General features: G+C 39.8%; 1 pseudogene; it reads right to left on the bottom strand.

The window, feature by feature from the left end:
- Positions 1–33,158: 33,158 nt before the first annotated feature.
- Positions 33,159–63,339, bottom strand: LOC130830902 (mitochondrial carrier homolog 1-like; annotated as a pseudogene).
- Positions 63,340–72,089: the final 8,750 nt, after the last annotated feature.

Here is a 72,089-nt window from a genome sequence, read left to right as displayed (position 1 = left end):
ACAGCACTGTCTCCAGATATTACCAAATGTCTGGGGGGCTGAAAATTGGCCCTACTGGGACACCACTGGTCTGTAAGAAAGGAGACTCAGCATGGGTGGGAATCAGACTCCACGGCCCCGTGACAGGTGGCCGCCCAGGACCCAGCAGACATGCCCCAGAGAGAACGGACACCTGGTCATACGTGCCTGCTCTTCTCTCACAGATCTCAGGCCTCCATTCTGGTTTATCTAAAAGCAGAGCCCAAGATGTAGGTTCAGACAACAAGGAAACACAAGAGGCAAAGTTAGAAAAGTGAGGCTGGAAAGAGAAAATTTAATAAAGTATATAGTGAGTAGATTTCTGCTGTGGCTGAATGAGACTCAGTGCCTCTGGGACCTTCTGAGGAGTGATGTAGAATGCGCTACCTCCCAAGAACACAGTTGGGTGTTTTCCACTTGCTCCTCCCCCAATCTGTAGGGGCTGCCCCTGGGGACATGAACTCTTCTGCACTTTCTGGTTGCATCTCCTTGCTACGTGGCACTCTCAGGGGCATTGGGGACAAACTTCAGCAGAGTTGAGAGATGGCAGGTGCTTAAGGTGGGAAGCCCTCGACAGCTGGAGAACATATGCAGAGGGGCTCACGCAGGTGCTGAGAGAGTCGCTAGAGTGGGTCACCAACAGCATCTCCTACAGCCTGTCTGTGAGTTTCCTCTTTTCTCAACTCATAGCATGTGATATTGGGGTTTCTGTTCCCAATCCTAGTGCATGACAGGTAGGACACAAAAAGGGACTCAATGTGCAGGACAGTCTCTGACCACCATCCTTCTACAAGCAGAAGGAGGGGAGAGTGCTTTCTGAAAATGCCAGAGGGGCTGAAGGCTTTTCTCTGGCAGCCCTGAAAGTGTGACGATGAAGTGTGTATCCCTTTCTATGTTCTCTGTTTTCACAAGGGGTGTGTGATTTATCAGGGATGTGTGTGTGAAAAGAGCAGGCAGAGTGTCCCTGGGACTTAGTATGCAGACAGCATGCTTACTAGATGCTCTGTATTCCAACAGGTCTGATGAAAGATGGGAGTGAGAATTATTGCTGTCTTCTGTGAATAAGGAAATTGAGACGCAGCATGGAGGGTCTATAGGGATTCCAGAGACCTTGGCTGGTATTATGAGAGGCCACAAAACCCAGGATTATCGCTCTTACTTACGGGTGGACAGGTTTGAAAGCTGAGCTGAGGGCTCTGATTAGATATGAAAAGCCACAGGTAGCTTCGGAGGCTTGCCTAGTGTGGAAGTGACAGATGAAAATGGTGATGGGGGACTTCATTCTCATAGCTGTTGGAAGACAGTTATTCTAGTGGCTGCCCAACTTCAGAAAGGGTTGAAGGAAGGAGAGACCAGAGTGGCAAAGACTAGCCAAGAAGCTGTTACAACAATTCAAGGATAATGTGGTGGAGACTATTAGAGTCAAATCTGAATCCAGATTAGAACTTCAATCTTCCAGCAGCCCTGTCTAGATCTGAAAATAGTGAGGTGATATCAGCCTATGCTGGTGTTAGTATAGCAAGTGTCCTCTGAGAAGTCCCCCTATAAGCCATGGAATCAGCTAGGGCTGTAGCTGGAAAGATCCAGGGTCAACTCCTCCATGGTGGCTCATGCGATGTCTGCAGAGCCCAGATGGATCAAGTAGTGTGTGAAGCAGGTCTGATTTTAACTCATGCACTCACTACACATGGGCTGGAATGTCAGGCACTGTCTAGGGTATTCTGGGAACCTGGTCTCATGTGCTTGTACCAGCTCATGAGAGCCAATTATTTAATCACAGGAAATGTGTAAGTTGGCTGATGTGCCAGTGGTCTCTTGAAATCAACATCGCAGGAGTATTTATACCACTCAAATTAGCAAATAACACAAATCAGGGCCCGCTCTCTCCCAGCAGCCCCCCACTGGCCCTGTGATGGACCAAAGCACACATGCTAGGGTAAAGTGCAGCTGCTGATGGATGCCAACCTCGGTGGGCTCAGGGGCCTGGGGGCTATTTCCAAATATTCTGATTTTTTGAGAGTCAAAACCTTCATTTTATACATGATATAATGCAGACCTGGGTGGCTGTGGCGCATTTGAGGAAAAGCAAGGAGGCCAGAGTAGAGGGGCTGAGGGGACAGACACCTCAGTCAAACAGTGTATTATTAGAGCCTATTAATGCTTTAAGAGACATGAACAAACAGCCACCCACAAGCAGGGAGAGACCCGACCATGGCCTTCTTCTTCAGCCTGGGCACGTGACATTTCTTTCATGTTGTTGTTGGGTTAGGTGTGCACAGCCAAAGAAATGATGAGAAGTGGTCAGCAGTTCAAGTAACTCAGGGGGTTATTTCCTACTTCAGATACTCACTCACTTTCACTGAAGAGCAACTACAAGTGCAAATATAAGGAAAATCAGACATTCTGAGATTTGACTTTTGGGTGAATCATTGCAACTCTTGAATTCCTCCACAATCCATGGAAACAAATGGGCAATTTCTGTGATCCCTCTTAATTAACTAATTAATTTTTGAAATTTTGTTGAATAGTTGATTTACAATGTGTTAATTTCTGCTGTGCAGCAGAGTGACTCAGTTATACATACATATGTGTGTGTGTGTTCTTTTTCATATTTTTTTCCATTATGGCTTGTCACAAAATATTGACTATAGTTCCCTGTGCTATACAGTAGGACCTTGTTGTTTATCCATCCTATATAGTTTGCCTCTGCTAATCCCAAACTCCCATTTCTTCCTTCCCCTATCCCCCCTTCCCCTTGGTAACCACAAGTCTATTCTCTATATCTATGAGTTTGTTTTTGTCTCATTGATATGTTGATTTGTATCATAATTTAGATTCCACATATAAGTGATATCATATTGTATTTGCCTGTCTCTTTCTGACTTACTTCACTTAGCATGATAATCTCTAGGTCCATCCATGTTGCTGCAAGTGGCATTATTTCATTCTTTTTGATGGCTGAGTAATATTCCATTGTACTTATACACCACATCTTCTTTATCCATTCATCCGCCAATGCACATTTAGGTTGTTTCCGTGTCTTGGCTATTGTGAATAGCACTGCTATGAACATAGGGGTGGATGTATCTTTTCAAATTATAGTTTTGTATGGGTATATGCCTAGGAGTGGGATTGCTGGATCATATGGTAGTTCTATTTTTAGTTTTTTGAGGAACCTCCATACTGTTTTCCATAGTTGCTGCACCAATTTACATTCCCACCAACAGTGTAGGGGAGCTCCCTTTTCTCCACATCCTCTGCAGCATTTGTTATTTGTAGACTTTTTGATGATGGCCATTCTGGCCAGTGTGAGATGGTACATCATTATAGTTTTGATTTTCATTTCTCTAATAATTAGTGATGTTGAATACCTTTTCAAATGCCTATTAGCCATCTGTATGTCTTTGGAGAAATGTCTATTTATGTCTTCTGCCCATTTTTCAATTGGGGTGATCCCTCTTGATTTAAACCTTGGGAATGATTTTGCATGGCTGACACACTGCCTCAATTCTGTGTCCATAGATCGTGATCTCTTACATCCCTCTTTTCCCCCCATTATTTAGAAATTCTTGTCTTTCTAGGCAACTATCAGGCAAGTAGGGAAGGATCCTAAATATAGCTAATTTCAAGAGAAAGCCTCTAAAATACACTGCAGTAGCTACACACATGCTGAATAGCAAAATAAGTCTCTCCTAATTGCCTGTTGTGTGTGGAAGGTCCTGGGGAAAAATAACAATTAAGTTAAAAGCTACCTTTGCATCATAAATCTAAGTACCTTGAAAAAGATGACATTTTAAGTTAATTGTAAAGACTTTTTTGTGATACAGAAGTTTGAAACACTTTCTTTACACAGAGAATCATATAAGCAAGTAGTTAAATTCTTCCTCTTTACTTGGGAACTTTAATTAAGGCTTTGTGTTCCATAACCCTGTCAGATCACTGTCCTGGCTTGGTCTTAAAATAAGTTTTATGGCTTCTTGACCTTCATTGACCTTAGAAATAGGAGGGAGCCAACTTTCTCCTCCTCAAAGTGAAAGTAGAAAAGCTCTGTACCTTTGAAATGCTGCAGAAATTTCTTGGCTGGTGCCTTGGATTGAGTCAGTGTTCTCTTGGAAGGGCTTGCTAGCTCATTAACCAGTGCTCATGGCCCCTTTCATTGCTCTTTATTTTTATACCATTGGAAGCTCTGTTCTTTCCAAACCCAATTTAACATGGGAGGCCATCAGAAAGGGATTTGCTTTATTGACTGGTACTAGTGACCAGAGCCATACTATTCATCATCAGATGAAGTCAAACCTTAAAGGAAGGCCACACATTCCTCCACTGGTCTCTCCTCTGAGCTCATGGGAGACAGCACTTCTCAGGCCCTGTGAGCAGTTCTAACAACGAGTCCTGATCGGAAGTGGTGTGTACTGCTTCTGGGCTGACCATTTATTTGCTGATGCTAGAGGCTCTGGAACACTCTTTGCCTTTGGTGTGGCAGTTAGTGACTAGCAACATTTAGACAGATGGCTGATCCACCGGAGGCCTCTGAGTGACTTTGACAGCACAATGCCTCCATCCCTCTGCCTTTGCTGGTCCACAGTGGATGTGTAGAATAAGCAAGAAATAACTCGTCTTTATTTTAAGCCACTGAGATTTGGGGGCTATTTGCTACTGCAGGATAACCTGTCCTGTCCTCAGTGAGACATATACTCTGGTGGCCTGTGAAAAGTGATGTAAAGTGGAAGGAAGTGCCTCCTATCTGACGTGCTCTGTTGTTTTCCTAGTCATGTGATAATGGTTGTGTAAGAGCTCAGAGCAACCGTTGATTGTGCAGAGGATGTATAGCCAGTTTTGATGACCACCACTGCCCTGTTCTCTTTCAGTTTTTTCATATTGACATTTGAACTAATATCCGAGGGTGGGAAGAAGGCAATATGTTTGTGTTTGGTTTGGGGTAAGATTCTCAAGTTAGAAGAGCAAGTGCAAGGCCCCAGAGGTGAGAAAGATCTTGGTGTGTCAGCCTCTGGGAGAAGGTGAGAAGTTTCCTGTAATAGGACGGAGGGTGCTCTCCCAGGTCCCACCCCCAGCACAGGGCATTCAGTGAGCCATCTGCTGATGCCTCCCAGCAGCCCCTGCTCTGGACAGTTGCTTTCCACCAAGGGAGGCACCAAGGGCAGAAGGTCACAGCCCCCTGTCTCTCCCCCCACCAAGGAGCAGAGACAGCCCACAGCCAGTGACCTGCTGACTTGAGGAAGCCTGGGCAAGATCACTCTGTTCTGTAGTTTATGTTCTAGACCTTGTTTTTAGCTCCAATTGGGCCAAGGATGGACTCTACCTGAAATCCCATCCTGAGTCCCTTTCTCCTTTCTAGCCTGCTTCCCTCATTCCATTACACATTTGTTTCTTTAACAACTCATGTCTACCCATCCCTGTCTCAGGTTCTGCTTCTAGGGAGCTCAACAGAACACATGTACTTTGATGAGAAGGTCCAATGGGCACAATGTGTGGGAAAACACTGCATGCTGTTAACTTCTCTTGGAAGTTCCTTATAACTACCAGAGTCTTACATCCTTTTAAGTCCTACAGCAGGGACAATTGTATTTTACCTCAAATAATCTATTCAACATAGCAAAATTAAGAAACCTGGATATCCAAGAGTCAGGCATTCAGCTACAGACTCCTCTTTGTGGTTACTGGTTGTGCAGTCTCAGGAAATACCTATGCTGGGCTTCCCCTTCCTCCCAGAAAAATGGGAGTTTATTCATTGCTGGTGGAAAGGTAAATATGTAAAATGAGACAGCCGCTTTGGAAAATAGATTGGCAGTTTCTTACAAGGTTAAACGGAGACTTATCTTTCGAATCACCAATTCTTCTAGGCTTTTACCTAGGAAATAATTAATGTCATACATCCACACAAAGACATATACACAAGTGGTCATAGCAGCATTATTCATTATAGTACAAAATTGGTGACAAGCCAAATGTCTATCAATTGTAGTATAACCATACAATGGAACGTTATTCAGCAATATAAAGGAAAAAAAAAACCTTCTGATATATGCTACAACATGGACCTCAAAAAACACTATGCTATGTGCAAGAAGACAGGCACAGAAGACCACATAGTGTATGATCCCCTTTCTATGAAATTCCCAGATCAGAGGTGGCTTGGGCCTTGGGGTAGCAGTGGGAATTGACTGCAGACCAGACAGGCACAAGGGAACTTCTGGGGGCAATGGAAATGTCCTAATATTGGATTGTGGAGATGGTGGTATAACCATAAGTTTACAACATGCCATTTGAATTGTGTACTGACAATGGCTGAATTTTATGGTATGTGTTATACTTCATTAGAGTTGCAAATTTGAGAATGTGTGTGTGTGTGTGTGTGTGTTGTGTGTTTTCTTACTCTGATGACCCCTCAAAATGTTTTTTTGTAGATATGGGAATCTATTTCTAATAAGTGAGAAAAAAGTTCCATATGCTGTAAAAGGGGGAAGGGCTGTAATAGTTACCTCTGGGGGTTGCTGTGAGGATAACAGGAGATAAAAATATAGTGTTCAAAGACTTGTGGTCGCCAAGGGGGAGGGGGGTGGGGGACTGGGAGTTTGGGATTAGCAGAGGTAAACTATTATATATATAGGACGGATAAACAACAAGGTCCTACTGTATGGCACAGGGAACTATATTTAATATCTTGTGATAAACCATAATGGAAAAGAATATCAAAAGGGACTTCCCTGGTGGTGCAGTGGTTAAGACTCCACCTGCCAATGCAGGGGACAGGGGGTCGATCCCTGTTCTGGGAAGATTCCACATGCCATGGAGCAACTAAGCCCATGTGCCACAACTACTGAGCTTGCATGCTACAACTACTGAAGCCGGGGCACCTATAGCCCATGCTCCGCAACAAGAAAAGCCATCACAGTGAGAAGCCCGAGCACCACAATGAAGAATAGCCCGGGAGGAAAAAGATGGTGACAAAGTAGAGGGACATGGAATGCATCCCTCTCCACAGATGCATTGGGAATGCACCAAAGGACATAATAATTCCCACAGAGAACCAGCTGAACACCAGCAGACGACCTCGGACACCAGAAAGGACCACAAGGATCCCGACATAACCAGTAGAGAGGCATCTACGATGGCTCAAAGAGGGTGAAGCGGCGGAGCTGTGGCAGACGGGAGGGAGTGAGAAACATATGGAGGGTCCGCACTGCAGCTCAGCATTCCAGGACCAAGACGTTGATTCACAGCTGAACTGAGGGTCTGGGAGCAGGAGCGTGGGAACCGGAGAACCGGTTCAGGGTGAGAAATATTGTTGCCAGTAAGGTGACGGACCGAGGGGACAGGAGGGAAGAGGTCCGCCGCGAGGAGTGCCTGCCCCTGAGCACTGCCCGGCCATGATGGAGGCTGGAGGCTGCAGGCTCGCAGGCGGCAGGGGTGGGGGGTGGAGGAGCCACGCGCATATCCTCTCTCTCTCTTTAGGCGCCTGCAACAGGCTGTGGAGAGAAGCCTGTGGGCCACCTAAGGCGCTCAGGGATAACAAGCACCCTCAGGCACACGGGCGGGGCTGGATTAAAACCCCTTGGAACACTGGCAGCAGGGAGGCTGCTGAGAAAACAAACAAACAAACAAACAAAAAACCCGAGAGAGGCCCAACTCTGAGACTTTCTGTTTACACCTGAGCCACCAGCGTCCCTCTGCAACAGGCACCTCCAAGCCTGACTGAAACAACAGTGCACCACTGCTCACTCACTCCCAGGGGAAGGAGCCACTATTGTACCCTCTCCCTCCCCACACACAGACGCTTACAGACAAACAATAAAGGAAGCTCTGCTGGCCACAGAATAATGCAAAAAAACCCAAGGCGAGCAGAAGGACACTTACAGCTGAGACTCTAAGGAAACAGAAATATTAGTATCAATCCTATTCAACTGGTCCATTCTGGGATCAGTTCTGGGTTTTTTTTTCCTTTATAAATTACGATCTTAGTCCTAAGGGATCTACAAGTTTTATAACATAATTTTTTAATGCTATTTTTTATTCTATTTTTATTTTTTGGCCTTTTTATATACTTCTATTTCCAGCTGTTTTTGGTACTACGGATAATATATCTCTCATACTTTCCTTTCATCCCTCCTTTATACATTTCTATTCCTTTCTTTTTATTTGCATATTTCCAATCACACTACACTCTTCTGTTCCCCTTTCTTCCATCCATTGTTAGTTTATTTTATCTTAACATACTTATAAGCAATACTATCGATCGGCTCAGACTCCTTGCTCTATTCTCCAGAAGACACACTGCCTTGGTATTTAATATTAGGTTTTTGTCTTTATCTAAGTTCTTAGTATAATTGTCTAATTTCATTCTGAGAATCTCCATTCTGTCTGGTGGTACTCTAGCTCTTTTCTATATTTGATCTTAGCTTACAAAATCTCCCTGGATTAGTGTTTGTATGTGTAAGGTGTTATTTGTTTGTTTGTTTGCTTTTGCTTTTGTCTCTGATTTGTTCTGTTTCAGTTGTCAGTTTCTGTTGGGTTTCTCTTTGAATATCTGATAGCATACTGGGGTTCTGTCAGGTCTTTCCAGAGCCTTTTGTCCTAAAGGATTCAGTAATTGTGTGTCTTATACATGTACGTGTTTCCTAGACTTCATATTGTTTAGCCCAACACTTGGACATTAGTCTGAGGCTTGGACAGTCTTCTATAAACACCTCTATCACCAGGACAAGCAACCCCAAAAGTGTGCACAACCATGAGGAAACAAAGAAACACCATGCAGGCAACGGAGCAGGAAAAAAACCCACAAGACCAAATAAATGAGGAGGAAATAGGAAAAATGCCAGAAAAGGAATTCAGAGTAATGATAGTAAAAATGATACAAAATCTCGATAACAAAATAGAGAAAATAAAAGAAACAGTTCATAAGAACTCAGAAAAACAGCAATGGATAACAAAATAACTGAAATTAAAAATACTCTAGATGCTATAACCAGCAGAATGACTGAGGCAGAAGAACGAATGAGTTGGAAGAGAGAATGGGGGAAATAACTGCCACAGAGCAGGAAAAAGAAAAAAGAATGAAAAGAATAGAAGACAGTCTCAGAGACCTCAGTGATAACATTAAATGTACCATTCGAATTATAGGCATCCCAGATGAAGAAGAAAAAAAGAAAGGGTCTGAGAAAATATTTGAAGAGGTTATAGTGGAAAACTTCCCCAGCATGGGAAAGGAAATAATGAACCAAGTCCAAGAAGCACAGAGAGTCCCATACAAAATAACCCAAGGAGAAATACACCAAGACACATATTAATCAAACTAACGACAATTAAACACAAAGAAAAAATATTAAAAGCAGCAAGAGAAAAACCACAAATAACAAATAAGGGAAAACCCATAAGGATAATCACTGACCTTTCTACAGAAACTCTGCAGGCCAGAAGGGAATGGCAGGATATACTGAAAGTCCTGTAAGAGAGAAACCTACAGCCAAGAATACTCTACCCAGCAAGAATCTCATTCAGATTTGAAGGAGAAATCAAAAGCTTTCCAGACAAGCAAAAGTTAAGAGAATTCAGCACCACCAAACCAGCCTTACAACGAGTGCTAAAGGAACTTCTCTAAGTAGGACACAAAAGAAAAGGAAAACACCTACAAATACAAACCCAAAACAGTTAAGAAAATGGTAATTGGAAGACACATGTCAATAATCACCTTAAATGTAAATGGATTAAATGCTCCAACCAAAAGACACAGACTGGCTGAATGGCTACAAAAAGAAGACCCTTCTATATGCTGCCTACAAGAAACCCACTTCAGACCAAGGGATACATATAGACTGAAAGTAAAGGGATGGGAAAAGATATTCCATGCAAATGGAAGTCAAAAGAAAGGTGGAGTAGCAATACTCATATCAGACAAATTAGACTTGAAAGTAAAGACTATTACAAGAGACAAGGAAGAACACTACATAATGATCAAGGGATCCATTCAACAAGAACACATCACAATGGTAAATATCTATGCCCCCAACATAGGAGCACCTCAATACATAAGGCAAATGCTAACAGCTATAAAAGGGGACATCGACAGCAACACAATAATAGTGGGAGACTTGAACACCCCACTTACATCAAGGGACAGATCATCCAAACAGAAAATAAATAAGGACACACAAGCTTTAAATGACACATTAGACCATCTCGACTTAATTGATACTTATAGGACATTCCATCCAAAAACGACAGACTACACTTTCTTCTCAAGTGCACACGGAACATTTTCCAGGATAGATCACATCTTGGGTCACAAATCAAACCTCAGCAAATTCAAGAAAATTGAAATCATATCAAGCATCTTCTCAGACCACAACGCCATGAGACTAGATATAAATTACAGGAAAAAAATTCCAAAAATACAAACACATGGAGGCTAAACAATTCACTCTTAAACAACCAAGAAATCACTAAAGAAATCAAAGAGGAAATAAAAAAAATCTAGAAACAAATGACAATGAAAACACAACAACCCAAAACCTATGGGATGCATCAAAAGCAGTTCTAAGAGGGAAGTTTACAACAATACAGTCATACCTTAAGAAACAAGAAAATTATTGAATAAACAACCTAATCTTACACCTAAAACAATTAGAAAAAGAAGAACAAAGAAACCCCAAAGTGAGCAGAAGGAAAGAAATCATAAATATCAGAGCAGAAATAAATGAAAAAGAAAGGAAGGAAGCAATAGCAAAAATTAATAAAACTAAAAGCTAGTTCTTTGAGAAGTTTAACAAAATTGTTAAACCATTAGCCAGACTCATCAAGAAAAAAAGGGAGAAGATGCAAATCAACAGAATTAGAAATGAAAAAAGAGAAGTAACAACAGACACCTCAGAGATACAAACGATCATGAGAGACTACTACAAGCAACTATATGCCAATAGATTGGATAACCTGGAAGAAATGGATACATTCTTAGAAAAATACAATCTTCCAAGACTGAACCAGGAAGAAATAGAAACCATGAACAGACCAATCACAAGTACGGAAATTGAGGCAGTGATTAAAAATCTCCCAACATACAAAAGCCCAGGACCAGATGGATTCATGGGCGAATTCTATCAAACATTTCGAGAAGAGCTAACACCTATCCTTCTCAAACTCTTCCAAAATATTGCAGAAGGCGGAACACTCCCAAACTCATTCTACGAGGCCACCATCATCCTGATACCAAAACCAGGGAAAGATATCACAAAAAAAGAAAACTACAGACCAATATCACTGATGAATATAGATGCAAAAATCCTCCACAAAATACTAGCTAACAGAATCCAACAGCACATTAAAAAAATCATACACCATGATCAAGTGGGGTTTATCCCTGGGATGCAAGATTTCTTCAGTATACGCAAATCAATCAACATGATACATCATATCAACAACTTGAAGGATAAAAACCATATGATCATCTCAATAGATGCAGAAAAAGTTTTTGACAAAGTTCAACATCCATTTATGATAAAAGCTCTCCAGAAAATGGGCATAGAAGGAAATTACCTCAACATAATAAAAGCCATATATGAGAAACCAAAAGCCAACATCGTTCTCAATGGGGAAAAATAGAAAGCATTCCCTCTTAGAACAGGAACAAGACAAGGGTGTCCACTCTCACCATTATTATTCCACATAGTTTTGGAAGTGTTAGCCACTGCAATCAGAGAAGAAAAAGAAATAAAAGGAATCCAAACTGGAAAAGAAGAAGTAAAATTGTCACTCTTTGCAGATGACATGATATTATACATAGAAAACCCCAAAGACGCTGCTAGAAAAGTGCTAACACTGATGAATTTAGTAAAGTAGCAGGATACAAAATTAATGCACAGAAATCTCTTGCATTCCTATACACTAACAACGAAAGAGCAGAAAGAGAAATTAAGGAAACTCTCCCATTTACCAATGCAACAAAAAGAATAAAATACCTAAGAATAAACCTGCCTAAGGAGGCAAAATATCTGTATGCAGAAAACTTTAAGACATTGATGAAAGAAATCAAAGACGACACAAACAGATGGAGGGACATACCATGTTCCTGGATTGGAAGAATCAACATCGTGAAAATGACTGTACTACCCAAAGCAATTTACAGGTTCAGTGCAATCCCAATCAAATTACCAATGACATTTTTCACAGAACTAGAGCAAGAAATCTTACAATGTGTATGGAAACGCAAAAGACCCCGAATAACCAAAGCAATCTTGAGAAGGAAGAATGGAGTTGGTGGAATCAGGCTTCCTGACTTCAAACTATACTATAAGGCCATAGTGATCAAGACAGTATGGTACTGGCACAAAAATAGAAAGGAAGGTCAATGGAATAGAATAGAGAACTTAGAAGTAAGCCCAAACACATATGGGCATCTTATCTTTGACAAAGGAGGCAAGAATATACAATGGAAAAAAGACAGCCTCTTCAATAAGTGGTGCTGGGAAAATTGGACCGCAACATGTTAAAGAATGAAATTAGAACACTTCCTAACACCATACACAAAAATAAACTCCCAATGGATTAAAGACCTACATGTAAGGCCAGACACTATAAAACTCCTAGAGGAAAACATAGGCAGAACACTCTATGACATCCATCAAAGCAAGATTCTTTTTGACCCACCTCCTAGAATCATGGACATAAAATCAAGAATAAACAAATGGGACCTCATGAAACTTAAAAGCTTTTGCACAGCAAAAGAAACCATAAACAAGACAAGAAGGCAACTCTCAGAATGGGAAAAAATAGTTGCCTATGAAACAACGGACAAAGGATTAACCTCCAAAATATACAAGCAGCTCATGCAGCTTAAGACCAAAAAAGCAAATAACCCAATATCCACAAATGGGCGGAAGACCTAAATAGACATTTCTCCAAAGAAGACATACAGATAGCCAACAAACACATGAAAAGATGCTCAACATCACTCATCATCAGAGAAATGCAAGTCAAAGCCACAATGAGGTATCACCTCACACCGATCAGAATGGCCATCATCACAAAATCTTGAAACAACAAATGTTGGAGAGGGTGTGGAGAAAAGGGAACTCTCCTGTACTGTTGGTGGGAATGTAAGTTGGTACAGCCACTATGGAAAACAATTTGGAGGTTCCTTAAAAAACTACAAATAGAACTACCATATGATCCAGTAATCCCACTCCTGGGCATATACCCAAAGAAAACCATAATCCCAAAAGAAACATGTACCATAATGTTTATTGCAGCACTATTTACAATAGCCAGGACATGGAAGCAACCTAAATGCCCATCAACAAACAAATGGATAAAGAAGATGTGGCATATATATACAATGGAATATTACTCAGCTATAAAAAGGGATGAGATGGAGCTATATGTAATGAGGTGGATAGACCTAGAGTCTGTCATACAGAGTGAAGTAAGTCAGAAAGAGAAAGACAAATATTGTATGCTAACTCACATATATGGAATCTAAAAATGGTACTGATGAACTCAGTGACAAGAACAAGGACGCAGGTGCAGAGAATGGACTGGAGAACTCAAGGATTGGGAGGGGGCGGGGGGTGAATGGGAAGCTGAGACGAAGCGAGAGAGTAGCACAGACATATATATACTACCAACTGTAAAGTAGATAGCCAGTGGGAAATTGTTGTATAACAAAGGGAGTTCAACTCGAGGATGGAAGATGCCTTAGAAGACTGGGGGGGGGGGGGTGGGGAGGTTGGGGGGGACTCAAGAGAGGGGGGGTGGAGTCGAGGGAGTGAGGGAATATGGGGATATGTGTATAAAAACAGATGATTGAACTTGGTGTACCCCCCAAAAATAAGTAAATAAATAAAATAAAAAAAAAAAATAGAGTAGCCCCGCTAGCCACACTTAGAGAAAGCTAGTGCACAGCAACTAAGACCCAGTGCAGCCGACAAAGAAAAAAGAAAAAAGAATGTGTATAACTGAGTCTTGTGCAGCAGAGATTGACGCAACATTGTAAATCAACTATGCTTTAATAAAATAAGTAAAATTTAAAAAATAAAAATAAAAATGTTCAATACATTAGCTATTGTTACTGTTTTTAGTATAACTGAGTCAGCATTTTCTCACTTATTTTTAAGAGCAAATCTTTTTCTCAGACTACCTGATGATAGGATACTGTGAGATTGGTTATGTGAGACATCTTGTCCATTGGCTGTTTTCAATACTCTTTAGTGTTTCTTTTGGGTATTTTTGTTTGTTTGTTTCTGTTTTTTGCTTTCTCATGTACCTGGATGAGGGCATATTTAATTGAGAAAAGCTTTTTTTATTCTATGTGTACAGTTAGGTGGCTAACTTGTGCCTTAATATTTCAGATGCAATAAAATGTTAAATTGTGGTTTCTAGCAAGAACACAGAGTTTGACAACAGGCATTACATTCTGATAAAATTCATATTATTTTTTAGAAATTGAATACACTGTGTTGGGCCAAATGTCTCTGAAAAACCAATACATATATTCCCTTTGTATGTTTTTGACATTAGACACATAGAAAATCCCACCTAGATGACCTTGTGTTTTTGAAAGGCAAATACATCTGCTCGAGTGCTGTTTTTTGCCTTTGCTGAAATGACTGTTAATTTTGTCCCCAAAAGGTAGATTACCAAAATACATTAGCGTTTTGGGCATGTGTGGTATAGGCTAATTTGGCCCAATTTAAGCAGTGAGAGCAAGATTGCACCCAAACAGGGGTGCTTTTAGAAATGAATTGACAACTCCAGTAGTTTTAAATCAATGCGTGCTGGGCAATCAGACTCCCTTATCGCTCTCCAAAATGACCTGCTTAAAGAAAATTGAAGCACTGTTATAGTTGAGATAGCTGTGCAATCCACATGCTCAAAGTGGTGATCACCTTCAAATTTAAGCACTTAATTTAAGAGCTCCAATAATTTTAAATTGCTATGTGCCGCAAAGAGTGACAGATGGTTACCAGAGTGCATCAGTATTTTTAAAACACTTCAGTGTTCAGTGTAATATATTTCTGAGCAAAGGTTCACAGCAAGTTGAAGCCAATTTCCAAATTAACATTAAAAAATGAAGAGCGACATGGCAACAAACTCAGGTTGGTTTCCTTTTTTCTTTTCCTCCCCCTGCCTCAACAACTGAAACCAAAAGAAGCCTCGTCACTCATCGTTCCTTTGTACTGAAAAACCTAGGGGATTTTTCCAGAGCTAAAAATAACTCCGTCTTTTTGAGTAAGGAACCCCTGTTGCAGACACACTTGGCAGTAGAATATCTCTGTGGAGGGAACCAGGGACAATGGTCCCCGCGGAGCCAAAGGAAGAGGGACAGCTTGCATACTCAGGGCTCTGAACCGCTGCTAGAATTTTGCAGCCCTAAGCGGGGCAGGTGGAACCTGGCCCGGGGTGGTGAAATTTAGAGCCTGTGGCCTGCAGGGCTTGGAAAACCAGAGGCTGCGTCTGAAAATGCCTGCGTGTGCAGAGGCTGTTCTTCTCACCTGTCAGGAACCGGCTCGCCCCGCCCATTTCCCCAGGTTCTGGTCCTGCGCCCAGTGCCTCACTCTCTCTCCTCCTTTTGCCCTCTTCTTTCTCCTTCCCTAGATGTACCATTTCTCTGCACTCTCCCTTTGTATCTAAGTTGCTAATTATATGGCTCAGCACTGGTGTCAGGAACGCCGCCTTTTATTGCCTCCCTCTCATCCCCAGTGTTCTTCCACTGTCTAATAGCGTCTATTTTTTTTGTCTCCTTGCAACTGGATGCACAGTCAATAGCCTCCTTTACATTCTCAATTAAAAATTGAAGGCTTTTAAAAAAAGTCAATTTTGCTGTACCGACAATGAACTATGCCTATTTTAGGTGTAGAGTTTGGTTTTTTGGCAAATGTGTGCAGCTATGTAACCACCACTGCTGTCGAGATAGAGTATTTGTCACCCTAAAGTGTTCCTTCATGTCCCTTTGCTGTCAGTTCCTCCCATTCTGGCCCTAGGAAACCACCGATCTGTTTTCTGTCACTGCAGACTAATTGTGACTGACTCTTCACCAATGAAATGGCAATAATAACATCCACTCTACCTGTTGTCCTGCAGCTGAGTGGGGACTGGGAGTTTCCCAGTCACCCTAAGGGCAAAGCGGAGAGACTGCTGACTCCCTGCTCCCAGCCCAAGGCCCTGAAATACCAGCCTCCTATAGGCCTGGATTTCTCTTGAAGTTATATATTTAAAGTTAAAAATCTTATGCTTTTTTCCCCCCACCTTTTACTTTATTTATGTCCCTGTTGGTTGTAATTTTAAAATTACATTTTAAATTACTAACCATTCTGGAAGAGGTACTATATTTACTCTGTGGTATCCAGCACGGTCTGACATATCAAGACTCTCCCTTGAGTGAGGAGCTCTCTTGGCTTGGTGAGCTAAGACGTGTCTCCTAGCCCATCCTGCACAGAGCTCTGAACCAGGGTCCTCAAGCTCAAGTTCAGTATTGAAGGAAGACTGGTCTAGCAGTGAGGGACTCCCCCAAACTGTCCTGGGGAAGAACATAGTCTGAGAAAACTTTCCTTTGGCCATATGGTTGGAATGCAGGATAGACCTCATCTGTAAGCCGTGCATGGGTTAAGGGCTATCTATGCATGTGGCATTCCTGACTGTGCCTTTATAGGGTTGATCCAAATATTATTGTTATTTCTTTTTTTTTTTTTAATTTTATTTATTTATTTATTAGTTTTGGGCAGGTACACCAAGTTCAATCATCTGTTTTTATACACATATCCCCGTATTCCCTCCCTCCCTTGACTCCCCCCCACCCTCCCTCGAGTCCCCCCCACCCTCCTCATCCCAGTCCTCTAAGGCATCTTCCATCCTCGAGTTGAACTCCCTTTGTTATACAACAACTTCCCACTGGCTATCTACTTTACAGTTGGTAGTATATATATGTCTGTGCTACTCTCTCGCTTCATCTCAGCTTCCCCTTCACCCCCTGCTCCCTCCCAAACCTCGAGTTCTCCAGTCCATTCTCTGCACCTGCGTCCTTGTTCTTGTCACTGAGTTCATCAGTACCATTTTTAGATTCCGTATATGTGAGTTAGCATACAATATTTGTCTTTCTCTTTCTGACTTACTTCACTCTGTATGACAGACTCTAGGTCTATCCACCTCATTACATATAGCTCCATCTCATCCCTTTTTATAGCTGAGTAATATTCCATTGTATATATATGCCACATCTTCTTTATCCATTTGTTTGTTGATGGGCATTTAGGTTGCTTCCATGTCCTGGCTATTGTAAATAGTGCTGCAATAAACATTATGGTACATGTTTCTTTTGGGATTATGGTTCTCTTTGGGTATATGCCCAGGAGTGGGATTACTGGATCATATGGTAGTTCTATTTGTAGTTTTTTAAGGAACCTCCAAATTGTTTTCCATAGTGGCTGTACCAACTTACATTCCCACCAACAGTACAGGAGAGTTCCCTTTTCTCCACACCCTCTCCAACATTTGTTGTTTCAAGATTTTGTGATGATGGCCATTCTGATCGGTGTGAGGTGATACCTCATTGTGGCTTTGACTTGCATTTCTCTGATGATGAGTGATGTTGAGCATCTTTTCATGTGTTTGTTGGCTATCTGTATGTCTTCTTTGGAGAAATGTCTATTTAGGTCTTCCGCCCATTTGTGGATATTGGGTTATTTGCTTTTTTGGTCTTAAGCTGCATGAGCTGCTTGTATATTTTGGAGGTTAATCCTTTGTCCATTGTTTCATAGGCAACTATTTTTTCCCATTCTGAGGGTTGCCTTCTTGTCTTGTTTATGGTTTCTTTTGCTGTGCAAAAGCTTTTAAGTTTCATGAGGTCCCATTTGTTTATTCTTGATTTTATGTCCATGATTCTAGGAGGTGGGTCAAAAAGAATCTTGCTTTGTTGTATGTCATAGAGTGTTCTGCCTGTGTTTTCCTCTAGGAGTTTTATAGTGTCTGGTCTTACATGTAGGTCTTTAATCCATTTGGAGTTTATTTTTGTGTATGGTGTTAGGAAGTGTTCTAATTTCATTCTTTTACATGTTGTTGTCCAATTTTCCCTATTGTTATTTCTATGATTATGATTAGGCCACATTTATTGAGCTTCTTCTATGCACCAGGCACTATTTGAGGTGCACAATTGCTTTTTGCATTTAATTTACAAGACAATTTTGCAATGTAGAAAGTAATATCCTCTATTTTGGTGATGAAGAAATCTAGCCCCTCAGAGGTATTCAATCAAGTTACTTAAAGGTGTACAAGTTCCCACAGCAAGTAAGTGGTTAATCTTTGGAATCATAGCCATGTCACACCCCAAACTTATCCATCAGCAGCATTTCTGGATTAAAAAACATCTGGCAGTAAAAGAGTGAAAGTCCAATAATCCCATCTCAGATTTAGTGGGTCTTTATATTGTTGAAGGAGATGCTTTTGCCTGCAGTCCCCAGGGATACCGTGTGTGTGTGTGTGTGTGTGTGTGACACCCCCACACTGTTCCCCTTCAGCATCCCCCTCCCCTCTCCATCTCTTTCTCCTTCCCTTGTTCAGAACTGGAAAGGATGGTTTCCTCTTGAAAAGTCAGATCTCTGGGGAGGACACATGGCTTTGATCATCTTCAAGAAGAGGATCCCAGAAGGAAAACTGAGTGAATGATAAACTGCAGGGATTGGCTGGGGACATCTATCATGATGGGCTGCCTGGACCTCAGAGTTGTGGGCTGAACAGGGTTATGGCTTCTGGTTAGAACAGAGAGTGGGGAGGCAGGGCTTTTTGATTGGAGAAGCTTTTGTTCTGTTGCAGGCAAGTAGCACAGAAATAGACAAGGCCTGGCTTTAGTGGGATGTGGGGGTCAGGGCACAAATGTCCTTGGTGGTGGGGAAGGATCTGGTTCCAAATGGAAGCTGAACATCTCGATGCCTCCTGCCTCCCCGCAGCCCCCTCCCATCCCCATAGAGGGAGGGCGACTTTGATGCTAATGGAGTCATTTGTGTCAGTGTCTCCAAGATAAAATATCACTCCCTTCTGCAGGCTCATTATTTCTACTTTCAGGCTGCAAGGAGGCAGCTGAACACTAGAGGATAGGGCCGTTTCCTCTCAGGGCTGACTCTCAAATATATAGGGGTGTGTGTGTGGGGGGTTGGTGTGTACGCGTGTGCGACTGTGGTTCTAAAGTTCTGATAAATTACGGGCAAACCTTTTGTCTAAAACAAAGAGGGTGTCAGTGTTAAATTCCTTGCAGAAATTTGATTGCCCTGAAATTCTGCCCCTATCTACTTCTGGACGGGCTTTCCTGTTGCGGTTTAAGAGCAACAAACATGGCTGCATATGGGGCTGGACTCACACCCCACGTAGTCCTAATTGTCCTGTCATTTAAAAGAAGAGTGACCTTATGTTGACTCGGTGATGTGAAATCATGATAAAGCAGGGTTTTGCCAGCTGGGTCCTCGGCCTCCTTCAGAAACCTCCTTGGCCTTGTGCAGCAGGGACCACGAATCCATGAGGGGAGAGAAAATGGGATTTTTTTTTTAAAGAAAGGCAGTGTTTTCCATAAATTGGCAACAATCACCAACCAAAGTCACCTTCCTGTGACTGCAGAGGCAGTGCTTGTATTTTGGGGCTGCTTTTCTGATGCTGTAACAGATGCATCCTTTTCCTAGTGACTTGGCTTAACCCTGCTCCCTTGTCTCATATCCCATGAAATTGTTGACAGTGAACGGCCCTGGTCCAGGGATCTCCAGTTTTTTGTAGTCATCCAAACCCAAATGGTGCAGGGTGTCCTGGCCAAAGGCTGATGGGGGCGGTGGGCACTGAAGAGCTAGGGCCAGTGTCTGTCACCTGCGTCTACAGGCTGGCCATGTGGCTGCATGGGTGACCCTGGGACCCCATGTTCCTCCCGTCACCACCAGAGCTGATTCTTATAAGGTGTGAACCTGGGCTCTGTGTCATCAGAATGTCTCAATTTTCATTCTGGATAATAGTGTATATTTTCCCAATATTTAAACGTACACAACTGAGGAACTAGCCGACAGACCAGACACTGTGCAGCAGGCTAGAGAAGATGCCTCTGTGGGCCAGGTGGGCTAGTGAACTGCTAGTTTTGACACCTGGTCTCCAGGGTCTTGGGTTCCCATCCTTTGTTGTATGGGGTACTCTCATTTCTTCTTTTAGAGGAAGGATGTGGGGGTGGGGGCTGTTACAGGTGATGGGCACACAGCACTTGGCATTAGCTCAGGCTCTCACACCTTTCAGCTGAATGATTTGAAGCAAGTGGTTTCTCCGCTCAGACCTCACATGCCTGCCCCATCAGTGACATGTGACCAGATGCTGGCCTGGCCCATTTCTCAATGTTTTTGTTAGGATTTCATGCAGAATGGACTTTGTGAACTCTGGAGGATCACCCCCAGAGCAGCCTGGGAGGTTGCATCCTATTGACTATATAATTAACCAGCTGTAGGATCTGGTCCTTCTGGGTTTCAGAATTCTCACCTGTAAAGACCAGGCAGGAGTGGGACCAGGCAGGAGTGGGACCAGGCAGGAGTGGGACCAGGCAGGAGTGGGAGGCAGGAGTGAAGAAGAGCAGGCAAGCATGAAATCAAGTCAAGGCTGGGCCAGTGACTCACTGTGTCATCTGGGGCAGCCACGTGACCCGCGTTGCTGGGAGTGGTCCAGCAGCAGCAGACACACCTGGAGCTGTAGGGAATGCAGAGTCTAAGGTGTCACCTCTGCCCTGCAGAGTCAGGTGGTTTGCTCCCCAAGTGGTTTGTAGGCACTTTAGAATTTGAGAAGATTAACTCAGTCTGGTGCTTCTCCAAACGTGGCCCTGGACCAGTCACATCATCCTCCGGATGCTTGTTAGGAAAGTGACTCCCAGGGTCCCCTCGGACCCACTGAATCAGGACCCAGGGCCTGGGGAGACCAGGAACGTGGTTTAACAAGGCCTCAGCTTATCCCAATGCACCGCTGATTAAACTACTTGCGCCCAGTTACTGCCTCATCCTCAATGTAATTGCAATAATAGTATGTATATCATGAAGACATTTTAAGGATGAGAAAAATATGGCATAGTAAAATAGAGTGTAATATAGTAGAATATAATATACCATTATATATTATAATAGAGAGAAAATGATATATTTATGATGAGCAGAACTTGAGAACTAGCATGCAGTGAAGAACAGAAAAGAAATTGGAAACAAGGTCATTGGCAAGCATCTGTATCAGTTATGGTATTTCGGTTTCAAGCCAACAGAAACTAACCCTGCTAATTTAAGCAAAATAGAATTTATTGGAAGAATGGGGTATAGGTCATAGAATTAAATTTAAAAGAAAAAATCAAGCCTCCAGTGCTTGGAAAAGGTAACAAAGAGGGAAGCTGCAGGGATCTAGGACAGTTATAGAAACTGATAAAGGGTCTCTCTAGGGTACCTCTCGTGGCCCTTGGGCCATTTCACTCAAGAGCCCAATTTTGGGTAAAGAAACTTCCTGGCAGACTTGGGTCTCCTGGAGGACCAGGCACCTGAGCTGCCTCTTGTAGTGGGGGTGGAGGAACTTCTCAAAGGAATAGACTGTTGTATATGAAAACTATCGTGAGAATGGTACCTGGGCCAGCACATCACCAGATGCCCATTACAGAGATTTCCAGCCCCCGCATTCTGACTCCAACAGGCAGGGACCTTGGACCTGGCACAGTGATGAAGAGTCTAGAACAGGAGACTGCGCACAGGTGCCAGCTCCCTCCACGGCCGCCGCAGCTGCAGGGCTCTTCTTTATGTCCAGACTTGAGCCGTGTGCTGGGTGGTCCCAGGAGTGGACGTGTCCGGAACTGCGTGTCCCTCCCGGACCCCCTGTGGCTTCCAGACCTGAAGCTGCAAAGGTTCCATTAAGAGAGGGCAGCTTGTCCCCAGCACTAATGAGGTTGTGCAGGGGCAGCAGAGCGCAGGACCATGACACCCTGAGCACCTCTTCCTTCCCCCCCAGGTTCATGAGTGATTATTTATAAACACATGCTCAGGTCTGAAATGCATCAAGCTGGCTCCCTGCACTGTTTGTTACTATGCATGTTGTGTTCATGGGGACACATGGCTGAGCGTGGCTTGAGCTCAGGTTCTATTCTTTTCGTCTCCGTTAGATTCTACCACTTAATCACAGGAATGACCCCTCTGTGTCGGGCTCTCCCCTGGCTTATGTCTGCACCATGGAAATGGGAGCTGGTGATGCTGCATCTGAGGGGAAATTGACCTGAATGCTGGAGTGTTTCATGTGCACATTGGGGAGGAAGGGTTTCCAGAGCCTTTTAAAATGAGTGTGCTGATAGGCCGAGCATCACATTTGCTAAGCAGAGCATGGAGACCTGGAAGGCTGGACAGTCCAGTGGTTACAGTACCTGCCCTTCAAGTGGTCTTGTCCCAGCATTGGCCATTAACTCATCTCTTCACAAATCCTGGGCGACTTGGTGTTTCTTTCTTCACAGTGGAGATGCCAAGATCGTTCTGCAAAGTTGCATTTAAGGTAGTTGTACTTAAGTAGCCAGCAGACAAAAGCCAGGCTAGCTAACACCAATTCAAAAATGAATTGCTTTTAGATCTGAAAATGTATGACGTTCCTGAGCTTTATATTACTCAAATATTAAATATTAAAGATGTGTTTGCATCTGCAGGAGGAGGAAGGCTCGTGAAGTGCTCTGTTGAAAGCAGGTACAGTGGTATCTCCTCTGTGAAGGGGTTTCCTTGTGGAAGTTAGAACTTGTGTACAATTAAGATTGCCTTTGAAAATCCATTAAATTTCAAAATAAGTTCAGTATCTATAGTTTTGTATACACACCTATACAGCAATATAATATAGAGTGTATAAAATATGTAATATCCCTATATAGCATATTATATATGTGCATATAATGTGAAATATATAATCTTTATATTTAATATTACTATATAATATATAATTTATGTCTAATATGTAATATTATGTATAATATTGTATTGTATAGTATAATACATTGTAAATAATATGTAGTATATTTTATATACTTATGTATTGAACATACAGGGAGATATTCATATATTTAGACTATAAAATTAAATAATCAATATATAAATATAAATAATGTACATAAACACATGTATAATACATAATACATATATATTATCCAGAATACATAATGTATATATTGTGTATACATATGAACTGTGCAAGTTTATAAATTTATATATGTGTATATGTAGCATCTACAGTTGGATACACATTCAAAATGTAATTTTACAGAATTTTAATTACATAAGCAAATATACCTATATTTGAAATCCCAGACATTATGGCACATGTGATCAGCTTTTCTTCACTTCAAGGCTTTGCTGCAGAGTGGAAAACTCCTTCTGACGGTTCCATTTGGAATTTCTTCCTTCTATCCCTGTAAACAGGTATAATCTACGTTCAGAATTTGGCATTTGCTGGCCTTTCTGGATAAATGCTATGAATTTAAGCTATGCAAAAATATGAGGCCTGGGTGGTGTTTGCAATCTGGTTGTCTACCAATCTTAGTTTTGGACCCAAGTAATTTGGGAGCTAAGAAGCCAGAGAAATTGCGGGTCTGCTAGAAATGCCTTCAGGAATGGCAATTGTTGAGTGTTCATTCAAAGAAAAACTGAGTATTCCTGGCTAATGGATGATATTTTAAATCCTCATAATTTATTTACTCTTATTTTACCCATCATAAAAATGGTAATCTATCAATTATACATGAAACTGAATACTCAAACTAGAGGAGAAACGCGCTGGCACGCATTTCCTTTCAGCCAGTCGCCTCCAATTATAAATGAGTGAGTTCTGTGTTTATGTCCGTCTGCAAAAACACACTTGTATATTACATATATCAGATACTATGTAAATCACTAGTTATTGCTGCCATACGTACCATTTTCCTACAGACTCCGATAAACTACTGTTTCTCAAAAATGTTTAGAATTTCCCTCTGCAGTGACCTCTAAGTATATAATGTGCCTTCTCTTTGCATCATAGTTAGGAAGTAAAAGAGGCCATAGATTTCTTCCTGTCCTTCTTGTGGAAGGTGATATAATTGGGGTATTTTCTCATTTGTTATTGGTTTTTTGTTTTTTGGGGTTTTTTTCTCTAATTTGTTCTGGACTGACTATAAGGAATAGAAATTAGTTTTTGAGTTCAACTCTTAGACTCCTCATTATATGAGATTCATATTTTGCATCTGATCATTGAAAAAGTAAATATTAGGGGGGAAAGGGCCCAGATCAGGAAATGTAGAAAAAAAGTTGTTCCAAATGAAATTTTCCACTTGGTTCTCCCTAAGGCCTGTCTATAGAGTTTTCTAAGAAAACTCTGCTGACGGCCAGATGAATGCCCGCCCAAGGTCCCAAATATGCACGATAACTTCCATTATGACAGGGCTCTCTTAATTGTCATTTCAGCTTGTTCCAAATGACAGGAATAAAACAGAAAACAAGAGTTTGGTGTGGAATGAGTAGAGTTCATCATGGCTATTAAAAATTCTAATGACATGAAAGCTAATTATTGTGACTTCAGGTGGTTATTCTGAATACACTGACAGCCGAGGTAAACATTTCAGCCCTGACAGTTGCATTAATTAATTACCGCTCAGGATTCTAAAGCTTGCTTATTAGATGCTTCAAGAGCCAAGTGGAATACTTATAAGATACATATTCTAGGCAAGTCCAGACAGGCAAACTAGGTACTTAAGGACATTTTTTTCCATGTGCTTCTTTGACATTTATTTCTTAGAGTAAAGCTCTGGTTTATAATTATTTTACTCCATACTCCATTTTCCCCTAGAGAAACCTATATAGAAAAAAATCCATAACAACTTAAAAAGAAAAAATGGTGTGTCTGAAGAGGGCAGTCTTTCCACAATTTCTCAGAATTTATTGCACTTAAATACACATTGCATGGGGTAATTTCTTTTGTGATTTAATGCTTGTGAATGCTTTTGCACATGCTGGCCCTAGACCTCACTCGCTTAAAATTAGTGTCAATTTTCCACCTCACCTCCTTCCTCCCGTATATTTTTTTAAGTTTCAAATAATGTAGATGGCAACAAAATTCTTCTAAATAGATGGCTGTATTTGGAAGAATTAACTTAATCCTCAAATTATGAGTATTTTCATAGGATACAGTTGCTTATTTCTACATAAAGTTTTAAACTTTATAGTTTATTCCTTATTTTAAGAATTGTGAAATCTTTAGTTTCCTGGAGAGACAAAAACTAAAGTATGTTTCTCTACTTTTAGGCCCACAAGAAGGATCAGCCAGCTAATTTTCAGGAAGAGTCATAAAAATGTTCTCTCTGACATATTCCGTTCAGTCACAGAGCAAAGACTTCAAACATTTTCCACTTGCAAATGCACTCATCCTGGAACTAGCGCGTGCCAAGGGTGCTTGGTACGTGGCAATTAGCACCAAGGATAAACCTGACCCACTACGACAGCTGTGGCCATGTTCTCCCTGCTACCTGCAGTCAAATGGTCAGATCAGAGCCTTGTCACAAGTGTCCATGGCTGGGAGGCCTATTGCAGCTGTGGCATCTGGTGCTATTTTTGTAGAGAACATGGTCCTCTCACTCTGTTTCATAATGAGAATAGAGACAGGAGAAAAAACCTGGATAAAGATGGAGGGTGGGGCAGTGTCCCAGGACATGTTTATATAGGGGACACTTTTGAGAGTTAATGTCTCTATATGATGAAGGAAAGGAGATAGAAAGGGGTCTCTAATTTGATGGGGACCGTGATTAAACCACTCCTAAAATTCAGGAACTGCCAACACTCTTCTCAGGCTTTGAAAAGTTCACACCGTGTGGATTACAGTGCCTTGGTGGTATCTAAGCTCAGGAAAGTCTGACCCTCCTGGGGACTCTCGTGGCTTTGAGGAAGAAACAGTTAGCTTGGAATCTCAGTTAGAGGCAGCCTCATTCTGGGAAACTGGCTTCTAGCCAGCCTGTGGCCAGACCTTTCTCACTCAAGATTGTCCACCAAGTGGTATCATTACTATAAATATGCACTGAAAATATAGTAGGTAATGGATAAATATTGATAGACTTATATTGTTACCAAAAGTTTGATTTTATTTCAACTCCCCCAGTTTATAGATTAGCAGAAATGACTTGGCTAATGCCACAGAATTAGTATCAGATTCAGGAAATAGAAAACCCACTTCCCATTTTTTTTTTTTTCCCACAGACCTCTGTGACAGGCAGCTTCCAAGAGACTTCCTCCAGTGAACCACTCTCCTGGAATTCACACCCTGTCCCCTCCCACATTGTACCAGGATTGGTCTGTTTGGTCAACAGTCACCAATAGTCATAGGCCAATACTGAGGAAATTCAAGAACTCTGACCATGTCTGACACCACTGTGTGCGTTTTATAAGTATCTAACACACTGCCAGAAAAATCTTCAGTTTGCGAACTTGGCCAATGAAATCAACTTTGAGTTTTAAGTTCTAGATCTGTTAGTTCCTTGACATTGTCTAGAGGTAATGATCAAATCCAAAACTTCCTAATATGATGGTTTTCAAACCACAAGTTCCAGAAGCAGCAATCGCTTCTCAGGTGGGGATGAAGGAAAGTGGAAGACACAGAAGAATGTCACAAGGCATCAATCGAGCAATTTTCACAAAACAAACACAAAAACCAAACATTTTTTTAAAAAATTGAGGTTTAGTTGATTTACAATATTATATTAGATTCAATTAGTTTCAGGTGAACAACATAGAGATTCAACATTTTTTATAGCTTGTACTCCATTTATAATTATTATAAAATATTGGCTATATTCCCTGTGCTATATTCCCTTAATATCATGGTATCTTAATTATTTTATGCATAGTAGTTTGGACCACTTAATTTTCTATCCCTATTGTGCTCCTTTCCCTTTTCCTTTCCCAGCTGGTAACTACTGCTTTGATATCTGTGAGTCTGTTTCTGTTTTATTATATTCATTCATTTGTTTTATTTTTTAGATTCCACCGATAACATACAGTATTTTTCTTTCTCTGTCTGACTTATTTCACTAAGCATGATACCCTAAAGGTCTATCAATGTTGTTGCAAATGGCAACAGTTCATTCTTTTTTTATGGGTGAGTAATATTCCATTATATCTATCTATCATCTATCTATCCATCATCTATCATCTATCTACCTATCATCTATCATCTATCTATCTATCTCTCTCTCTCTCTCTCTCTCTCTCTCATCATCTATCTATCATCTATCTATCTATCATCTATCTATCATCTATCTATCTATCTATCTATCTATCTATCTATCTATCTATCTAAACTCTCTGTCTGTCTGTTCTATCATCTGTCTATCTATCATCTATCTATCTATCATCTATCACATCTTCTTTATCCATTCATCTGTTGATAGACACTTAGGTTGCTTCCATATCTTGTCTATTGTAAATAATGGTGTTATGAACATTGGGGTACATGTATCTTTCAGAATTAGTGTTTTCATTTTCTTTGGATATATACCCAAGAGTGGAATTCCTAGATCATGTGGTAGCTCTATTTTTAGTTCTTAAAGGAAACTCCATACTGTTCTCCACAGTGGCTACACCAACTTACATTTGCACCAACGGTGTTCCCTTTTCTCCACATCCCCACTAACATTTGTTACAACATTTGTATTATTTTCTATGATAGCCATTCTGACAGGTGCGAGGTGATATCTCATTGTATTTTTTTTTTAAAGCTCTTTATTGGAATATATTTGCTTTACACTCTTGTACCAGTTTTTGAGGTACAGCAGAGTCAATCAGCTGTATTTATACATATATCCCCACATCCCCTCCCTCCCGTGACTCCCTCTCCCCCTCCCTGTCCTGGCCCTCTAAGGCATCTCCCATCATCAAGTTGATCTCCTTTTGTTATACAGCAACTCCCCACTAGCTATCTATTTTACAATTGGTAGTGTAAATATGTCTATGCTACTCTCTCACTTCGCCCCAGCTTCCCCTTCGCCCCCACCCCAGCCCCGTGTCCTCAAGTCCATTCTCTACTTCTGTATCTCCACTCTTGCCCTGTCACTGGGTTCATCAGTACCATTTCTTCAGATTCCATATATCTGTGTCAGCATATGGTATTTGTTTTTCTCTTTCTGGCTTACTGCACTCTGGATGACAGTCTCTAGGTCTATCCACCTCATTACATATAGTTCAATTTCATTCCTTTTTATGGCTGAGTAGTATTCCATTGTATATATGTGCCACGTATTCTTTATCTGTTCATCTGTTGATGGGCATTTAGGTTGCTTCCATGTCCTGGCTATTGTCAATAGTGCTGCAGTGAACATTATGGTACATGTTTCTTTTTGGATTATGGTTTTCTCTGGGTATATGCCCAGTAGTGGGATTACTGGGTCATATGGTAGTTCCATTTTTAGTTTTTCATTGTGGTTTTAATTTGCATTTCCCTGATAATTATTGATGTTGAACATCTTTTCATGTCTGTTGACCATCTGTACATCTTCTTTGGAGAAATGTCTATTTGGGTCTTCTATTGGGATATTTATTTTTTCTATGTTCAGTTGTGTGAGCTGTTTATATATTTTGCATATTAACCCCTTACTGGTCGCATCATTTGCAAATATTTTCTCCCAGTATTTGGGAAAAAGTAGGTTGTCTTTTCATTTTGTCAATGATTTCCTTCACTGTGCATAAGCTTTTAGGTTTAATCAGGACTCATTTGTTTATTTTTGCTTTTATTTCCTTTGATTTAGGAGACAGATTCAATAAAATATTGCTGCAATTTATATCAAAGAGCATTCTGCCTATGTTTTCCTCTAGGAGTTTTATAGTCCCTGGTCTTACATTTAGGCCTTTAATCCATTTTGAGTTTATTTTTGTATGTGATGTGAGTAAATGTTCTCATTTTACTCTTTAACATGTAACTGTCCAGTTTTCCCAACCCCCACTTATTGAAGAGACCGTCTTTCCCTCATTTTATATTCTTTCCTCCTTTGCTTGTTCCATCTTTATTGACCATAAGTGTGTGGGGTTATTTCTGGGCTCTCTGTTCTCCATTGATCTGTGTGTCTGTGTTTGTGCCAGTGTAGTATTGTTCTGATTACTATAGCTTTGTAGTATAGGTTGAAGTCAGGGAAGGTGTCTGGTAGGTTGGTAACATTTCTCAACCTTGGAGATGTGGCCTTTTGTGGGGGATATCCTATGCTTCCCAGCAGTGCCCTCACCTCTACACACTAGAGCTATATGCTCAGCTGCATGCATCCTTTTTTTGTGGAGGGCTGACTACTCTGGGAAGTCTGACAGGGATTGCTAGGCCCCAAGGTCAGTTGGTGGCCAGGCCCTGCCTTGTGCAGAGGGTGCTGGTCGCTGGTGGGCTGGGCCGGGTCATGAGGTAGCAGGCTGCAGGTCTCCAGGTGGCCCTGGGGCTAGTGCTCGCTCCCTGGTGAGCAGAGTCAGTCTAGGGGATCCCGGCGCTGATGCCTGCTGACCAGTTTGTGCAGCCAGGTTCTAGGGCTAGTGCTGCCCCAGTGGCAGGCAGAGTGGGGTCCTGGGGTCTGGCTACAGTGGCAGGGGTCCCAGAGCTGATGTGGACCCACTGGTGGGCATGGCTTGTTCCTGACATAGCTAGTTATAGGGTTCGGAGATTCCCAAAGTTTGTGTTGGCCTACAGGTGGGTGGGCTGGGTCCTGCTATGACAGGCTACAGGGCTGCAATTGTCCTTGTGTCATCCTGTTGGTGGTTGAGGCTTTGTCCCAAGCAGACTCTCTGCTTGGTGGAGCTGGTCTCTGGCAGCAGGTCTCCAGGGGACCCAGGACTAGAGCTTGCTCACTGTTGTATGGGGCTGGATCCCAAGACTTCTGGTGGGCTGGGCTGTGTTCAGGGGTGGCTGTGGGCTCAGGGGGTCTTATGGCAGTCTGTCTGCTGGTGGGTGTGGCTGTATCCCCACCCAGTTAGTTGCTTGACCTGAGATGTCCCAGACCTGGTGTTTATGGGCTGGTTGGTGGGGGTGGAGCTGGGTCCTATGCATAAAAGTCAAGGTCTTGCTTGAAGCATTCATTGACGCTTCATGTTCCAAGTCATTCTCTGTGGAGTTAGAATCAAATTGCTCACTCAGTCTGATATACAGGACAAATTACATAACATTATTTCTTCAGGGACATTCTATGGAAGACTAGATCCCTGAATTATTAATAGATATTCAATAATAAAACATGTTGAGAAATGTAAGCTGTTACATGTGAAATGGATAAACAACAAGGTCCTGCTGTATAGCACAGAGAACAATATTAAATATCCTATGATAAACCATAATAATGGGGAATAATATAAAAAAAGAATATATCTATATATATATCTCTGAATCACTTTGCTATACAGCAAAAATTAACACAACATTGCAAATCAACTCTACTTCAGTTAAAAACATAAAAATGAGACAAGTTGACAGAGCGAGAGGAGAAGAGAGGAGAGAAGGCAGAAGAGTGCAAGAGAGAAATCGTTAAGCAAGTAAATATGTTCTTTGGGCAAATAATTGTTGGGAAATTGAGTTGAACAAATAGATCCATGGATAATTTCTCTTTGGAGCAGAAATTCTTCATGCCTTTTATATGTCAGAATCTGCAGTGATTCTGTAAGAGAGAAGCTGGAGCAATGTCCTCTGTGTTGTTTTCCTGCTTTCTTGGTGTTTCAGCATTCCAGTGAGGAGCAGGAACAATATACCAATCCCAGCCCATGGACCAAATCTGACCCAAGCCTATTTTTGCAAATAAAGTTTTACAGGAACCCAGTTACACCTGTTTGTATTGTCCGTGGCTGCTGTCATGGTCCACAGGAGAGTTGAGTGGTTGTGAAACAGGCTGTATGGCCCACAAAGCCTATAGTATTTACTGTATAGCCCATTATAGAAAAATTGTGCTGACCCCTGGGTTAGATCACTTGGGAAACAGCATTTCCCCAAACTGACCAAAGAACCATTTTTCAGTAGGTTGCTTGGCAGGTCCAGTTTCTGCATAGCACACATTCTGGGGGACAAGGAGTCTGTGCATACCTCTCCTCCCCTTAGTACCTTGAAGGCGGAACTCCCTACACTGCCCTGTTAGGCAGCTGCTAGGGGAGGGTTTCTGTGTCTCTGAGACATGGAGTGGCAGCTGAGCCCAGCAGCTCAAGTGAATCCGCTGTTTTTTGTAAGATACAGCAAGATCAAGTTGAGTTACACAGCAAGCTGCTTGATAACAGGAAGCTTATCATTTATTTACTGAGCATTCTGTTTGCTGTTTTTAGTCTTGTGCAGGAAGGGAGCTGGAGGTTGCCTTGTGTTTGTGTCTTCAGGGACTTACAGTTCTCTCTCCTTGAAGAAAGTGACTGCAAGACATGTTAAATCACACTGTGAAAATTCAGGGACTTAGCTTTTTAAAAAGACCTAAAGGGGAAAAAAAAATCCTGAAACTTCTTTTTTCCATCAGTCACAAGAATAGTGCTTTCCTCCCCCTTAGGTATGATTCATAGGATATTAAATGCTTTCTATAGACTTTTACTTGTAAGAGGTGAATAGCTTTTCTGCTAATAAGGTGAATTAGTTATCTATCACTATGTAACAAATTACCCCCAAATTTAGCAGCTGAGTGACAAACATGGATTACCTTGTGTGTTTCTGAGGGTAGGGGTTATTCGCTGGGTGCTTCTGGGTCAGAGTCTCTCTTAAAGTTACAGTCAAGCCTTTAGCCAGGGCTGCAGCCTCTGAAGACTTGACTGGGGCTGCAGGGTCAAACTTCAAGTTTGCCCACATGGCTGTTTGCAGGCTCTTTCGACTTCTCACTGGCTGGGACACTCCAAAGGGTGGCTCATGATACAGCCCTTCCCACAGGAAGTGATCCTAGAGTGAGGGAGCAGCCCAAGTTAGAACCTAACCCAGTGAGTGACTATCATCATCTCTACTGCATTTTGTGGGTTATGCATACCAGCCCTGGTACAGTGTGGAAGGGTTTACAAAATGGTGTGAATACCAGGACCCAGGGGGTCATTTGAGGCCGTCGTGGAGCCTGGAGCCCACAGTTTGGTCATTTAAAGCAGCATCTGTTGGTGAAAAAACCTCTTCTGTCCTCGCTCCTTGTCTGGGGCACTCAAAACCCAAGGCCAGGGAATTGCCCCTGGAGACCATCGTAGCCTACAGAGTGCCTTTTTGAAAGTGAGATATTTTGCTTCCAGTTGTTGGGATATTGTCATAAATTTATTACGGTAAGGCACTTTACCATTTCTGCTGAAAAAGTGCTATAATAGACCAGTGTATGATTTTTTTTTTTTTTTTATGTTGCAAATGGCTCCCCCATACAGGGCACAGATGCACGAGGGAAGGAGCAATACTCTTTCCTGTAGTGGAGTTTTGCATTTCTTAATCTCCTTCACTCTTTGAGGACAAGAACTGAGTCTCTCCATTCATTCATAATTTCAGTTCATATTGACTGAGACACTGCTGTATGCATGACAGTAGAAGTGATGATTAACAAAGGAAAGTGGGGAAAAGACAAGACAAGAACCCTGCTTTCCTGGTACTAATATTCTAGTGAGGGACACGAAAAATGTAGAACCAAACAAGTATGCAAACAGGTAATTTCAGATAGAGATCAGAGCTATGAAGAAATTGCAGTAGGGAAATGGGATGAAGAATGACAGTGGACGCGCTTGCATGTGGTTCCTTGGGGAGACTCCCATCCATCTTTGTAAGCCCTGTTGCTAATAGAGAACTTTGCACATACTAGGTATGCAAAAAAATGCTTGTCAAGTTAAAGTGCATGGGGGTTAGGGGGGACTAACAAACACAAACCCTGAGAACATCATTTTGATTTCAATAAACCCTCATGGCATTTTAACTCTTAGAGGAAGATGGAGTCTGTGTTATTTTACATGCACTTTTTTCTAAGCAAAGTACGAAGAACTGGTTAGGGCTCCTTAAACCAGACTCAGCTATTTCTCTTCCATTACTGAAAAATAAGTAAAACCAAGAGGCAAAATCTATTGAATATAGTTCCTAAATCCATCTTTAAGACTTAATTGTATTGCGATTTTCTCTCTTTCATGTTTTTGCATTGAGGCTAGCTTAGATTTATTTTATTTTGCATTTTGTCATGGAATGAGGACCGAAGGAGTAACTTGTCCAATGTCAGATTTCACAGCTTCATAGGGAGGAGCTTGCAGGCTTTGGGGGTGGCCAAGGAGGGCAGTGACATGACTGAAAGCCTGGAAACTAGGGCACACAGAAAAATGTTAAAGAAAATGGATTGATTTAATGGAGAAAAGAATTCCAAAGGATGGTTAGCACTAGGAAGAAAGAGAATATGGGAGCTGCTTGTCATATACCTTAATGATCTGAGCTTTTATTGAAACTGGGAAGATTTAGGTCAGCTTTTAAGTAGCATCTGTTACCCAGCTCTTAGGATTCCCTGTCACATTAGCAATGTGCTGAAGCTCCTTGATGGAGCTAGTTAGGTCCAGAGTTCTGGGATTCTGTAATTGGCTCGATAATTCCTTGTTAAAATGAGGGTAATCAGTTTGTGATTGCATTTATAAAGGACAAAGAGTTTAGAGATTGTTTTTTATCTATCTCACAGACACTAACTATGTAGAAGTTTAGTATGACAAATCAGTGTAGCAACACATATTAGAGTGTGTGTTCTGGAACAGCACAGCTGTAACGAGGAAATGATGCAGCCCTTTCAATAGCAAAATTGTTAAAGAGACTCCGGAACTTCACCGTGTGTGTGTGTGTGTGTGTGTGTGTTTGTGTGTGTGTGTTTTAATCAATTTTCTTTTCTTAGTTTATCTAATTTGTATCCTTGTGATTTTTTTTTTTTGGTAGCTACTTATTAAGCTGTATGTGGGTAGAGCCTTTGCCACTTGTACTTTACAAAGTTTCTTGCTCCAGAAGAAAGGTTTTGAGTCAGCTCTCTATACCTTGCTTATTAAAAATGTTACTGCTGTCTAGGTTATTTGCTCTTTTGGTCTTGTTCCTTGTGTGAGTCACCTCGTTGGAAACATGATTTTTCCATCTGAAATGAAAATCCCAGAAGTCATGTCTGTCATCCAGAGTTCAGTCTGTCTGAGTCACCCACGAGGACTCCTGAATCCTATTTGTCAATGACATTTTGTGCTAAGATGTTGAATTCACATGTCCAATTGGCATCTTCCAACACTATTTATTGGTTTTCCATTTTTCGTGCTTCAAATAGGCTCATGGCTTAATGCAGGAAAAACTCCAGCTACTGAAAAATGTCCATGTTCGCCAAGCTCCTTGTCTTATGGTGATGGGCAATTCGATTTAGAGGACAGTTGTAGGATGGAGAACAGCGGCTCCCTGGCTGGCTGGCCGTCTTGCTGCAGCATCTGGCAGCTTTCCTCAACTGTGAGCTGCCCTTGAATTTGGTCTGTCTTCCAAATTTCTGCATAATACTCCTTTTCCTTGGTTTAACAGAACAGTCTGTTAAAAAGGAAGCCTGTTAGTCGCATTGTCTGCACACTTTTGTCACTAAAATCTTCTAAGTAAATTACCTTCCCACAAGCCTCGCCAGCCTGGAGAAGGGAGAGAGAAAAAGATGCAGCGTAGGGTAAATGTTTGCGTCTCCATATCTCTTTGACTTCTAGCTTCTGCCTGCTTTGATGGGTCATCTGGATTTTTCAAAGTGTGCCCCACAGTACTCATACTAGAGACTTACTATGTGGATTAACATGCGCCCAAGACTCTCAGGTTCAAAGTGGTGTCTGTCATTTTCCTTATTTCTTGCCCTCATTACTTGAGCAATATCTTCTATGAAGCCATATTTAAGAAAACTCCCCATCCTAATGTCTCGATGTCTGGGCCGATGGTGCTACACTGTTAAGAAGTTTAATTAGCACTGGGGCTCTCGAATCCTACCAATTTTTATGGATATTTGCCCTCAGAAATGTCACTTCCATCACCAGTGTATCCATACTTGCCGAAGTTGAAATGGGTTAAGTTTAATGAAACTTTTAATTAATTGACTTGACATCACTTTCTATATACTGAGCACTTACTATATTCCAGACACAGGCATGCCTGGTTACACAAGTAAGTAAGATCTAGTCCCAACTTGCTACACTGCCCCATCCCTATTACCTTGTGGGATGTACAGTCTACAAGAGAAAGCTGCATTTAGAAGGCAGTTACAAGATAGAATGATGAGAGTTTTGATAAGCGGTAGGTGGAAACACCTCAGTAGGGCAGAGCCTATTCTTGGTATTTAGGGAAGGTTTTCTCAGGGCAGGGGTGTATGGGGTAGGGGTGGATATCCAAACTGAAACCCTTACCCACCCATTTAATTCAAAGTTTGGTGGTTCAAAGTTTAATCCATATCTGTAGATTAAAAATGAGATTCTTTTTCCCAAAGTGTCTTCCCACAGATTCCAGAAATATTTCTCTAGAGTTTGAGAGTTCATTTTATCTGTTTAGAGAAAACTGCTCAATAATATCCTTGGGTCTTCTTGCCTCTGCTCTTCATAGTTCGTCTTTCAGTGGATGCCTGTAGCTTGAGAAGGGTGTGCTAGGATTATTCTGGCCTTTTTCTTTGCTTCTAAGATCTAATGTGAATCAATTGAAGAGCCTCTTACAAATGCAAAATGCTGGATCCCATGCTCAGAGATTTGTGAATTCCCGGGGTCAGAGCATTCTCATTTAAACCAACAAGCCTCTTTATTCTGATATGCGTACTGTCCTTTGAGGCTATTGTTAGGAAAGCTCAGCCTCTCTGTACACCAGTGCCGAATCCAACCCGGAGACAGAGTTTTGGGTGAAGTAGAGAAGCGTAGCTTTATTGCTTTGTCAGGCAAAGGGGAACACACTTGGCTTCTGCCTCCAAAAACTGTGTCCAAACTGGGGAGGATTTGATGAAGGGTTTTATAACAGTGGTTCAAAGGTGGGGTCTCTGACAAGATTAGGGTGTGAGCAGGGCTTACACACCGTTAATCTCATTCAGGTGGTCATCTCCTAATCTTGATGAGCTTCTCTGGTCCCTTTAATCTCACCTCAGGTAGTTTCTTGCTGCTCCTCCCTTGTTTAGTGTTTCAGTCTGCCCTTTGGAATTCAGAGAAGGTCATGGAGGCTGGAGTCTTTCCTATAAGAAATGGTGGGCAAAAGGAGGCTTCTGTGCCCAGTCCCCACTTGGTTTCAGTGCCTGGGAGGCCCCACTGTGGGCCCCACTTGGTTTCAGTATGAACGATTATTTATCTGGTTTATCGGGTGAGTTTATTTTGTCTAACTTGAAATCCAAACCATACATTATGGCTAATTTATTAAAAAACACATGAAGGAAACCCAACCAGATTTCATGTTTTGTGCTATGAGACTAGTTTTCAAATACAGCCACATCCATGAGACGCTATAATATGATTATGAATGTTGTGATGACTTTGACTTTAACATTTGTACTTAATGTTGCCCAGTTGCTTTGTCTCTCTTGCCTTTTACATTCATCCTGAGCACTGGGAAGGACATGAAGCATGTGAATCACAAGACTGCAATTACTGTTATAAAGTGAATCATACTTGTGTCAGTGCGGATGTGCAGTGTGCCCTTTAGGGAAATATGAAGCATGGACATGGAAGTATTGTGATACTTTTCCAGAGGAGATAGAGGTCCATTTCATAGTGAGTTATTATTGCATTCAAATCCACAAGTGCCCATCTTCTGCCCTTCCCACTTCAACGCTCCTTAAGAATTTGAGTCTTATGCTGCAGGTCACGCATCTCACTTTTCTTTAAAGTGTGTTGTGAATGTCAGTGCTCATGTCTTGACTCTGATTACTAGAATTTAAATTGTATTTATAAAAACCAAAGCTTTCAAGAAGATAAGAAACAAGGGTTGGCAAGGATGTGGAGAAAAGGGAACCCTCCTACGCTGTTGGTGGGAAGGTAAACTGGTACCAGCACTGTGGAGAACAGTATGGAGGTTCCTTAAAAGATTAAAAATAGAGCCACCATATGATCCAGCAATCCCACTGCTGGGTGTATATCCAAAGAAAATGAAAACAAGACATTGAATAGGTATCTGCATTCCCATGCTTATGGCATGATCATTCACAAGAGGCAAGATATGGAAACAACCTAAGTGTTCATCAACACGGGACATAGAAGATGTGGTGCGTGGAATATTACTTAGCCACAAGAAAGAAGGAAATCCTGCCATTTGTGACAACATGATTGGATTTGGAGGTTATTGTGCTAAGTGAGATAAGTCAGACAGGGAAAGACAAATAATGTCTGATATCACTTATATGTGGAATCTAAAAAGCCAAGATCGTAAAAACAGAGTAGAATGTTGGTTACCAAGGGCTGGTGGGGGAAGGTGTTGTTTAAGGGTACAAACTTGCAACTAGTAGATAAATAAGTCCTAGAGATCTAATGCATAACATAGAAATTATAGTGAACAACACTGTTATAAACTTCAAAGTTGCTGATGGACAAGATCTTAATTGTTCTCACTACAAAAAAGAAATGATAATTATGTGACATGACAGAAGTGTTACAGTACAGTGGTCATCATATTGCAGTATATAAATGTATCAAATCAACATGCTGTACACCTTGAACTTACACAGTGTTGTATGTCAATTATATCTCAATTAAAAAAAAAACAAAGCTTAATTTTGCTGATAATAAATATAAAATTTATTGTTACAATTTCAGAAACCCATATTGTGACTTTAAACAATGATGAATTATGTTCTCAAGAGATGATGCTTCCAAAATTAGTCTGATGGTGAATTCTAAAATCTTATGATTTAAGGAGACTTAGATTCTCCTGAAGCCCAAATTGTCGGGCTGGAAAACCAGCTGACAACCTTTTCCTAAAAGTATAGGGAAAGTGGATTCTGTTAAAATATCTAGGCAAAGAGCTATTCTAGATTATGAACCTTATCTAGTTAGCTGAGATCCAAGAAGAAGTTTGTTTGTTTTTGTTTTGTTTTGTTTTGTTTTGGTGTTTTAAATGCATAATATTGAAAGGAATCTAATCCTTCCATGGAAAGTCAGTGTTGCCACTATAATCGGTCATCATTTGTGTATTTTAAAAGTAAATATATTAGAATCATTGAATTGAATGGATTTGGGGCTAGATGGGAAGGGAGCATGGGGACCTTATCTCACAACTAGGAAAGTGAACATTGGAGAATGCACATGATCCTTCAGTGATAAGGTCATCCCTGTCATTTCTCCCTGAGGAAACAGGATGAAGCTTTTGGTTTAACTGCTAGCTCCTCCTTGAGGTTATCCCTCTGTCCAAGTTGAAAACAAGATGCTTCTTTCACACTTGACCTCAGGTTCAATCCCATTAACCTCAGTGGGGCAGGAGAGTCTGGGAGGGCCTGAGAGCAGGTCCCAGCCCAGCACCCTGGGAGGAGCAGATGCAAAGGCAAGCTGATAAGAGCAGGCAGGACACAGCAGCAGTCAGCATGCCAGGCTCACTGTTGCAGAGATGCAGGGAAGCTGTTGGAATCAGCAAAGCCTAGCCGGGAATCACACAGGGGTCCTGAAGAGCAAATAGAGTGCAGCAATGGGGGATTCAGGAGTTGGCCATACTGTATTGACCTGTTGATCATTTTCAAAGCATACCAATCACTTCCACATCTTCATGCCTCTGTCTATATGTTCTCTCTGCCTGAAGCATCCTCAAGCTTCTGAAGAATTAAAATCTTGTGATTTGACTCTTAATTTGAATGAGCTGGCAAAGCATGGCCTTACACCCTGCAATTAACAGAAAAATGCAATTAACATCAATGACACGAGGAGGGTTTGGGCAAAAGTAGCAACTGAAAGTCATTGTTCAGCTGCTTAACAAGATCAAGGATAGCATCTCAGCCTTTTCCTCATGGTCACAAAATGGTTGCTCCAGCTCCCACATAGCATATCTGCATGTAGAGAGAAAGAAGAGTGATGAGGAAAGTATAAGCCTTATCTTTCCCCTTTTGTCAAAAAAGCAAAGTTCCCAGAACTCCTGACCACCCCCCACCCACAGCAGAATCATGGTCACATCTCATGGGCCAGTGCTGGTAGGAAGAAATACTCAGAAAGTGAGCATGTAGCTTTTCTAGCCTCCATGGTAGAAGTAGGTAAAGGAAATGTTGATGAGAATGGTTTGGGTTGAGCTTGTAGCATTTTACAAGCCCAGGTTGCAACGGCGGTAGCAACCATGTGGTAGCAATGGTGTGGTCCTCTTGCAACGTGAAGGATCTTTTTATAACAAGAATAACTGGCTCTCACATGATCTCATTTATTAGCTTATTTATTAGCTTAGGTGTTTGTAAACCAGTTTTGTTTCAAACAGATATGTAAAATAATGTATGTTATTTTCTGCTTGTTGGATGCCTTATATGTGCATGGTTCTTTACTGTATAAAGTGCTTCACAGCTACTATCATATGTGACCCTCACAGGAATCCAGTGACATAAAAATGATTATTCCAGGTTCCATGGAAGAGAAAGTGAGACAGAGAGCATGTGGGTGACTCACTGTACCAGGTTAAACAGCTAGTACAAACTGAGCCTTGGATCCAGATGTCTTGACTTTAATGTCCGTATGATCATACTTGTTGAGGAGACTATGTTTTAAAAGAAATGAAACAGAGAGACTCAGTTCAGATAGCGTCTAAGATGTGTTAACTTTTGGAATTGTAGACACTGAATAAATCATTTGTTTAGAGAAATGTGAAGCATGTTCAGTCTGTGTGACAGCGTGCCATCTTTTTTCTCTTTCCTTTTTTAGAGAACCTCAGCCAGCAAGCCGTCCGGTGTTCCCTCCTATAGCAGATGGTCCAGTTCTCAGCCGCATCAGGTAAGGTGTTCTTTTTGAGAACTTGACATATTGGTTTCCCATGAGGTGTGCTCGAACTTACAATTGTGTTGTCTCTGGGCAAATATGGATGGTGTCAGGCTGTTGTCTGGTCTCACCTTGAAGGTGGCCCCTTCTACAAAGGGCTGTGTGGTTCTGCATTGGTGACTTTTCTGGACTTCAAGTTTTGGGTCAGTGCTCTCTGAGGGGAACAGTGACAGGAAAATGCTGAAAAGCCCTCCTCAGTGGATAGCTGATAAAATCAATCTAGCAACTATTGGAAGTGAATTGTGCCTTTTTTGTCAAACCCAAGGTTATCCTTTCTGTCCCTTTTACTGCAGGGAACGGGGGTATGTTCCCCATGTGTGTACATGTGCCTGGACACAGGGCTCTGAGTTTGTACCCCGATATAGCAGAAAATGCACTAATATTACAAAGAATCACTTTGTTGTATTTTTTGCCTAATTCCTCAGGGTGATTACCAACCTCTCTTCAAGTCAAGCAATAGTGAGCATTATTTAACTTCTTTTTGGGGCAGTGAAGCCAGCAGATGCTGTCATGTCCCTGTGTGTAAACAAAGCAGGACCTTTTCTGTTGGTGACACCCTGTGATCACATGGGCTTTTTTTTTGAAGCAGCTCATGGTAAGTGCACTAGCCTTGGACTCGAAAAGCTGAGCAGGACTTGCATTCAAATTACCTGCTAGTTATGAGACCAAGGAGAATTAAACTCCCATTTGTCTTTTGCTTTATTGACCAGAATTCTTACACTTTTCAGGTCACTTGGGCTGGCTATAGCGATTATATGAGGGGCAGGTTACCAATGGTTTATAGTCCCAATTACCTCCCCCCCTCTTTTTATTGACTTTCTGTAGAAATTTAGCATTGGTGATAATTTACTCCAACATCAGCATAATGTGAGAACTCCTTTTGTATTTTTCTTTTTATCTTTGGTTTTCTTTGGAATTACAGATTGACATTTGTCAATAAAACAATGTTAAAATTAATGACAAAAATAAATTCCTCCATTATGCCATATTTTATCATCATGCCAATTTTTACATTGAATTGTTTAGTAGGAAAAAATTGAGGTGATGGCTCCACCCTCATGAGCATCATGTGTAGGTGCAAGAGTATCCGTTCAATTTGGAGGATGCATTGCTTCGTGAATGTGAGCTGAGCAAAAAGGTGGCACAGAAAGAGGGAATGAGGCACCAATCAAAGTGCCCAGGTGTCCTTTACCTCCTACGTGGTGGGCACAACCTAACCATGTGCACTGGGCTAGAAATCGGTATTTGTGATTTTTGTTCTCACACTTTACAGAGACTGAGCTGAGCAAGTCTCTCACATCTTTGCTCACCCTGAAGATGCAGAGATGTTCCAATCTAATCTTCACAGTCTAAGGAAAGTGGGACCCAGAGATTACATTGTCCAAGCTTATACAAGTGTAATTGGTCCAGGATTCTATGCTTTCTTCTCCAGAGCTCATTCAGCTTTACAAGTCAATACAATCCTTTGGGGAACCTCTCATTGAGATAACCTAATGTCCTTCTGTGATTCTGTGCTGGTTTTGCAAACTTTTCACACGCTGCAACAAAATGGAAAAGTAAAGACAGGGTAGTCAGGACAGTGCTTAATTTTGGAAATATATCCTTTTAGTGTTCTGCTATTACAATGGCCTTATTTCATCAAATCAGAGAATTGTTAGATGGTATTTGTGTAAGTTTTAATATCTTAGGGAAATTAAAGTGATGGCCATGGCCATCCTACATGCATTACCCCAAGTTTTTTCTTTGAATTCTTCCAGGTCTATGAAATCTGAGAGTGGATGAACAACTAAAAATGGGTTTCCTTTTACCCTCTTACATGTGGAAAGAAATCTGTTTATGTAGGGAGACTTTCAATATTAGCAGCGCCTTTTTGGTGGGGGGACATATCCCAATGGCATTTCTAAATGGTACTCTGATTGAAACTAATATTGATGTCATCTCTTTGCTGTTGAGGGTTCCTTTTAGCTCTAAGTGGAAGCAGTGGTGCCTTTTTCTCTATGTCATAGGTTTCCTTGGTGATTGTCTGTTGGGCCGATTATCTGCTCACTTGCATTCAGATCTACTCCATACCCTTCCCTTGACACCCGCTTTCCCAGGCTCCCTTGCTCACTGACACCTCTGTAGGTTCTCCCAGTGGGAGGCATTGTTGGCAGACTGGAAAGAAACAGGATCTAGTTCCCCTCTGTGTTTGCTTTGGGCTGTATATCTGCATGTCTGAGCCTTTGTGTGGCTCTGACTCCCACAAAGCAGCCTTGCTTCTGGCCTTTAGGTCCACACTCCCATCTCTGTAACTTCCTCACCATTCCCTGTTTGTTTCTTTTAGTTCTACCAACACCCTTATAACTAATGCCCTGTATTAAATTCCTTCTATTGGACTGCCTGGTATGGGCCTCGTTTTCCAATAGTTTTTCTGACTGTTTTCTGACTGACACGCCTCCTGTGGCATGACCCATTTCATCCTTTTGTTTCTACAACAGCGGCATTTAATTTTAGAAATATTATGGAATATTTATAGGATCACCTGCCTTGCAGCTGCTGAAAGCTCTGAGATTTATTCTCTTGAGCTGGCCTGGTGGGTGGTAATCCTTTTACACTCCTATCCCACTCAGAATAATTATTTCTCTTCTTTGTTACTCATGCTCTAATCCTTCCCTTTTCAATTTGTGTTTATTACAAAAACCTTTGTCTTTTGTGTTTGCAATATAATAGGCTTATTGGTTTCCGTCTTTGAAAGTCCCTACACAAATTCTCAGCCTGAGGTAGAGAATACAATTGCAGCTCATTCCTAGATTCCAGCCTTGTGTCTTTCTCTGGTTTTTGGCATCAGCAGAACGTTTAGGGAAAACATTGAGTCATGGATTTATATGTACTAAGAGTCCAAGTGGATCATTTCCTATTTGTTTTCAAAACAATATCTGCAAACCTGAGATAGACACAAACATAGATACAGTAACGAGTAAATTCCTACACAAGGCAGATACCTGCTCACTTGAAAATGGATATCATCACATTTCCTTCCTAATTGTCATCACACCTAACAGTTATTGAACCCTTACTATGTGGTGCCTGCTAATTCCTTTACATGCACTATGCTCTCATTGCAGTGATCCTCTCACTATCTCTAGGATAACGATGTGATATTTTAGAAGTGGCAGGAGAGACAACCTAAATGTTTAATTAGCTTATCCAATAACACAAGGTTAGTTTCATCAGATTCCAGCATGCTAGTCTTTCACCAGTTGGCAGTATTATTTCTAACATTTTTAGACTAATTTAAGGCAACTGAAAAGCATTTGAACAAATAGTTCTGTTCTGCGCTGACCAGAACACAACTTTTTTGGCCTCTAGGTACTATTTCTACTCTGAAATGATTTTGCACAGTTACATTTTTGTTGAAATAGGGTCTTATATCCACTCTTTGCAAATAAGCAACTTCTACAGCATAGACTTTCATATATTTATTAAGTTTTAGTTAAAAATGCACCATTTCGTGTTTCATTTGGAATAATTCAAAAACATATTTGTAAGAAAGAAGTAACTTCTCCCACTGCTTTGCAGTTTGTAAGGAAGACACATAAAGTTTTATATGCTTTGCAAATATCTACCAAAGAAAAGTCATTAAGAATTGCACTGTGAATAAAGGAAATAGACAAATGAGGATGGTGACTGTCTTCAAATCAGAAATACCAAGTGATAAACTGAAATTGTGATAACTTTCATTAATGTATGCTTTGTACTTCTCTTTAGAAAAATTTCAAACCTCCTATTGAATGTTCCCTCTCATATTCAGACAATTTCTTATAAATATGAAATAGCTATCCTCCTGTGATTTAGAAATGGAAAGTTTTTCCTTTGGATAACTGTCACAAATCCAAGCACCCGCAGTGTAAAGTTTTGGTCAATAATTATCAACTGATTGATTACTGACCCTTTAGTAAATTTGGTTTTTAGAGTCATCCTTGGTTGGTGAGAACCTTACAATTAATCTCCTTAATTGAGAAAACCAATGAATTTTTTAAAAAAGAGATATAATATGTTAAGGAGTAAAAATTGAGAATTCAACCAGATATTCTAGTGTCACTATTTACTAGTGGCAGATAGAACTGACAGCATCTAAGGGTGAGAGCAGAGTCTGGGTGATCTGGAAGGATCAGTGTTACATGAGGGAAGAAAGAGGCATTTCCTTGTCTTACTGTGTTTGTGTCGTAAGAGAAAGAAGGGGAGTGTGGTCCACCTATAAATGGCTACAGTTAGTGTTTTTCCTGGATTACCTATTTTTTTCATACCTGCCTATGAAACTCCAGGTACTCAGCATGTAGTAGGACTCAGTACTCAGCTTCAGAAGTATTTGCTGCATGACTGAATGAATGAATGAATACACTGTATGAAATAAAGGCAGGACTGTTCCTATCATTCATTAGTTCCCACCTTCTCCTTCCCTGAGGCGCATGTCAGAGCTGATAATTATGGATTGAATGAGGTAAAATGCATTTCACTCCATCACTGGTGTTAGTTCTTATCCCTGTGGTGGGAGGAGAGGCAGCCAGAGGCCAGGAGAACCCACACTCCCATCCTCAGTCACTCTGACGTCGTGCCCTGATGTTATCCTGGTGATGGACAAAGGGGACGCATGGCGTGGGGAAGGAGAGGCCCCGAATAAGAGAGAGTTGCTGTTGAGAGGGGCTCCCAGTGAGCTTTGGCTTTGGGTTGGGTGGTGTTGGTGAGAGGTGAGGAGATGGTTTTGTTCTAGATTGAGTACTGCCCTGAGGTGGGGATAATTCTGCAATGGGGTATGCTAGTAAACTTTATCCAGAAGGTGGGAAAATGGAGCCAGGCTAAAGATATAAATGATAAAGAAGCAGCAGTCACTCCTGTTACCTGGGTGACGGGAATGTTTGGTCCCTTTTGTGATGTGGACAGGGGTCTCGTTTTTCTCTCTGCTTAGGTATAATTATGGAATGATCTTGTTTTTGTCTTATTCAGTAAGGATTATGAAGGAACTTGTGTAATCTGAGTTGGGTGAATCATTTGCCACGTAGGGGACTTCTTGTCCTCAAGGCTAACGCTGGTCTGTGGACTTTACACAGCTGTGTTACCTGTACCTACAGACACACACACAGACACACACACACCCCACACACATACCCACACACACTCACACACCGCCCCCATGATTTATATGATTGTGTATGTGAAGTTGAAGGCTTGCACTACCCTCCCCGATCCTTCCATTCTCCCTGTCGCTCACACTCAGATATTTGACAATCTGACCAGAATAGCAAAGTGGGGATGTTCTTAACTAGAGTCGACATCCAGTTGCCATCCTAGCATTTTAAATCCAGAGATCAGGGAATCTGATACCAATTCTTATGTGTTTGCAAGCTGTCATGTCCATGTACAGTATTTTTAAAGGATAAGGACAAAACTATGGAACAGCAAACTTGATAAACCCTTACAAATTTACACTTGCATTTGAAAATTAACTATGTAGCATGTAGGAAACTAGGGTCTGATTAAATAAAAGGTCTGGTGAATGACAGCTTATCTCCCAAGATGGCACCCATGCCATCCAGTCCTCATACCTTCACCTTCCTTCCTCTCTTGAGCTCAGCTTGCCCTCTGACTCACCTTTGACCAGTGGGGTACACTGAGGTGACACTGTTGGCCTTCCAAGCTGACATTCTAAGAATGCAGTTTGGGCCTTGTGCTTTTGGAATATTTACTCTACAAGAAGCCGTCTGCCACATAAAAGCCCAGTTATTCTGAGATGCCAGGCTGTGTGGAGCCCGGGCTAGTCTTGTGAAGAGGCTGCCTGGAAAGAGAGAGGTGGCCAGGCAGTGCCCAGCTGGTTCTCAGCATCCCAGCAGACATATTGGACCTATGAGAAAGATGCCTTCGGATGATTCTACCCCTAGCCACCATCTGACTTCAGGGAAAGACCCCCAAGTGAAAGCACCCCACTGAGTCCACCTGGTAGTTTGCTGTGCAGGAAAAGGTAACTAAAGCCATCGCTAATCTTAACATAAATGTTACTATCAGCCATGGCAATGGCTAGGAAAGTGTTGGCAGTTAACAGATCAGCTCCTCTGGTTTGAATGAATTGTCAATATTCATTTACATTAATTATGCCTCTTATATGAAAATAGATACTATTTAGTGCTTGGAAAAGTTAGAAATTTTACCCTGCAATTGTCTTTCCATCATTCATTTGCTGAACAAATATTTTCCGACTGATCAATGGCATTTTAATTCTCATTCAGCACTCAGCTCAGACCCTAGGACTTAAGACCCCAGAAATCACGAGCTGTACTTTCTTGCCGTGTTGTCCGTAGTGGAGACAGAGATACTCAACAAATCTTCCATTTGCTTCCCTGGATTGCCCTTGCCCTCTGCTGTCAGATAGTACCCCGTGACAGATTTCAGCCAATTAAATGTTGGTGGAAATGGCATGTCACTTAGGTTCTGAGGCTGTGTGACTCTCCAGTCTTCATCGCCAGACATGGGGACACAGGGAACCACATGTTTCAGATGGTGCAGTTACAAGATGGTAGGGTCTCCGTGGGCCTGGATCCCTCAGTGTGTGAAGGGGGCAGAGTGCCTTGTTAATTCTCACCAGACAGTAGCACAAGCCAGAAACAAGCCTTAATTTTTCTTAAGCCACTGAAGTTTGGGGTTAATTACACAGTCTAATCTCTTACGACTAATACAGGAGGCTTTAATGTCCCATAAGTTTCATCTCAGCAATCCCAAGCCATTCTAAATCAACTTGAAATCTAAATAAAAATAATATGATTTCTATGTAAACAGAGCTTCAAGACAGACTCTGATTCTTTCTCCAATTAGATTTATATCCCTAGGTCCCTCAACATAGAAATTCTGGCAACAGTACTGTTTATTTACTTGGGTAATTGGAGAACACTTGACACTCAAATTCTTCTCAAATCAAGTGGTTTTCCTTTTTATTTTTCAGAGTAATTTTATGGCAAGCTGTTAATAAAATAATCTATTAGAGGATTTAAAATATTTATTCAATCAATGCAATATCAACAAAAACATCCCTAAGTTATTTTTTTTTTACTTTTAAAAATGATTATTATGAAATTTCCAAATGTATAAAAGTAGAGAGAACAGCTCAATGAACTCCATGTACCTGCAACAATTATCAACATATAAGTAGTTTTTCAAATAGAAATTTTGGCCCCACGAAATTTTATTCTGATTATCCTTTCAAATATCAGATAATAACTACTCTTGTCCCTCCACCTCTAAAAATAGATCTGAATTTTCTGTGAACATATGTGCTTTGTAGTCATGATGGTATCTTGCTCATTTATTTCCAACTTTGCCCTTTAGGAGTAACTTCAAAATACTTTGCTAGATGGCTTATTTATAGGGAGAGCTTTTCTCCCACTTTGACCAGACCACTTTGACCACTTTGACACACTTTGCAGCTGTCGTCTTGAGGTAATTTTTAATAGCACCCTCTTACATTCTCATTCATAATTGCTGGATATCAATTTATATAGTCACCCTCATTATCAAACGGGTGTGCCCATTCCTCTGTCTAGTATGTCTTTTTTTTTTTTTTTTTTTGCTGTTTTCCATTTCCCAGAGCTGGGTTGTTCCTTGCAAGACCCAGACTAGTCTAAACCAGTTGTAATCAGTGGAGCCTTATCCCAGCATCCGTGGGTACTTGCAATATCTTTAGTGTTTGAAATGTCTTTGGTATCCATAATGACCTACCCAGGACCAGCCTTATAATTCCTGGGGTCCAGTGCAAAATGTTAAAAAGTTATTGAGAATTTCCAGATGGTGACAGTAAAGCATTAAACCAAGTGTGGAACACTTCCAAGTGTAGGGCCCTGTGTAGCACAAAGGTGGCTCACTTGTGAAGCCAGCCCTGGGCCCTCCACCCCCTCTCCACTCCCCACTTTACCTAGGTCCCCATGTTGACCAATTTCAGGATTGTATTCCTGCACTAAACCCCCTGCTATATGTACGGTCAACTTATCCTCAATCCTTCTCAGTGGTTTTGAACGCTGGCCTATCTGGCTGTGGTTACCATCGAATGAGCACGTGCTATTCCTAATGATTGGCAGAGCCAGAATCCAACACAAATGTGCTTAATCTCAGAGCGAGTGATTATAACTTCTGCTGTTTGGACTCTTAGCCCTCATGGCTTAGCTGAGTCTTGGTGGGGTTCCCACGCTCGTCCAAGATTCCAAGCATTGGAAGTTGGTCATTTATGAACAGAATGTCCAGGGACCACGGTGCACTTTTGCTGCTCTCTGTGTTCCCCTCAGTCCCCCAGAACTTCTCTCTGACATGCCACTGGCTCAAGTGTACCTTCTCCCTGCCCACACCCCCTCCCCCTCCCTACCAAGACAAGCCTGAGGCCGAACTCTGAGGATCCTCTGGGCTAACCTCTGGATCTAGCTTAGTCTCATCCACTCTAAAACTTACTTCCTTGTCTCACTGATAGCGTGTGGCTTGAGACTGAGCTGGTTTCCCCCCATAAATATTTGGAATTAATTGAAACAAACAGACTTTTAGGGGAAAAATGCATACTCATACCTGTCATGTTTTCTCCAGCATCAATTATTTTTATTCTATAGAATTAACTTGCATCTTTCTGATGACCACTAGTGCTACTGAAGTTTTTATGGAACAAACTTTAAGTGGTGGAACTAAGAACAGTGAATCCTTGTGCACCATTGGTGGGGGTATACATTGGTATAGCCATTATGGAAAAGAGTATGAAGGTTCTTCAAAAAATTAAGAGTAGAACTGCTATATGATCCAGCAACTCCACTTCTGAGTGTTTATCCAAAGGAAACAGAATCACTACTTTGAAATGATATCTGCACCCCCATGTTCATTGCAGCATTATTTACAATAACCAAGACATGGGAACAACCTAAGTGTCCATTGATGGATGAATGGGATAAAGAAAATGTGATGTATCTACAGTATAATATTACTAAGCCATAAAAAGGAGGAAATTCTGCCATTTGCATCAACATGGATTGGCTGAGGGCATTATGCTGTTAAAAAAAAGAGAGAGGTAGAGCTGAGTTTGTTGCATCATGGCCATTTTCTTAAAGAAATCTGAAGATTTGTTTCAGCTCTTAAGATGACCAATCCTTGTAAATGCTATCAGAAAAAAAAAAAAAAAAGATGGGAGAAATAAAGAGGATGGGGAAGAAAATAATTTAAGTACCATCAGTGATTACACTTGACTTTCTCTTCAATAAATGCAAACCTTGAAGAAATGAGTTGATATATCTCCTGTGACCCCAAATATCTCAGTTACCATAGGCCCCTCAGGAAGTGACCATCTTGTGTGATTTTACTGTTCAAATATGCACAATTTTTGTACAACGTGACTCATAAATGTAAATGATGGTTCCCTGAATGCCCAAATTAAGAGATCTGTTTCATCTTTGGAGAAAAAGAGGTGTTGAACATATAAAGCAATACTTAAGGGATTTTAAGGTGTAGTTTTGATGACATTCAGTTTTGCCTTCTACTGTCTGTGGAATTTAACTTCTGTTAAGACGGGTCTCCAGTCACTTCAATGTAAACATTGTGTTTATCAGTTAAAAGAGCACATGGAGTAAAACTCTTCTGAGTTCTTTGAAGGTAGTTACTGATGGGGAGAGAAGTTATTGATGGAGCTGTGTTATTTTAGCAACTATTTTGTTTAAGGAATAAGCTCAGATTTCTTCTTGATCATTTTGTGTTAAAGTGATGAGATTTCTGTACGGGTTTTAAGATACATCATTCATATGGAAATGAAAAGTGAGGCTTGAAAATATTGAGGATCTCATACCTTTTCTATATTATTTTTGTTCATTTCATCACAAATACAGATTCTAAAGCATCTGTTACTAGATCAGTAGTTAATGAAGCTATTATCGGAGCCTTAGTGTGTGTTAGGGGCCTTGTGATATTAAATACTTTATGAATAAATGTTTTGCTGTGGGAAGAAGCCATGAGTGGAACAAGAAGAGACTGTTGTGTCCATGTGATGTTGACACGCCCATATTGTCTGTGATGGACTTTTACCTGGAACAGGTGACTTCACCTCCGCCTTAAGGGAAGCATGGCTACATCAGTGGCCAGCAGTGCACTTGAGACCCGGGGGATTCTCAGTGTAATACATGGAGGGGCATCTTGATATTCTGGGAACTGTGGAATATGGAATAAGTTGGGGATCTTCCCTCACTGTGGATCCACTCATCAGTATAAATGCCCATCAGCAAATTAGATATGAATGCCTGGAGTCCAGAAGCCTCCCCTGCTAACATCAGGAAGGGGAAAAGCTGGAAAATAAGACAGTAAAAGCCAAGCAGTTGTTCTTAGCAACTTGTGGTTTAGTGCAAATGAATTTGGTATCTTTCTGCTCTGGTTACTGATTGCTGTGTGGAAAACCAACAGTGGCTTCACTGGCTTTGCGGTCCTGCACTGCCTGCAGTCTCTCCTGTTTCACTGCTGCTGCTTTCTTAGTGGAGTTCGGTGCCACCATGGATCTCTTGCAGGGCTGCAGAATCTCCCAGTGTGTCTCTTTGGAATTTGGGAAATAAGATACAGGACTTGACCTCAGAATGATATAATAAGTAAAAAATGCCTTTAGTTCCATAGTGAAATATGGTTTTATATGATAAAGGTATCTTTATGTTGTATAAGGTGTGTGTGTACGTTTGTGTGTATACAACATCTTTCACACTGTGGGAGGAAAAAGAAAATGATGAGACTGCTGGGCTTGCTGTTTTGGGTGGGAGAGGCTAGGAATTCTCACCACAAGAATGGTTAAGAACTTAGACTATGAGACATGCAAAGCTGGATTCCTATCCCAGCTCTTGTCACTAGCTTGATCTTGGGATGCCTCTGAATCTCTCAGCGTTTGTTTTTGTGTCTGTAAAATGCGGCAAATTATTGTAGCTAACTCATAGGGTACTGTGAGTATTAAATGATAAAAGTCAGCAAAACCCCTAGAATTTTAGTTTTCTACATGAAGCGTGCCATGATGAAAGCTAAGTCATTTCCACAACTTGGCAATGGAATCCTACTTCTGTGCTTAAGGGCTGTGGTAATGAACCATATGGGCTCATGCCCATAGAACTAGTGCTTCTGTGTAGACAGTCTGAGGTTTAGACCTGCATTCATTTGCCACCATTTAATGTAGGGTTGGAATCAATTTATTAAGCCAAGTGAAGATTAATTCTTTTGAGCCACAGGTCAGCTTAACTGGACACTCTACAGTGAGTCTTCAGACTAGTGAATGTTTGGTGATATTCATCTCAGTAACTGAGGATTGAACCAGAAAAATATAGGCTGTTAAGGAAACTTAAAGGAAATTTAGTTGATGCTGAGGATACCTACAGAAAAACTCTCCGTATCAACATTTATTATCTTTCTTAGAGCTTATATTGACAGAATTGGCACTTCTCTCTGTGGCCAACCTGAACATTATGAATATTATAAGTTCTCATTTGTATAAAACATGTTAAATTGCATTTCCATCTCATACTAACCATACTATTTTTCTATAAACATTTGGGAGAATTTTCATTGCTTTGCTTTGAAATCATTTCACTACAAAAACAAATACAGTTTATGAGGCGCCATCATTTCTCAAAAATTATTGTGCATACATGAGCATTCTTGCAAAGTGAGAAAAATTGAATCTAAATAGTTTTTAAATAATATTTTATAAATACTAAATTTAACCACTAATGAAGTAGCTGGTTTTAAGTTTTATAGATATTTGTGGTCTACATTTTGTAGATTTGGTATTATTGAAGCTTAAGCAGTTTGGACCATGATAAAAAGACATCTAGGCATTTAGTTACATTTTATATATTATGATATTTTTTTAATGCAAGCCCATCATCCCATTGACCAGGTATACTTTATTTAAAAATTTTTTCATTTGTATTTTTTAAGCAATTTTGAAAGATTACTTTCCATTTACAGTTATTACAAAATATTGGGTATTCCCCATGTTGCAAATACATCCTTGAGCCTATCTTTCACCCAATAGTTTGTACCTTCCACTCCCCAAACCCAATACTGCCCCCTTCAATAACCACTAGTTTGTTCTCTATGTCTGTGAGTCTGCTTCTTTTTCATTATATTCACTAGTTTTTTTGTGTTTTTAAGATTCCACATTTGTGATATCATACAGTATTTGTCTTTTTCTGCCTGACTTACTTCACATAAGTCCATCCATTATGCTGCAAATGGCAAAACTTCAGGTTTTTTATGGCTGAGTATCATTCCATTGTGTATGTATGTACCGCTTTTTCTTTACCCATTCATCTATTGATGGACACTTAGGTTGTTTCCATATCTTGGCAATTGCAAATAATGCTGCTATGAACATTGGGGTGCATATATCTTTTTGGTAGTGTGTTTGTTTTTTTCAGATATACACCTAGGAATGGAATTGCTAGGTCATATGGTAGTTCTATTTTTAGTTTTTTGAGAAACCTCCATACTATTCTCCACAGGTGGCTGTACCAATTAACATTCCCACCAACCATGTACAAGGGTTTCCTTTTCTCTACATCCTCCCAACGTTTGCTATTTGTGTTCTTTCTGAGAACCATTCTGACAGTGTGAGGTGATACCTCATTGTGGTTTTGAGTTGATTTGCATTTCCTTGATGATTATCAATGTCGAGCATCTTTTCATGTGTTGTTGCCACCTGCATGTCTCTTTGGAAAAATGTCTATTTGGTTTTTCTGCCCATTTTTTAATCATTTTTTGTTTGTTTCTTTGATGCTGAATTGCATGAGCTGTTTTATATATGTTGGATATTAATCCCTTATGATCAGATATATTGATACTTTAAAATTCAAACTTTTTTTGACTGTTAGAAAGTTAAAACAGCATACATTCCATATACTTTATAACAGTCCTAAAGGGTTTGGGGCAGTGTTCTTAATCAATCCCATTAGCATGGGGCTAAATAAAAAGCTTCAGATTATGTCAGTGTTACCACTCTGTTCATGTCAGATGAAGTTTTGCTGTCAAATGACCTATGAAAAAATGAAGTTTCCCAGCCTCTTGAATCTTGGAATACTGTTGAGGAATTCTAGACCTATGCCCTATAGCCTATTATTAGCATTAGATAATTTTATTTGACTTATAGATTAAAAAGGAATATCATCCTCAAATTATGGCTGGCAAAATTGAGATACAGAGTAAATTAAAAACTTTTTCTAGGTGACAGAGCAAGTATGTTAACAAAATAGAGATGTCAGAGTGCCCTGACATACCCCTACCCCCCAGGGATCTTCTTAATTTTTTCATAGAATCCTTAGTTATTCAAATGGCTGTTTCATTAGAGCTTGCTTGGGCCATGCTAACAGCCTTTCTCTAAACAGGCCAGGACCTCAGTACTTCTTTTTTTTTTTTTTTTTTAGCTTTTTATTTTTTTATTTTTTACAATAAACTGCATATATTTAGAGTGTACAATTTGGTATCCCAGTCTCCCAGTTTGTCTCAGTACTTCTTAACACCATGGTGCCGCTTCCAGTTTCACTGGCTTTTGAGGCACTGGAGCACTGGTTGTGTCATCGCTCTAAAGAAAAGCTCTATGGTTTATATACCAAAATATGCATGCATGACATTGCTGGGATGGGCTAAATTGTGTGTCTGCTCCTTGCAAGGTCTGTTTTGCTAGCATTTTCCTTTCCTCTCTTTGCTGAAGTAAAGAGGACAGACTTGCTGCTCTCTTTCCTCCCAGCTCTTAAAATTTCCTGCTGTTTCACTGGCACCACCCATGCCAGGACCCAGGGTGCATGTCACTACTGCAGCTGTTTCACTCACCTATTTTTGTCAGCACAGAGGTTAGCCTCAGAAGTGACAGCTTAAAATAATTCACCTAATGGTGTCTTCTTGGACATCTGAAACCCGAATGATTTCATAACACCTGAGGATGCTGAGAAGCCTATTTTGTCACTCATGATGTGTTTAGCAGAAAGCTGACATTAGCATTCAGGCTTTTTCTCTGCTTGTAGGCATTCATTCATTCCTTTATTTGTCTGTTTATCCAGGAAGCATTTATTAAAAACCCAGGAGTGAGCTAGTTGCTAGTAAGGTCACACGAAGATCACTGGACAGCTGTGTCTCTGGAAATACAGTGGGGAAATAACGCTTTTCCGCACTGGCACAGCTATGTCATAAATTAGCCAAAGCATTCACAACTTTCCAATGGAGTGAGCCAAGGCGTCATTTGTTTTTTACAGCCACACGTAAGAAGCCAGTCAGGGTAGTTTAATGTCATGGGTTAGCAGCACTGAGCTTTGGTGACATATGACGGGTTCAAAATCTGGCAAACCGTTTACTACGCTGGCTGATTTGGACAATTTTACCTATACGTGGAGTACATTTTAGGATCCATTTGAGGATACCCTGACTTTTGGTTCTGTTGTCTGTGAAATGAGGGTAATAGTGTTTTGCTGAGGAGTTTAATGAGGCCAAATGTGTGTCTGAATTCAGCCTGATGGTGACACGAAAGAGTTTTTTTTCCCTCCATTGCTGTCCTCAGACCTATTCTTTGATAGTTCCCTCTTCTGTTTTTGATGAGAGATTATCTCACTTTTTATTGCCTTTAACAATAAGGACAGTATTATTATCAGGCATTAAAATGTTTAGTCTAGTTTACATTACAAATTTACAAAAACAATCAAAAGAGTGAGATGAGATTTTTCAAATATATATACTTATATACTAATTTATATATTACAATATAATGTAATTTATATAATATATTAATATATATTTCAAATATACATAATATAATATATGTTATACATGTCAATGATTCATCCAGGATATATTAATTTCTATTATACTATATTTATATCATATATTGATACATTATACATTCAAATGATATAGTTATATAATGTATTAGTACAGTATATATTTCAAATACATATTATGTGTTATATTCTACACATATAACAATCTATAATATATAATAATGACACATATTATGTATATTAAAATAATATATATTAAATGATATTTATTATATACACAATATATAATAATGTATGCTATAAAAACATATAATATAATATATAATATGTCCTGGGGCACTGGTTGTGTAATTGCTCTAAAGAAAAGTTTTAAAGCTTCTATACCAAAATATGCATGTGTGACATTGCTGGGATGGGCTAAAGTAATTGTATCTGCTCCTTGCAAGGTCCATTTTGCTAGTGTTTTCCTTTCCTCCCTTAGCTGATGTCAAGAAGACTGAATTATATATTATTATAATTAATGATATCTATAACTCTATAATTATTATAATTATAAATATATATTATATATTATTATATACTATATTATATTATACTTATGTTATTATCTAATTATATTATTATAGAATAATGTAATTATATATAATCTTATAATCATATAATTATATAATAATATATATTATACACTAATTGACATATGATAGGGTAATTGTAATATGATGTGTGATATATAATTTCATATATAATACAATATAATATATACAAATATATATAATGATTATTATAATATACATTATACAATATAATACAATATATAATACAATATACAATATAATATATACACAATTCACAATGATTATTATAATATACATTATATAATATATAATAATTATATGTAATATATGGTAATATATAATAAAGTACATATACTATATAATATATGTAATATATAATTAAATATTATGAAATATAACATGAGATAATATAGTATAAGATACTATTATATAAAATTATATAATACTATAATATATAAGATGATAGAATATTATATATAGTGTATATAATATATTAATAATACAATAATATAAGTATTACTTAGTATAATATAATACCTTAATATTATATTACTATATAATCATATATACAATATATAATTATATTAATACATTGTTAATTATTCTCATCCAAAATATATAATATACTAATATGTATTATATTTCTATAATATTTGATATATTATATATTAATATATTACACTTATATGATGTATTAGTATATTATGAATACCATTGTATATCATATATATTTAAAGATATATTACATAACATATTATGCATATTATACTGTATAATATATAATATTAATACATCTTATGTATATTAAAATAATATACATTAATATATGCTATAAAAGAATATATAATAATGTATATTATAATAATGTATGATATAATATACAATATATTGAATATATTATATAATACAAAATAATATCTAATTATAATATATAATAAATAATTAATAATAAACAATAAATAATATATACTGTATAATTATATATTATTGTATCTAATTTATAACCAATTAATACATTATGAAGTACAATTATATATTAAATTTAATAAAATACATCATTATAATATTAACACATTATTGAATAAAATTATATCACATATTATTACATTATATATCTTATAATATATAATATATTAATATATATAATATATAAATAGTATACAATAATGTATTAAAATAATATATTAAATTAATATGTTATATATGTTATACATATACATTATATATGTCAATATATTAACATATAATACATTTATATTTAAAAGTATGAAATATATTAATATAATATTAGACATATTTTATATATTATATATTTCTAATATAATATTTTAAAATAGATAATATATTAACATAGTATATATATTTCAAATATATATTATGTAGTATATGTGACAAATGACTATTTCAGCATATAAAGCACTTCTGCAAATCAATGAGAAAAAGAGAATCAGCCCAATATAAAAATGAGCAAAAGACTTGAACAGACACTTTATGCAAAAGGATATCCCAGTTGCTGAGAAATGTATGAAATGTTCTTAAATTCATTAGTTACCAGAAAAGTGCAAATGAAAACTACAGTGAGATACACCACCTGGGGACCAGAATTCCTAAAATAATAGCCCGAGGTGTTCATTTATTGAGAATACAGAGCGATAGGTAATTTCAATCAGTTGCTGATGAGAACATAAATTGGCTTTCCCAACATGGGAAAATTCTTTGGCAATATCTAGTAAAATTAGACATAAGTGTATGCCTTGACCCAGCAAACCCCCTCCCAAGAATAGACCCCCCCCAGAAATGCATACATGTGTTCACAAAAGGCAATGTTTATAGCCCCACAATGTCACTAAACTATCCAAATTCTCACACAATCAAATATTATATGACAATGCAAATCCATGATTTACAACTTAGCAAAAACATGGATAAATCTCATAAATGTAATATTGAGTGAAAGAACCCACTCCCGCAAAGACTACATATTGTATGATTCAGTTTGCTCAAAGTGCAGAAACAGAAAAACTAATCTATGACATTGAAGGTCATTTTTTGGGAGAGTAATAACTGAACTGAAAGAGAGCAAGAAGTTTCTTCCGTTTCTTGACTGAGATGCTAGTTACACGGTGTGTTCAGTTTGTAAAAATTTATCAAACTATGCACTCATGATATGTGCATTTTTCTGTATGTCCCTCTTCAGTAAAATTTTCTTATTTTCCCCATGGCTCTGGAATATTTTTCACTTATCCTTACCTTGCTTTTGTGACCTTCCCGTATCACCTACCCATTCTTTTTACACTCCTATTATTATTGAGCTCTGGGATACTACAAATCCAGAGCCCAAGGAGACCTGGGCTGGGGTAGACTCTTCCCCTTTCTCCCCACCTCCCAGCCACACTCTGTGTATCCAGGCAGAGCTCTCTCTGCAGCTCTCATCCTTGGCCCCCACGAGCCATCGTGGGGATTCTGAACACATTACACACCAGGCTCTGGTTGTGCTCTGCAGCCCTCCCACCTACCTGATGTGGGGAAAATCATGACATGGCCTGCAAAAACTTTTGAGGAAAATTTAAAATTTAATGCAGAATCCAATCAGCAATACCAGAATGTAAGTGATTCTTTACATCCAAAGGCCTGAGTTCCTCAACAGGTCGACTGTAAAGAAAGACATGGTGTGGGTTCTATGGAATAAAATAGACTTTCAAGGAATATCAAATTAAAACAATAGGCAGGAATAAACTACCATGTCTAGGGATGCACTAAAATTATCTTTTAAAAATACACACAAAAATGATTATTATAGCATCAGGATAATGGTTACTTGCTGGGTGTGGGGTCGTGGGGAAGGAGCCCTGATTGGGATGGGCACATGGATGGAGCTTCTGGGGTGCCTTGGTGTGCTGGTTAGTTTCATGTGTCAACTTGAATAGACCACAAGGCCAAGTTATTTGGTCAAACATTATTCTAGATGTTTCTGTGAAGATATTTTTCTGACGAGCCTAACATTTAAATCAGTAGGCTTTGAATAAAGCCAGTTACCCTCTATAATGTGAGTCGGCCTTATCCAATCAGTTGAAGGCCTTAATAGAAAAAGACTGCCCTCTCCCAAAGAATAAATAATTCTTTATGGTTACCAAAGGGGAAATGGGGAGGAAGGTTTGGGTTTAGCAAATACACACTACTATATATAAAATAGATAAACAACACGGTCCTGCTGTATACCACAGGGAACTATAATCGATATCTTGTAATAACCTATTAATAAAAAAGAATCTGAAAAAGGAAAGAAAAAAATATATATATCTGAACCACTTTGCTATACACCAGTAACTAACACAACATTTGTTAATCAACTGTACTTCAGTTAAAAAAATTTAAGATTGAAAAAATGAAGAGAGAATTCTGCTAGGAGACACTTTCAGACTCAAACTGAAGCATCAACTCCTCCCTGGGTCCACAGGCGCTGCCCTACCTTGCAGACTTCAGACTTGCCAGATTCCACAATCACATGAATTAAAATTGCTTCCGTAGGCTACGAGCTAGATGATGGACTAAATGCTGAAAATACAAAAATAAAAAAGCCATAAACTTGAACTTTAAGTACCTTCCCTTTGAGGATGGACAGGGATGCAAAGCTGGCTCGCTGCTCACTTTCTTTCCTTATGATGACCATTACCTGAAGGCAAAAGGTATTTCCATACTCCCTTCTGCCTAGGAACATGTTTCTCCTTCTCCCCCTCCTCCCCCTCCTCCCCCTCCTCCCCCTCCTCCCCCTCCTCTTTCTGCCCCTCTTCCCCCTCTCCTCCTTTTATCTTTTTTTTCTTTTTCTTTTTTTTTCTTTTTTGGTGTTTCTTCTGTTATAAACAACTTGAGAAACCTTTCAAAGTTAGCTCCAGTAATTTCATCACTGTCTACCATGATTTCCTCTAGCCCTTCTTTCTCTAATAAAGTAGTTATTTTAAGACAGTACAATTTGAATTTGACTACTTTTCCTGCTAAACTGTGAATTATTTGTGATTTGGGACCATGCCTGATCATAGGATTTGTTCAGAAACAATGTATGTTTCTTAAGGTGGTAATAAGGGAAAAATGGCATATAAGAGGAAGTTGTGTTGATTCATATGTGAGTTGGCCCAGCATCTTCCTGTTTTGAAATGATCAGCTGTAAGCTTTCTTACAATTGAAGAAGAACATTTAGCGGTATATAAAGATCTTAAGGAAAACACCTAAAACTTTGGCCAATGTACCTTTCTTTACACAAGGAACACATGATCTAGTGACTTCAGGAACTGCTAACTTTCTACTGTTAAGTTATTAGGAGAGATTGCAAGTGTAGATAAAGATGTTGCAAAGATATTTTCCCATGTTTTAAGAAAATCGTGGGTGTGGAATCCCGGGTACTATTGAATTTCTAGGGGAGTTAAGACTTTTCCTATATCTTCTTAGGTTGTATAACAGGGTCTGTGAATTAAACTGACTAAAGACATATTAACAGGAGAAAAACATATAAATTTTACTTTATGTTTATATTTTATGAGGCATGAAAGCCTTCATAGAAACGAATGAGATATTGTAAGAATGGGATAGACCGGGAAACTTACATGCCATGTTAACAAAGAACAGTTCACTGTGGAGAACAGACATGACAAAGGGAAAAGGGGCTGGGCTGGGGGCACTAAGTTATTAGGAAATACATGGGGGAAACTAATGGGAGATAGAGTTTATTTTAGTAGGTTTGTTTGCACAGATTCATCATGGCATCAACTTTTCGTGTCGAGATAAGAATGTTCTCCTCTTCCTGGTGCAGGGTGAGCACTTTACTCATAGGAAATTGTATGTCCTGCTTTTCGGTAGAAAGGGGGAGGTCAGAGAGCCCTTCTTGCACCTGCTGTTTCTCAAGTGCCTGCAACTCAAAATTATCCGTATGGCAGGGTGGCATATTTGGGGGTGACATATTCTGATCCCCTTCAGAGTGTAGGGGCTTTTTTCCCCCCAAATCACCACCAGTAGATTTATTTGAAGGGGAGAAGTTCAGATCTTTTTAGGAATTTTTAAACTGGGTAGGACTGGAGACCCTGATCTGCCTAACGTCTGGGTGTTCACAGCTTCACGGGTGCCCAGGTCCTGCACAGGAGGCATTGCCATGAAACCAGTGAAGAGGCGGAAGCGTTCTGAGCAATCACACGGTGTACCATTCAGAAGGGGCTGCCTTCTTCTTATCAGAAAAGTAGTGTTGAAAAAATGAAAGAAGAACCTAGTCAGAACTTCCTAGCACAGACCCTGACATGATGGTGGTTTCCTGAAAGGGGATCACACCCTATTTACAAAGCAGGAGAGATGCTCCCAGCTGAGCTGAAGGATGAGAGCTCGGGCCAACTCAAGGGGTGTGAATGGGGGGTGGCACCTGACCTCCTGACTCTTTGGCCATCTGACCTGGCCAACCTCTGGCCCCTGCACAAGGCAGACTAGGCAAATCTGCAGAGGAAGGGAATTCTGCCCCAATTCCTCAGCCCCATCCCACTCCCTCAGGTCTAACAGTGACCAAGCCACTGGGTGCAGGCTCATCCCCACCCATCCCCTTGATTCTGTGTAGACACATGGCAAATAAGGAACACAAAGCCCAGCTGGGCAGGAGCACATCTAAGTGTTGGTGGGTTTGTCATCTTACAGGTGCTCGGAGATGATCAGGCCGTGGCCAGGCTGAGATAGTGTGGGGTTTTTTGTGTGCGTAATTTTTTGTAAAAAATTGAAGTACAGTTAATTTAAATGTTGTGTTAGTTTCAATGTACAGCAAAATGATTCCATTGTATATATATGTATGTATTCTTTTTCAGATTCTTTTCCATTAAAGGTTATTATAAGATATTGAGTACAGTTCCCTGTGCTATACCGTGGGTCTTTGTTGTTTAAGAGACAGAGTGTTTTTTTAGGTGGTTCAGGGTACTCCAGGGCAAAGCGTGATCCTGATGCCACGTGGGAGTGGAAAGGTCGTCTGGAGCCAGGAAAGGCTGCCCCTGCCCACTCAGGTTCTTCCAGCAGTGGATCTGGATTTGAACACTGGGGAGTGAGGGGGCAGCCCCACCTGCAGCCCACAGTTGCTCACAGCCGTGAGATCGCCCGCCAGCAGGAAGGGATAGGTCGGCATGCTCACTGCCATCCCCGTCACAAATTTGGGGTAGCGATGGATGACCAGGGCCTGGCTGAAGCTGTGACCCACCAGGTAGGCACTGAGGAAATGGCCAGCAGGTTACAGCCCTCTCCCAGGAGGTGCGGGATTAGGCGGACAGAGTCCCAGCAGCCCCTCGTCTTTGAAAATCTTCCCAATGGAGCTCAACTCTCCGCTGTACTTGGCCTCTGGTCCCACAAAATGTACCCTGCAGCTGTTGAGATGACACGTAAGGAGTGGACCAATATGCGGGTTGTGCCCTGAATCATCATCAGACAGGAGGTTTCCTCCACAACAGTCTTCAGAGAAGTCTTCATGTCATCCTTGTTGGAAACCTGCTCGATCTCATCCAGAGGGGAAACCTTCTTTATGTTGCCCCAGGTCACTGTGGAGAGGGCGGTGGACATCAGCCGCTGGTTCAGGCCTATCTTCCCATCTGCTTGCACAATGTCCTTGGCGTAGGTGAAGAAGGTCGGCAGGTAGAGGACCTTCCTCCCCAGCACATTCGTCCCAACCGTGGGGGCACTGGCTCACGACCCATCTGATGAGCCGCTTCATGTAAAGCATCAGGTGACTGAGGGCTGTCACCCCCGTGCCCAGCCATGAAAAGAGCTCAGTAGACGGGTCTTCGTCCTCCACCACCGTGCATCCTGCGGGCTGCGGCTGGCAGATGCGCAAGGATGTGCGAAGAAGAGGAGGTTGCGCTCATGCTGCGTGGGGGATGCGTGGGATGCGCTCATGCTGCGTGGGGAATGCGTGGGTTGCGTGGGGGATGCGTGGAATGCATAAGGGTTACGTGAGATGCGTGGAGGATGCGTTGGTGGTGGATCCAGAGCCTGGCCTCCGCCGGCCTCTGCTCCTGCCCGTGCTCACACCATCCCCACCACTGCTGTCAACCCAGATTATAGTTTTAATTTTGATGAAACTGGTTTCTATTAAAACCAATGCCTCAGGCCCTACATCTCTGAGGAGGAAGTGCTTGAGGAGAGCAAACTCCAAGGTATGGGGTTTGCGAAAGAGGGTAGGTTCAAATGATGGTAGAGATTTGCTTGTGCTAATAATGTTTATTAAGATTATTAATGTGTGTTAAAGTTCTATACCAGAGTTTCTTAAGTTTTAATTAAACTGCTCCAAATCCTATTTTTTTCCATAATTACAGAATGCAAAGTTTTCCAGTTAAGTGTATTTAATGTTAGAGAAGAAACGCAAGTATCTGCAATTTCTAGCAAAAAGAAAGTTCTCAAAAATATTCGCTAATTGGACAGGAATTATAACTCATTGTGTATATTCCCAGAACATTTTACCTGAGTATCTCTTATTTATAGCTGAGCTCACCTTATCTCAGATTCCTAAAGAATTATCTGCCTTGACAGTTGCAATTCCTTTGTGAAATAAACCATTCCTGTTTCTAATTATGGCTTATTTATTCTCCTCCCAACATGAACTCTTAATTACCTGTGTGTCTGCCTTTCCCATTAGACTGTGAGTTCTGCCAGACTGGGTACCTGGTAGGTACTCCACGAATGCACACTGTGGAATGAATGAACCAGTGTTGGGTGAATGTTTGTATCCCTTGCCAACATGGAATCTTAATTTCTTTTGGGAGAGATACAAAAATGACAAAGTTTATCCATCAACAGCAGGAAAGCTATTTCTAATGTGTTGCATTTTTAAAGTGATACATATGGACAAATGTTTTAATATAATCCTCGTAACTATCATATCAAAGAGTACTTTCATTGCCGCGCTCTCATAGATGAGGAAACTAAAACTGGGAAGGATTACACCATCCTTCCCGACATCAAACAGACAATAAGTGTCAGAGCTGGGGCTGATACTCAGGTAGTCTGATTTCGGAGCCCAGCTCTCACCTGGTATGCTATATTATCTCCAAATTTCAACCACATTATTTCAATGTCAGTGTTGTACAAATGTGTGTGTATATGTGAATGCTGTGTTTCATCAAAACCAAAGATGTTAAAGAACCTATAACTCTGAGTGACTCCAGCATATTTCCCTCATTGGATGTAACTGCCTTCAGAGTCTTCTCTTTTTTTCTAAAGGGAACAGAGGACTTATTTTAACCAACCACATTCAGACTTATGAACTCATTCTATCTAATCTGGAGTTGTAGTTTGCCATCCTTAGTAAGTCTAACCAGCTGAACCAAGCACCTTTTCATGCTTAAGAAACCCAGATTCCTCAGGCTCCCTCAGCCATTCTATGGATGCCTTCTCTGCTTTGTTTTCTCTTGCCAAGGCAATAAACTCAACAAAAACTTTCCTTCCTCTTCCCACCCCTCCTTTTTTTTTTTTAAAGTTTTGATAGCCTTTGATATATTCTTTGATAGTGTGCAGTGCTGTGGGAGAATATTCCAGAAGGATATTCACCACCATTAGATCCCAAATGCCAGGTTTAGAAAATTTACTCTTTTTCAATCTCAAATAATTAGACAAATCTACTTTGCTTCTGAAATACCATAAACTCATATAGATTCAGACATAGAGAAAATTATGTCAGTGAGTGATAAAATGACATAAGATAATGCTTTAAAAATGTAACATCCAAGTTCTGTAGAGGAGTGGACAGTCATCAGAAACAGGTCAGCAAGATGTTGCCTCTTGGAAGCCCTTTGGGAGCCTATGCTAAAGGAAGGACTCAAAATTCACCAGTTAACCAATCGTTTGTAAATGGTTTCTACTCGTGGGTGTAGTGGTACTAAAAAAAATTTGTAAATTTGAAAAAAAATTGAAAAAAGGGTATTAAGTAAGCTAAAATAGGCCCCCACCTCAAATAATCCCCCAAATCATAACCCCAAATTATCTGGGTTTTCCTGGTATTTTCAGAGCCAAGTTTTTAACCTTAAACTTACATTTAATTCTCTCCTAAGTAATTGATAATTCAATATTTCAGAGCCTGTGTTCTTAAGGTTTACTCTGTTATATAGAGAGTAGAGTTTGTGTGTATGTGTTTGTGAGAGAGGGCAGGCCTGTAGGAACACATGTGTATGTACACTTACATGTATGTCGTGTAGATCACTGCATTCCATACAAAAGTATTCTTACTAGAAAGAAGAAAACTGGCGAAACACACTTATGTAACTCCCCTATGCATATTTTAAAGAGGTTTTTTGGTTTGTTTGCATGTTTGTTTTCTCTATATATCTGAATTGTCTTGTGATTAGCTATTCAAAGTTTTTTTGAATGGTTTGGCTGAATAAATGAGGAAAGAAGAGTGAGACAAGTGGGTAAAATCTGTGATTTTGTAGGAAACCAGAAGGCAACTTTAAAGACTTTTCTCAATTTGGGATGTATAAGGAAATGGTGCCCTTTACAATTTGTTATTCTTTGAAGCTGGTATTTCAGAGAATTTTTTCTCCTTTAAATTGGATAATTTATAAATGAATGCTCCCAAAGGAATTCTTAAAATCAAAGAAAAAAGTATGCGGCTGGAAAATTGATTTGTCACCAGTACTTCTTAGCCTAAATATTTTTGAAGTTTGATAATGACTTGATTTTAAAATTTCACACGCTGAATGTCAGGAATATGCAAATAATGTAGATGGGAGGGATGGTTAAGGTGAAGGTGTCTCCTGGGGAAATGGTTCAGCCATATCTCTCATATCATCTCATGGAAATAGATCATTACTCTCAGTTGTACTTACATACCTCAATTTTAATATTTGGTTCAAGTTGGGAAGGGAGGAAAACAGTATTCGTCTTGGGCTTGTGATCATCAGGCGCTGTGTTTGGTGTCTTCTGGATGTCTGGGTAGATCTGATTTAATTCTCAACGAAAGCCTGAGAACAAGGTGGTACCCTGATTCTACAGATGGAGAAAAGGAGGTAGAGAGGATGGAGAGATTATTCACAATGAAGTTTTTTTAAATAACCATTTTTTAAATTGAAATATGGTGAATTTACAATGTTGTGTTATTTTCAGGTGTACAACAAAGTGATTTGGTTATATATATTCAGTTATATATGTATGCATCTTCAGTTATTTTATATATATATATATATATATTCTTTTTCAGATTCTTTTCCATTATGTTATTACAAGATATTGAATATAGTTCTCTGTGCTATACAGTAGGTCCTTGTTATTTATCTATTTTATATATAGTAATATGTATCTGCTAATCCCAAACTCCTAATTTATCTCACCCCCTCCCACACTATCCCCCTGGTAACCATAAGATTGTATATTTTCTATGTCTGTGAGTCTATTTCTGCTTTGTAAATAAGTTCATTTATATCATTTTAAAAAAGATTCCACATATAAGTGATTATATGATACTTGTCTTTGTCTGTTTGACTTATTTAACTTAAGTGGATAATCTCTAGGTCCATCCATGTTGCTGCAAATGGCATGATTTCCTTCTTTTTCATGGCTTGAGTGATGAAGTAATGAAGTTTTAAAAGGAGCATCACAGTCCCCTGAAGGGCTTGTTAAATACAGGTCACTGGGCTCCACCCTCGGACCTGCTGATTCAGTGGTTCTGTAGTGTGGCTGAGAATCTGCATTTCTAACAAGTCCCCAGGTGATGTTGTAGCTGATCCTGGGGCCACACTTTGAGGACCATTGTCCTATAACAGAAGATGAGATCTCTAAACCCATATCAATCATGCCCTGTTAATAAAAAGTGAGTATTCAGTGCCTGATTGAAATCTTGAAAATATGCAGCCTGATGTGCTTTTCTCCTCCTCAGTTACAGTGTGTGTGCCCTTGGGGAGTGGGGTGGTTTGCCTGGGAGTCCTCAAAGCTACAGGGTAAACACAATGCATCTTCAAGCAGTGATAGTTTTCTTTGATGGTAAACAGTTTAACATGCTATCTTTATGTTAAAACAAACATAGGGCTGGGCTATGGGGGAGAATACAAATTCACATGCATTCCTAAGATAAAGCTTTAGATTTCAAAGAAATTCTGCCCTTGTGGTAGACAGTTTTAGGCGATGCTTCCAGTCTCAGAGGGTACACATTGGCTGTCCTCTGGCAATGAGAGGATTTAACTGAAGAAAAAAGAGGTTACTTTATGTCAATATTAAATACTTTCTTGAGCTGAGAGTTTCTGTTTCTGGATTAAGATTCTAGTCTCTCGCTGACCTGATATTCCTCAGGGTCTAGCCTTAAGGACCAGGTAGATAAGCCTTTTTCTGAGGACATATAGAAAGTTGACGTTCCCGTTTTAGCACTGGATGCTATAAACTTCAAATTAAAAAAAGATATAGTAGCACAGGGAACTATACTCAATATCCTGTGACAAACCATAATGGAAAAGAATATGAAAAAGAATATATATATGCATAACTGAGTCACTTTGCTGTATAGCAAAAATTAACACAATGTTGTAAATCAACTATACTTCAATAAAATCCAAAAAAAAAAAAAAAAAGGAAATTAAGTATATTTCAAACCTTTTGTCTTCATGAAGAAAAATAATTTGAAGTCAGCTTGGGGTGATGTCTTCCTTCACTGTGGGTCCTAGAAAATCTGGGCTTCACTGTTAGGGTACGTGCATGACAGCCTCCCCCCCACCAACCCCTCCAAACACAAGTTCCTAAGTCAGGGATCCTTTTCCAGGCCGCACTGTCCATCTGGAGTGAGTGTCCTGCTTTACACCAAGCACAAGCACAGGGCTCTTTCTTTGGTCCCCAGTTTGCGGCTTTGCTAAGGGCAGTGGCATTTACTTACACCCTCCTAGAAGTTTTCTCACTACTGGTTATGTTTGGCCCACAGCTGAGAATAGCTTTGCAGTTTTAAATGATTGAAAAAGATCAAAACAGGAGTAAAGTTTCATGACATATGAAAATGATAAGAAATTAAAATTTCTATGGTAAGAAAGGCTGTTTCCATAAATAAAGTTTTATTGGAACACAGCCACACTCATTCTGTTTTATTGTCTGCAGCAGCTTTTGGCTGCTTTCCCACTACAAGGACAGAGATGAGTAGTTGTGACAGACACTTTGTAGCCCACAAAGCCAAAAAACAGATACTGTTTGGCAGGAAATGTTTACAGATTCCTGCTCTAGACTGTGCAGGAGGCAGGCACATTCTTTACGTTTTAGATGCAGAATCAGACCAGGTCCCCACCTTATCCTACCTAGAATAGGTTCTCTCATCTGTCTGTCTGTCCTCCAAGGAAAGCTTTGGTAGCTGGTGATTGTCGGAATGCCTGGCAGCTCTGCAACAAAAACAGTGATGTGTCTTTAAAATAGGGTGTCCAGGCTCAGAACTCAAGGCTTTTAGAGATGAGGGAGGGAAAAGTACCTCTTATTTATTCCTATGCCGCTATTTTAAAAAACCCTAAATCAGTTAGGGTTTTTTAAAATACTGGCATAAGAATAAACAGGGTCAGTACATTTTCTTAACCTGTCTTTTTTTTTTTTTAATTTTTAATTTTATTGAAGTATAGTTAATTTGCAATGTTGTGTTAATTTCTGGTGTACAGCAAAGTGATTCAGATATATATCTATATCTATATCTATATATGCTTTTTCATATTCTTTTCCGTTATGGTTTATCCCAGGATATCGAATATAGTTCCCTGTACTCTACAGTAGGACCTTATTGTTATCCGTCCTATATATACTAGTTTGCATCTGCTAACTTCAAATGCCCAGTCTTTCCCTACCCCCCGCCCTTGGCAAGCACAAGTTTGTTCTCTATGTCTGTGAGTCTGTTTTTGTTTTGTAGATAAGTTAAATTGTGTCATATTTTAGATTCCACATATAAGTGATATCGTATTTACCCTAATTCATAAAGTCTTTGCAAGGAAAGGCTCTGAGAAAATAGGAATGGATATGGGGTTTGCCCTTTATCCCATCGATACAAGAAAGTACAACAGGTAAAGAACCTTGTATGTCTCCCTAGGTGATGATGTTGGTAGTGGTTCCACCTTTATGCTTTTTCTCCAAGGAGAAATATACTTACCAGCACCTATCTCCATCCTGCCTTCTCCCCAGAAAGCAGAGCCTGAATCAGGGCTTGCATGTAGCTAGCTCATTATGAAGGGTGATCTAGGGAATAGGCTTGAGAGAAGAAAACAGGATTAGAGGAGAGCCAAGGTGAGGGTGTATTCTTTAGTCTCTTCATCCTTAAAAAATGCTTTCTTGAGCTATAATTCACATAACATAAAATTCCGCCATTTAAAATGTACAATTCAATAGTTTTAGGTATATTCAAAGTTGTGCAGCTGTCACCACAGTCAAATTTTAGAACATTTTCATTATCCCCAAAAGCAGCTTTGTTCCCATTAGAAATCACTTCCTATTTCCCCCCAACCCTCTCCCAGATCTTGGGATCTACTTCCTATCTCTATGGATTTCCTTATTCTGAACATCTCCTGTAAATAGGATCACATGAGCGTGGCTTCTTTCACTGAGCATGTTTTCAAGATTCAGCCGTATTGCAGAATGCGTCAGCACTATGTATCTTCTTCTTGTAAGAAACATTCCCTTGTATGAACAAACCATATTTTATTTATCCATTCACCAGCTGGTGGACATTAGGGTTTTCTCTAGTTTTTGGCTATTATAATGATGCTAGAAACATTTGTGAAGTTTACAAGTTTTTTTTTTTTGGGGGGGGGGTTGTGTGGACATATGTTTTCAATTTTCTTGAGTGTATTCCTAGGAGTGGTATTGCTGGGTCATATGGTAACTCTATGTTTAACCCTTTGAGGAACTGCTGACCTGTTTTCCAAAGTGATTGTACCATTTTACATTCCAACTAGCAATGTATAAGGGTTTCAATTTCCTTCCATTCTTGGCAACACTTGTTATTATCCATCTTTTTTATTTTGGTCATCGTAGGAGATGTGAATTGATATCATATTGAGGCTTGAATTTGCTTTTCCTGATGGCTAATGATGGTGAACATCTTTTGTGGCCTATTGACCATTAGGATAAATTTGGAGAAAGTGTCTATTCTGATCCTTTGCCTATTTTTCAATTGAGTTATTTGTCTTTTTATTATTGAATTGTAAGAGTACTTTATATATTCTAGATACAAGTATTTTCATCAGATACATGACTTGCAAATATCTTCTCCCATTCTGGACATTGTTTTTTCACTTTCTTGATGGTATCCTTTGAGCACAAAGGTTTAAAATTTTGATATAGGCCAATTTATCTATCTTTTCTTCTGTCACTTGTGCTTTTGATGTTAACTAAAGGCTTTGCCTTTTCCAAAGTCATGAAGATGTACTTCTCTATTTTCTTCTAAGAGTTTTATAGTTTTAGCTCTTATGCTTAGGTAGGTCTCTGAGCCATTTTGAGTTAATTTTTATGTATGGTGTGTGAAGAAGGTGTTACAACTTGATTCTTTTGCATGTTCATGTCTTGTTGTCCCAAAACCATTTGTTGACAGACTTTTCTTTCCCCCATTGAATTGTTCCAGTACCCTTGTCAAGAATCAGTTGACCATATATATGAGGGTATATTTCTGGATTCTCAATTCTATTCCATTGGTGTACATATCTATCCTTATGCCAGTTGCCACAGTGTTTTGATTACTGTAACTTGGTAGTAAGTTTTGAAATTGGGGAATATGTGCAATAGACTGAATATTTATCCTCCTAAATTTATGTTAAATCCTAATGTATTTGGAGGTGAGGCCTTTGGGAATTGCTTGGGTCATGATTTATGGAATTCTCATAAATCTGATTAATGTCCTTATAAAAGAGATTCCAGAGAGCTCCCTCACCCTCTTTCCACCATGTGAGGACACAGAAGAAAAAAAATGCCACTTATGAACCAGGAATTGGACTCTTACCAGGCACCAAATCTGCAGGCATCTTCACAACCACCAGAAGGTGAGAAATTTCTGTTTTTCATAAGCACCCGGATTATGGTATTATGTTAAAGCAGCCTAAATGAACTAAGACAGTGAGTCTTCTAATGTTATTCATTTTCTTCAAGATTGTTTTGGCTATTCTGAGACCTTTGAATTTCTATGAGTTCTAGGATCAGCCTGTCAATGTCTTCTGCAAATAAGCCAATTGGGATTTTGATTGGGATTGTTTTGACTCTGTAGATTGCTTTGGTGAATGTTGCCATCTTAATAATATTAAGTCTTTGGATCCATGAACATGGATGTCTTTCCATTTGTTTAGCTTTTCTTCAATTTCTTTGAACAATGTTACGTAACTTTCAAAATGTAAATTTTATACGTGTTTTGTTCAAATACTTTATGCCTAAGTATTTTATTCTTTTTGATGCTATTGTAAATGACATTGTTTTCTTGATTTCATTTTCAGATTGTTCATTGCTAGTATATAGAAATACAGTTGTATTCTGAATATTTCTCTTGTACTTGTGCAATCTTGCTGAACTTGTCTATTAATTCAAATAGTTTTTTAGTGGGTTTCTTAGGATATTCTATATATGGGGTCATGTCATCTTAATGTGCTAGAGATAACTTTATTTTCTCCTTTCCAATCCAGATGTTGTTTGTTTCATTTCCTTGCCTGATTGCCCTGCCTGGCACCTCCAGTACAATTTGGAATAGAAGTCAGGAAGGTGTACATCCTTGTCTTGTTCTGATTGTAAGGGAAAAACTCTCATTCTTTCACCATTAAGTGTGATACTAGCTGTGGGTTTTTCAAAGATGCTCTTTATCGGATTGGGAAACTTGTTTTCTGTTTCTAATTTGTTAAGTCTTTTAATCATGAAAGAATCTTGCATTTTTTCAAATGTCTTTTTTCTTCATCTTTTGTGATGATTATGTGGTTTTTGCTCATTTTTTCTATTTTTATGGATTATTACATTGATTTATTTTCAAATGTTAAACCAACCTTACATTCCTGAGATAAATCCTATTGGTCATGGTTTGCAATCCTTTTTATATGCTGCTGGATTTAGGTTGATAGTATTTTGTTGAAGATTTTTGCATCTACATTCATAACAGACATTAGTCTACAGTTTTCTTTCCTTGTGATGGCTTTATCTGGCTTTGGCCTCATAGAATGAATTGGGAAATGTTCTTTCCTCTTCTGTTTTCAGAAGAGTTGGTAAAGAATTATTGCTTCTTTAAATGTTTGGTAGAATTTGCCAGTGAAACCATCTAACCAGATACTATAAAACTCCTAGAGGAAAACATAGGCCGAATACTTTGACATAAATCACAGCAGTGTTTTTTTAAAATCTATCCCCTAAAACAAAGGAAGTAAAAGCAAAAATAAACAAGTGGGACCTAATTAAATGTAAAAACTTTTGCACACAAAAGAAACCATCAACAAAGTGAAAAGACTACCTACTGAATGAAAGAAAATATTTGCAAATTATATGACTGATAAGGGATTAATAGCCAACATATAGAAACAGCTCATACAACTCAACATCAAAAAACAAACAAAAAAAAACGTGATTAAAAAGTGGAAGTGTGCATTCTTGAGCCTATCAGCAATGGAGGCCCCTGCAGCTGGATTCTGCCATATCCCTCTGAAAGATCAGATGTTTAAGAATTGTCCACCAAAAGAACAGAAGAGAGGGACATTTTTCTACCCACAGTTCCAATTGCCTATCACTCAGTGTTTCCTTGTAAAGTGTTAGCTCCCTTGCACTTTCAGGGTTTCCATGTGTGAGTGCCAAGGGAGTTTTTGTAGGTGTTCCACACAGCAGATTCAGGGATGCAGCAGGGCAGCTGAAGTGTCATG

This window comes from Hippopotamus amphibius, chromosome 11 (assembly GCF_030028045.1).
Source record: "Hippopotamus amphibius kiboko isolate mHipAmp2 chromosome 11, mHipAmp2.hap2, whole genome shotgun sequence".
In the NCBI taxonomy this organism is placed as follows: domain Eukaryota; kingdom Metazoa; phylum Chordata; class Mammalia; order Artiodactyla; family Hippopotamidae; genus Hippopotamus; species Hippopotamus amphibius.
This window is presented reverse-complemented; position numbering and strand designations above follow the sequence as displayed.